General features: G+C 33.8%; 5 protein-coding genes across 5 annotated transcripts; 1 reads left to right on the plus strand and 4 right to left on the minus strand.

Annotated features, from left to right (window-relative positions):
* Positions 1-1,560: 1,560 nt before the first annotated feature.
* Positions 1,561-1,998, minus strand: LOC104896053 (classical arabinogalactan protein 9). The gene has a single exon (XM_010682738.3). The coding sequence runs from the start codon at positions 1,996-1,998 to the stop codon at positions 1,561-1,563; it is 438 nt and encodes a 145-aa protein (XP_010681040.1).
* Positions 1,999-13,621: 11,623 nt separating this feature from the next.
* LOC104896208 (uncharacterized) lies at positions 13,622-14,845 on the minus strand. Its single transcript, XM_010682925.2, has 2 exons — positions 14,204-14,845; positions 13,622-14,089 (listed from the first exon to the last, which is right to left on the minus strand). Exons 1-2 carry the CDS (start codon positions 14,843-14,845, stop codon positions 13,622-13,624), a joined length of 1,110 nt encoding a protein of 369 aa, XP_010681227.2.
* An 8,023-nt stretch (positions 14,846-22,868) lies between these two features.
* LOC125498848 (uncharacterized) lies at positions 22,869-30,904 on the minus strand. Its single transcript, XM_048647145.1, has 6 exons — positions 30,734-30,904; positions 30,348-30,615; positions 30,160-30,244; positions 29,919-30,046; positions 23,032-23,090; positions 22,869-22,880 (listed from the first exon to the last, which is right to left on the minus strand). The coding sequence occupies exons 1-6, from the start codon at positions 30,902-30,904 to the stop codon at positions 22,869-22,871; spliced, it is 723 nt and encodes a 240-aa protein (XP_048503102.1).
* Positions 30,905-32,894: 1,990 nt separating this feature from the next.
* Positions 32,895-33,827, minus strand: LOC125498847 (uncharacterized). Its single transcript, XM_048647144.1, has 3 exons — positions 33,706-33,827; positions 33,523-33,571; positions 32,895-33,314 (listed from the first exon to the last, which is right to left on the minus strand). Exons 1-3 carry the CDS (start codon positions 33,825-33,827, stop codon positions 32,895-32,897), a joined length of 591 nt encoding a protein of 196 aa, XP_048503101.1.
* A 6,899-nt stretch (positions 33,828-40,726) lies between these two features.
* LOC104896054 (GLABRA2 expression modulator) lies at positions 40,727-51,950 on the plus strand. Its single transcript, XM_010682739.3, has 4 exons — positions 40,727-41,269; positions 41,408-41,509; positions 49,910-50,181; positions 51,280-51,950. Exons 1-4 carry the CDS (start codon positions 40,951-40,953, stop codon positions 51,466-51,468), a joined length of 882 nt encoding a protein of 293 aa, XP_010681041.1. The 5' UTR covers positions 40,727-40,950; the 3' UTR covers positions 51,469-51,950.
* Positions 51,951-72,089: the final 20,139 nt, after the last annotated feature.

The following is a 72,089-nucleotide window of genomic DNA, read 5'->3' on the forward strand; positions in this document are numbered from 1 at the left end:
CTCATTTCTAAATGAACAAAAAACAAGTCTTAGTTGTACATAACATGGTGCAGCTAGGTGTATAATGGATATACTTTAATTAAAATTAAATGTAAAACTAGAATTGAATTTATTTTTTATCTATATGAACTACAAAGACACTATAAAATACAATTAGATTGGTAGTTATTATGCAAAATGCCATATGATTTAATTTATGTAATGTGATATATAGGTCAAACACAAGTTTCGGTTCGTGTCAATTCAAGTTCGATTCAATCTTCTCACTTTTCAATAACTTATGTCTGGTTATTATTGGGTTGGGTCAGCTACTTCATTTTCCCTTGTTTGTGTTCTTCTTACGTTTCATTTGTTAAGTTCTTTTTTATATACCAACAATAAAATTATAATGCCACATGTGTACCGGATGCCCGGAATTAACCCAATAGCAGGAAAATGAAGCAAATGAAACGTTGATCTTTCCGCAATGACATTCTAAAAAGAATCTTGCTAACGGATGTCCCGAGATGCTCGGGGCGCTAGATAAGAAATATATTGTTCTACTTAATTACTCATATTTATATAAAATAATAGAATAAGGTATAATTTCAATGCAAAATATTTAATGTTTTTCAAAAGAAAAAGGAAAAATATTTAATTCCAATGCAAGACACTCAAATGTATTACATTGAAATTATACATTATTATATTATTTTATACTCCCTCCGTCCCAAAATATAATTCTCATTTCTCTTTTTTCACGGTAATTTATGCAAGTAGAATTTAAGAGGAATAATAATAATTTTTATTTATTTAAATAAATGTTGTATGGGAAAAGATGATTTTAGGAGAGAGAATGGAGAATAATTGGTGAAAGAGTATTAATTGTAACATTTTGATTGAATAAACAAAGGAAAAAACAAAATTCAAGAAGCAAATAAGTGATGGGACACGGTTTTTCTAGACAAATTATGGAAAAATGTGAAACTAAATATAAAAACGGAAACTAGATTTTGGGACACCCAAAATGTAAATGAAAACTATATGTTGGGACGGAGGGAGTATAAATATGAGTAATTAAGTAGAACAATATATTTCTTAACTAGCACCTCAGACGTCCGTTAGCTTTTGCCTTCTAAAAATGAGTCTTAACATGAAATAATCAAAAGAATTTTTTTCCAGGGTAGAAGTAACCAAAAGGTTGAAAAGCAGACATTGCAATTATACAAAAGTAACAATTTTATCATAATCTAATCAATTAGAAAGCAAAAAGTATGATCAATTATGCAACAGAACGAAAAAAGAAGTAACAAAATAGTAAATTTTATTAGTAGTCCATGTACACGGGATTCTTTACAAAAGAATTTCTACTTCTCAGCACCTCAGAATCCATAAACGACCAAAATAATAATAATCCTCTAATACCCTCAAAAAAAGGTCAACAGTCAACACCCAAATTCAATAAATGTAATTTAAATTACAGTAAAACCCCAAAAATAAAGTAAATACTTCACAAACAAAGAGAAAATAAAAAAAACAGTAAGAAAGATCTAAGAAAAGAGCCACGAAAACTCAATAATATTAAACCATCAAAGCAGCAACGAACCCACCGAAGAGAACAGCGCCAGCAACGGCGGACCTTCCAGCAGAGTTTCCGGCAGGGTTGTCAGAAACTGGGCTATCAGCGCCGGGACCTGCAGCAGGAGTTAAAGCGCTGGGAACTGAAGCGGAGGGAACATCAGCTGCGGGGGCAGAAGCTGGGACGAAAGCGGCGGGTCCGGTGGCAGTGGTTGGTGCGGGAGATGGAGTAGCGGTTGGTGGTGCTACTGGAGTAGCGACTGGGGAAGGAGTTGGGGTTGCGGTAGGAGGTGCAACAGGTGTAGGCGCAAGTGGTGCAGGTGCTGGTGTTGCAGTAGGCGGTGCAGGGGTTACAACAGGTGTTGGTGCAGGAGCTTGGGCCATACAAGTGGCAACCAAGAGAGAAAGGAGGAAAAATACTTGGGTTTTAGTGTATGCCATTTGTAAGTTGTCTAAAGAATGAGATGTAGATAGAGAGAGAATAAGGTTTGTTTGAAGAGAGAGAGAGAGAGAGAGAGAGAGAGAGAGAGAAAGAGTTGTAGTAGTGGGGTGAGAGAAGATTGGAAAGTGGGGGTATAAAAAGAGGAGTAATGTGTAGAAATAATTTGAGTGAAGATTCCAAAGGAATAGATTAAAGTATTTATAATGGGGTTGGAATGGGTGGGAAGGGGGACTTTTTCATTTGGTAAAGGGATAAAGGCGGTGGAATGAGTTGGAAATTGCGGTGAAGTTTGTTTGTATGACATGAATTATACACGACTTTATGTGTTATGACTTAGCTTGCATTTGAAATTTAGGGTTGGCAATGTAATACTTTTCTAAAATGTGATTTACTTTTTCATATAACTATATTTTAAGAAGCAAATCATCTTTTTGGTTTCTTTCTTTAATTGTGTGTTTCTTCGTTGTCCGCTAATAATGCACTTTTATTTCGTTATTAGGTTTTGTGAGAATTCTTTGGATGTAGCCAATTGAATGTCTGCATATTATATGGAATCAATTTAATAAGGAATATAAGATATTTCTCTTTTTTTTCCTACAAAAATAACTATCTTATTTGGAAGTATATGGTAACTCAGGCATGATGGCCTCCATATTTTTTATACATTCTTTAAAATGCCTCTAGTGGAGATACAAACCTTACCACTAGGCCAAGCGTACTACTTGATACACTCCATTTGTATTGAATACATGCATCGCTTTTATTATATATATTCGAAGTGTTATATATATATATATATATATATATATATATATATATATATATATATATTGCTCAAATTGTTACAAGGTACAGAAAGATGAATTCACAGATGTTAGAATTGACAATGACAATATTTGATAGATGTGATCGATTACTTGAATGATGTAATGAAGCTACAAATGACGTGTATTACAAATATTTTTTAATCAATTTTTGAGTCGTAATTGAAAATCAACTCAATACTTTCATAAATATCAAAATTATATAAACCTTTAGGAAGTCTAGCTATTCATTAGCCACTATTACTTTGAAACAACTCCATCCTACCATAGTAATCAAGAAGCACAAAATTTCATCTATCAACTAGAGTAGTTAAAACTTAAAAGGTTATATTTTTCCAAGCAATAAACAGATCTAATAACTTTGAATAGTAACGTTTAATTCTCCATTGCTTAGCTACTAACTAATTCTATATATGATCTTAAGCTTGGTAGTGGACTATAACCAACCAAACATAACAAGGATAAAAGAAAATAGCATATCATTTTTTACTCATGCAAGAGTTAACGACTTATAGGAAATTGTAGGCTGCTTATTAAGAGAAATGGGCGTGTATTATCATTGATTAACCGCGTCAAAGTGCATATGAAGTTTCTTATTTGTCAATTACGTAAGCTTTAGTTTACTTGTTTTTAGGCTTTATTAAATCTTATCATCTTTGAAATCTTCAAACCTCTGTATAATTCGAAGAAAGCAGTCATGCAAAAATAAGGTTAATTAACGATGAAACATGTGACACGTGTCCAGCATTAAGGAAAGAGTCAGCAATGTAAAAATAGGGACATGAAATTCTGTGAATAAAATCGTTGCTTGAAGTGACAAATATCACATTCAAGATGCAACACGTGGGAAAGTTGGTATTGGTCAGTAAAACGTCCGCGTCTATTATCTTTTCTTAGTGTTCTTGGTCGATGTTTGTAGTAAAATTTGTTTGTGGGACGATTACTTGTTCTACGCGTTTTTACCTTCTTTGGTTGGTATTTTATCTCTATTTTATCTATCTGCGTTGTAGCGCATTTTGCGAAATTTTATTCTTTATTATTTTTGGAAAGAAACAGATGTGACGTTATTGGTAATATGGTATCATGATTTATGAACTCGTAAATTCGTAATCAAGTGTAGTGGATCGATCATTTCCGGTTCCGGGGTTACATACTTATTCATTGTGAAACAAAAAGAAAGATCGTTTTGAACGCTAGGGTTCTCTTTTGTAAAACCTATATATTGTGATGCCATTAGTGAAATGCAAAAAAATTAATTTCTGAATTTCAAGCATATTATCTTACATATTTGTTACATATTTTTGGCAATGGAGTAAAATGTGAAATGTTCAAGTATAAAATGTGCAAAATATGTGGAAGGCAGCACCTAAAATGAGGTGTTTCCGAGAGCACAATAGAGCCTTTGAAGAAAATGAGTAATTGTAATAGATGTTAAATATTTATAGAATATGAGTCTATATAAGAACATTTCTATAATTTGTATAAATGTGAAACGATTAATATCTATATTTCACATTTAAAAATTCACGTATTAGATGTATTGTCTTTCTCTAACTCAAATATGATTTTAATTTATGAAGAAATATATGCATAGCTTGATCTTTAAACGGTAATTCGTCGTTGCATAGCTTCTTTAAATGGTGATTCGACATTTTACTGTGATTCGCTTCTTTCACTTTTTTAAGAGTTGTAATTGATTCAATAGACAATTTTGTCTTTTGACTTGTAGGGTAAGATAAAAGTAAATAGAATTTGTGAGGACCAATATAAAAAGGAAGGAAAATATTGAAATAAACTAATATAGATTATTGAGCAATCTCCTAGAACAAAGGGAGTGACTATTAATTATAATTTAGATTATGAGGATTTTTGGCCTCCTCGATAGTATACTTTGTCCTTAATTTGCACACAACTCACTTTTGAGTGGTGCTATCAGTTACATGACATGCGCTTCTCTCATACCTCATAATAAAGGCGTATGTATGAGTAATTATATTGTGAGGGCCTGTTCTCTTCGGCATGAAACAGCTGAACTGAACTGAACTGAACTTATCAAAGCTGAACTGAACTGAACTGAACTTATCGGAGCTGAACTGAACTGAACTGAACTGAACTTATCAGAGCTGAACTGAACTGAACTGAACTGAACTGAACTGAACTGAACTTAACTTAACTTAACTTAACTGAACTGAACTGAACTGAATTGAATTGAATTAAATTGAATTGAATTATATTACATTGAAATAATGAATGTAATAAATATATAAATAATATTTTAAACAATAATAATATGAATATTAAATAATAATTATAATGATAAGTAATAATAATGAATAATAATAATAGTAGTATTTTGAATATCTTTAAATGATAGTTATAAATAAATAATATTAATAATCATAAATTAATAATAATAATAATTAATGATAGTAATGATAATTAATAATAATTATTTTATATTATTTGTATTAATATATTAATACTTGACGACGATATATAATAACAATAATATCTAAGAAGTAAATTAATATTACTATTTTAATAATTAGATTTAATAATTTAAAAATATTTAGTAATAAAAATAATGATTGGGTTAAATTACGTCATAAACCGTCTTGACGCGATTTGATTGGTTTATGGGCTAAAAAAAGTGGGTTTATTTGTGCTTTGACCTAAACCATGTTCCTCCTAATAATAATAGTAATAATAATTAGTAAAGCTATATAAAAAAAATATATAAACAACAACAAACAATAATAATAATAATAATAATAATACTTAATAGTAATGATATATATTTAAATAATAATAATAATAGTAATTAGTAAAATAAATTATACCAACATAATAATATATATTTAACAAATGGTTATAAAAGAATAGAGCTGAACTGAACTGAACTGAACTGAACTGATCTGAACTGAACTGAACTGAACTGAACTGAACTTATTGGAGCTGAACTGAACTGAACTTATTGGAGCTGAATTGAACTGAACTGAACTTATTAGAGCTGAACTGAACTGAACTGAACTGAACTGAAAATAAGCTGGGGAGAACAGGCCTTGAGAGTGTCTGACACATGCACCACACTTGAATGTATGTATATAGAAGATGTTTTAAGGAAATTCTTCAATAGGTGTTAAGTTACAAAACAATGTAACAATTTTTGTACAAAATGTCCTTATAATTATAAAAGTCCATTTAAAAACATAAAGAAGATTATAAAAATTAGGTTTATAAAGAAAAACCTTGGCGCGAATTGTGAGCCCGAGAATTTAGTTTAACATTTAATGTAGTTGTCATAGCTGTATTATGGCTGTTGCCTGAGATAATTGGAGAGAGAAAACCTACTCAAACTAGTCGTTGCATATGCAGGTCAACAACCTATTGTCCCAGTTTCAAATTTTTTTCTTTCCTAATCCGGCCGTTATTATTGAGAACTTAAGATAATCTGCTTTTTTCTGTTTAAAAAAAAAAATAATCTGTTTCATATTGTCTTGTGGGTGCTGTAGTCACTCCGTCGTTCAAATCCACATGATACGAATCATTAGGCCATCAAGCCCTTAACCTGCTCCCTCAGGTTGGTCAGGTTACTCAGGTATATAGAATTAACTAATAAGTACTAGTTTCTCCCTTCACAAATACTCAACCCATCTCCTGAGCCAAATTTATTTTTCTTTGAAATAGACAAATTAAATTATTCGACGCAATACCGCAAAACTATGACCTGGGCCCATGGGGTACGGAAAATATTGACTAGTAGCCAAAAATATCACAAACTGTTAGCCTTGGTGCAAAGTGTATTATCAATGTTGCCGGAGGGCATGGTTTTTGCTCTAGATTTCACCTTCGGCATCATTAATGATACGTTTTGCACCAAGGCTAATAATAGTTTATGATATTATGTCGGCTAGTCAATATTTGTAGTGCTTGTGCACCCAAGTAATAGTTTCTGATACTGCGGTCAATTTTGCCCAAAAAGTAATATGCTGCAACTTACAATTATTAGGAAGGCAAAATTTTACAAAATAGAAGTATTAGTATGAAGATTGAATAGTTATTAATGCTATTAAGGCTAATAGTTTGTGATATTTTAGCTACTAGTCAGTGGTAGTAATGCTCAAGTGCACCTAAGTCATAGTTTGTGGTATATCGCCGTTTTTGCCTTTAAAATATAAGCAAATATACTACCTCCATTTCTTAATACATGTATCATCTCTTTTGAGCACAAGAATCAAGGGTGCGGAGATAGTATTTGTTAGGACTCTTATATGATACGTACTAGAAATAGGTTTATTGTTCCTAGTTGTGTTGGAGGAGGACTCTTGCCCAAGATGATTAGATCAATTGGTCGGTCCATACATCATCAAGTCCAATAAAAAACCGATGAAGACGATCTTGAGTGCGAATCTGTTCAAGAAATTGTAACACCGACAATTCGAGCCTCCCGTCGCACGGGATGGGGCCACCGCACATGACAACAATTCATCCCACAATTGAGCCAATCCACCGAAGTATTCGGCCAAAGACTCCCCTACGATCTGCTTACAATCACTAATTTAAGATTTGAGTTGACAAATCTAAGTCTCGTTAGAACCACAAAAACATTATTTGAGATGCAACCATAAATCATGAGCGTTGTAAAAAAAAAATAAAGACACCAACGAACGAAGGTGCGGAGAAATAATTTTTAAGAGCCACGAAACGAGCCTAACAAGAATAGTGCTCCAATCTGTCAAACGTTCCGCCGACGTGAGTTTTGATATAAATATTGTTCAACAATCCAAAATTTCCATTTTACGTTCAATGACATGCGAATCGCATGCCCATTCATCAAAGTTATCATCTTTATATTGAATTGGAGTAATCAAGTTGCCTATATTATCATTAGATCCCAGAAAATATAATAAACTGGATCAGGTTTGAGATGTTAGATTCATTTTTTTCTGGTCATGATTACACGACGATTGTCGCGAGAATAGCTTCGTAGAGGAGTATCTATGATGATCGAAAAAATCAAGGTTAGGGTTTGAGTTTTGGTTCGTTATGGTTCAAGGGTTGGTTCGGTTTTTTTCGGGATAGGGAGAAAATTTTGTTCATCTCTAACTTTTGATACAATGTTAAATTTGGTCAAATTTGTGTCGCATTTCTCATTCATCAATGAGTTATATTTATACATCCTAAGGACAAGAGTCCTCCTCCAACACAACTACGAATAATAATCATATTCTAATACATATCATATGAGAGTCCTAACAATATTGTAATTTGTTTGTCTTACTCATGTGACTATGTGAGTATGTAATTAGACTATAGAGGAAGGGGTATAATTTTTTTTTAGTACTAGGAGTATTATATTATGAAATTTTTCTATATAGGAAATGGTACATATATAATAAAACATCTCAAATTAGAAAACAATGTATTTATTAAGAAATGAAAATAGTATATTTTATTATATTTTATAAAAAATTTAAAACGATCATATTTTCAAAATATAAGTGGTGAAGATCACTATCAGACCGTCTAGTGATAAATCTAACTTAATAGGTAAGATTTCTTAAGACTCAGGAGTGAGAAAAGAAATAAAAATATCTGTTAGAGATATGAGATATATATTTTCCAATATCTCATATTTCTAACAATGTCTCTAGTTGTCTACCTGCAACAAACTTTAAAACATAATTTGATCCCAATCAGAACTTTGGGTTCACCAAAGATTAATTGCTAGGTTTCATTCGTAAAGTTTTGTGGTTTAAATTTATCACATAATGATTGGTTTTCGAGTCTAGCATTTATAAATAAATAATTCATTTGTTGGGCAACGATCAAACAGACAGATAAATTTGTGAATATATAAAAGCTGTCAGCCAGAGGTTGGCAAGATTAGTTTGTCTGTAATGTTTACTCCTACATTGTCGATTTCATGTGTCAATCATTTGCTCAAGTTGTGCATTACTGTCTGTTCGTTGGTCATATTTAGTAGAATAGTAGTATCTCTATTATACTAGTATGAGAGAAAGGGGAAGCTTTGATATTCTCTTATAACTTACTTAAATGTCCATTAAATTAATTACTATTGAAAAAGGAGAACAGTAAAGTCAAATGCAAATATAGTATTAAAAAAAAAGCAATCAAATTATAATTGAGCCAACAAAAAATGAAACATTTACAATGAAATTTAGTACATTCATACTGAAAAAGATAAAATAGAATATTACATTAATTATATATTTTATCAATTAATTTACAAATACAATCAATAGTATTACATTAAAACAGAAAATATGATCAATAATCAACAAAGTGAAATAATTTATTTAACACAAAGTTAATACAACATAAGAAATCCTAAATAAATTCACTTAATATTATTTTATTATTCATTAAGTTTAATCTTAAACACCTAAGAAGGAGTAAGTAAAAAAATAATAATAAAAGAAGGCTTAATCTAAGAAATTTAGCAAAAAAAAAAGTGTGATGTTCAAAATTTTACCCTGTTTATTTATGTCAAAAAAGGATAGAATTTATATTTTAAAAAATAAAAACAATCAGGCACGCATCACGTGCATAATTTGCTAGTTGTATATATTTAAGAGACAAGCCCATCTTTGAAGGTGAGATTAGTTTACCTTCGCCTCACTTTTTGAGGATCTTGCCTCTATAACTGGACCCGATTAACATGTGTGAAGTTTTAGTGTAGTAGCACATTTTTCCTTATATTTAAAAAATGTTAATTTCCTCTCGGTGTACGAAGTAAAGGGATCCTAACATATTCAAGATGACAATCAATCTCCGGACCTTCGGAAACAGGAAGGGAGATTCTAATCTTTGAGCTATTACTTACTAGCATTTTTTGCACGCGATGCGTGCTTTGGTTTTTTTCGAGACAGAAACTCGGCTTGATTTGATATAAGTAAGAGTCAAATTTTGAACATTAGACATACGAAATATAATTGTTTTTGCAAAATCTGATTGGTTTAGTTGTGTCACTTAAGTATCTTACCAGTCTTTTTTTTTTTACATTTCACAGTTAAATTCTATGAAGAAAATAGAAATTTTGTTGAATTTATTTATGATTTCAAATATTATAATTGTTTTTTTAATTTTTTAATTAAGTACACTACTTTATAGATTGTGAACAAAGTGGACACTTTTATCTCAAGTCAAATTTTTGTGAATATATTTGTGAGTATGTATTGACATTGTAGTGTATTTTTGTTTGAAACCCTCTTTGGTTTGTAAGTGAATTTGTAATTTACAAAGGAAAAAGAGGTAAAATAGTCTCTTCATTTGTGGATACCATAGCTCCTCCCTTCCCTTATGTAATAGAGATACTCAAAAAAAATACTACTTTTTTTATGGATATACATTAGAAAAATACTCCCACTACGCCATATAATCTTAATCCCTCAAAATTAAGGTATAATTTAATCGTTATTATTCGTTATTAATTCAGTTTTCAATTTTACTGAATCCAAAAAACTTAATTTGGAAACTACAAAAAGTAGTCTAAATTTTGAGGATTGTTAAACATCGCCCATAAAGTACTAAAAATCGTCCAAAATATATTTTTATAGACCATTTTACCCTTTCTTCTTTTCTACACTACCCACCACCCCACCACCACCAACCTACTACCATTTCACCTTCTCCTCTTTTTCCAACCACCCACCATCCCACCACCACCTACCTTCCCTCTCCTCTTTTCCACACCACCCCCCACCCCCACCCCCACCCCCTCCATCACCACCTATCTTCCCACTACCACCGTTGTAAACATACAAATGGTTACTGTAAAATTTCAACAACCTCGCATATAACCATCACCTAACGTCCTCCACCGCATCCACCGCCGTTGAATTTTTTTTATATGGGCGAACGTCCGGCCGGCCAAGACGTTCTGCCCATGGGGCGATCGTCCGGCTAGGACATTCATCCCATGGGGCGAACGTCCGACCAGGTGGATGCGGTGGAGGACGTTAGGTGATGGGGAGGCTGGTGGGTGGCGGTGGTGCAGCAGGTGGCGGGGTTTGATATTGAGGAAGAAGAAACAGAGGGTTGACTTTGATATTGAGGAAGACGAAACTGATATTTTGGGGAGGGGGTTTGATATTGAGGATGAAAGAGAAAGAATGAGGTAAGAAGGGTGGCTGGTGGGTGGCGGTGGTGCAGCAGGTGGTGGTGCAGGACTGAGGTAGTTGATGATGGGGATGTGATTTAGGAAAAAAAAAGGTTAAAAATGTAATTTCAAATTTTTTTTGGGCGATTTTAAGTACTTTATGGGTGACTTATAGAAGTTAAGTAAATTTTCTATTATCTTCATAACTAATAGTTATACAAAATTAGTATATGCATAAGTAACTTTGAGTTCATTTCGCAACCTATAGCACGCAAATCTGAAATTTTGAAATTAAAATTTGAAAATTAGCTGTAATACCTAGTGGGATGTACTCTAGCTAGTAAATGGCACATATTCACTCAAAGACCCTCTCATAATAGTTGATTAATTTTATATGCTTCTTATTAATAGTCAATTATTAGTAGGATAACTAGTTCTTGTTCCGGGTCATACGCCCTGGATTATCTACCGATGTGTATTTGAAGTATTCAAAAATAGAAATATATGTGTTTAAATGATTTTCCCCTCACAAAGACCAACATGAGCATTGTAGTGTAGTTGGTTAATGCATTAGCATATCAAATGAGAGGTCATAGGTTCGAGTCTTGAATCACACATTTTTTCTCATTTTACGAAATTTTTGATCATATTACATTTTTTGTTCATTTTTTGTTTTTTTGCTCATTTTACGTTTTTCCTCATTTTTATTTACTTTTGTTTATTTTACATTTTTTTGCTCATTTTAATTTTTTTTGCTCATTTTAGGAAATTGAACAAAATTTGTCATCTTCCACATCAGCAACACATTTATCCCTTATTTAATAAAATCAAAGACTGGCTAGAATTTGAAGCTGGAATTTGCGCAAAACAACAAAACCAATATTATCGAACAAAAGAATAAAATTGTTTTTAGCCATTTAACAAATTTTGTCCTTGATTTTTAGTAGGAAAATGAAATTTGAGAAAAATTATACCAGAAGAAGTGGTAGTTGCTAAATAATCTCTCATTCCTTCAAATTTTGTGCTTCAAAAAAACCTAAATCTTCAAATTTTCGTGACACTTATCGCAAAAATTCGGTCCAAGAAAAATTAACAAATACATTATCAAGGAGAATCTAAGAAAGAACTCACAAATAACAATGGTAAATCCAGTTGAAGAAGAGCGAGAGAGAGAAGAGCATGTGATAATAGGTTCTTAATCAATGGCTAATACTACTAGCAATTTTAGAGAACCAAATCTATTCTTTAAAACTAATCAATTTGTTTCGTTTTCCAGAATACGTAAATTGAAAATTAGGGTTTATGAAAAGCAAAATCAAACATCAATTAGCTTGAATCATACCTAAGAATTTTTTAATGGAGTTGATTCTCTAAGAAAACTGAATATATTTGCTGGTAGATGTAGAGAATTAGAGCTTTAATGTGGTTTATCAATGGAACATGTTTAAGAGAACCAGAGGACAGAGAAACCTCTTGCCCATCTTGTGAGAAGAAGATCAACACATTATGGACCCATCTAATCCATAAAGTGTCTTCTTTTTTTGCAATTTGCTAAATATACTTCCCCAGTGTTGCAGTATTATACACAAAACAGTCCCGTACTCCTAATCCTCCACAGTTCTTAGCTTTACAAACCCATTCCCATGAGACAAGAGGAGATTATGAAGATATGTTTTGCCATCCCAGAGATATGATAGGTTCCTAGAAGACCAACACAAAATTATTTTCAAAATCTTGTCAACCAATACATCACAATCAACAATAGATAGTCTTCTGAAAGTTATTGGAACTCCAAGGTATCTAAATGGGAAATTAAAGATCCCATCTGAACCCCAGTAACTTGTAGTATTCTACTCTTCATCTCATTAGGCACATGACCAAAATAGATGGTAGATTTCATATGGTTGGCTTGGAGACCAGAAGCATCTGATAAATGCTTTTAGAGCTCTTACCATAAGAGTCACAAAGTGGACAACTGAACATCACCTTTACAGAACAACATTAGATCATCCGCAAATATCATATGATTCAGCTTTAACTCTTTACATCTGTAGTGATAACCAAATTCCTCTTTTCTACCCACTTTCTTCAGAATTCTTGTGAAATATTCCATAACCAAAACAAATAACAAAGGGGAAATTGGATCCCGCTGCCTAAGACCCTTTTGCCCTCTAAAGAAACCACAAAGACCACCATTTATGCTAATGGAAAATGAGGGAGAAGAGATACATGTTAAGATCCAACTTCTGAACTGTTCAGGAAATTGATATTTTTCAAGAACCTCACAAATGAACCTCCAGCTTATTGAATCATAAGCCTTCCTCAAGTCAATCTTCATGGTGCATCTACTAGGTTGACTTTTCCTCTTATAATGCCTTAGAATGTCTTGACAAATAAGGATGTTATGCAAGATTTGTCTATTAGCTACAAATACACTTTACACTTGATCCACCAAGCTAGGCAACAACATTTTTAGTAGTCTACCACATAGTAGTTTAGAGATTACCTTATAGATGACATTACAACAGGCAATAGGTCTGAACTGACTAACTTCTTCAGGTTGTTCTACTTTGGGAATCAAGCATAATGTTGTGACATTGCTTGAGAAGCTGCCTACACTAAAAGAAATCCAGTACTACGGTTGTGACCTCCTGCCCCACATGAACCCAAGCCTTCTTAAAAAAAACCACTTGAATAACCATCAGGCCCAGCAGCTCTATTTTCATCAACATTAAATAGCGCATTCTTCACCTCCTCACTATTAAAAGGAGCTATAAGCCTCTGCTTCATATTCGCATCCACTCTAGTCCCTTCAGCAATTACAGAGTTACTGACATGCCTGGTGGCCTCACTCTCAAAGCCCATCAATTTCTTATAGTATGTCAAAAAAGCTCCCTCCACATCGTTAGGATTCTCATGCCATCCGCCCTCTTCATCCTTTATCCTATGAACCTGCATCTGATGTCTTCTCTTCCTCAAACAGGAATGAAAATAGCTTGTATTTTCATCACCCTTATGAATCCAATCCTGCTTCACTTTCTGTCTAATGAAACTCATTTTAGCTGCATTTAAGTTATCATAGACTCTCCTAGCTTCCCTCTCCTGCCTATGCAGGCCTATATTATAAGGGTCTGCATAAATACTCTGTTGTATATCCATAAGCTTTGTTAGAGCAATAAAAGCATCAGATTCCACATTAGAGTAGTTATTTTATGTAACCCCTTTAAGCCTTTTTTTCAATTTTTTCAACTTTCTCACCACCTTATACATAGGAACACCTTCTACATTCTCCTGACACCCAGCTTGCAAGATAGACAAAAAAGATTCATCAAGTGCCCACATATTGCAAAATTTAAAGGACTTAGCCTTCTCCACCATAGTATTGTCCAATTTAACAACACGAGCACAATGGTATGAAATTCCCTCAGGAAGAAACATAGCATAAGCATTCCTGAATGAATCAAACCATTTAGAGTTGGCTAATACTCTATCTATCTTCGAAAAGACTCTATTTTCCCCTTCTTGCTTATTAGACCATGTATAGTACGGACCAGTTGTGGGGTTGTCCTGCACTCTACACTCTCTAATACATTGCCTAAAGGGAGCTACTTCCTCCAGAGAAACTGCAGAGCCTAATCTTTCCCCTAGATTCAACACATTATTAAAATCACCTAATATAATCCATGCTCCTTGCACTTGATGGCTAATCATCTCAAGAGCCCGCCATAACTCCTCCCTAACAACAACATCATTGGCTCGATATATTAGGGTAACCTCAAAAGTCCCACTAGTGGCTCTATGAATCACCTCACAATGAATATATTGAGCAACACAACTACAAGTGTTCACCACAAACACTGATGGCAGCCAAACTAACCAAATTCTACTTCCAGCTAGCATATTGGTAATTAGTGACAACAGACCAATCCTTTTTTTTTGGTAATTCAAAGCTATTATTGATAACCAAAAAAAAAGGTACAAACAATATCCCCAAAAAGAAGACCTAAGGACAGCTACCTCCCCCCACCTTCTAAGAAGGGTTTGGGAGAAAGCAGCCCCAGGAAACCTTTTACAGCTGAACTACAACAAGAGCCTAAGCTTACATATAGCTTAGACCTCATACAAACAGACTCTTCTAGAGGATTACAAACAAACAACTAGCATCATAAAACAACCCCTACCTCTATTACATCAATAACAGCTGATTAATCTGGGAATCATTCCTACAAGCAATATGGAATACTATTACCCTAAACACTTGTTGGGGAGGCATAAGCTTATTATCAAATATTTTTTTGTTCCTTTGAAGCCAGATGTGGTAGATGCTTTCCACAAATAGTATGTTGTAAAGTTGATGCTTCCTTTTATTGCCTCTACTCTACTAGGTGGCTACTTCAATAATCTCTAGAAGATGATAATGCATAATGAGGAAGTGAATCACCTTCATACATAAATTCCAGATGCTTCTACTATAATTGCACTTGAAGAACAGGTGTGCTTATATCTCTGGTGCAGCATTGCATAATACACATGTATCATCAGTCAGGATCCCCCAAGCATTCTAACTTTAGTAGTTAATCTTCCCAAAAGTAGAAGCCAAGTAATGAACAGGGCTCTTGGACCAGCTCTACTGTTACAAATAATTCTCTTCCATGGAACCTGAGGTTTATCCCCTTTCAGAAACTAGTACTTCTTGATAGAGAATTTCTCATTATGTTCAAACTGCCTCCAATTTGATGGATTCTCAAGATGCTCTCTAGCCTCCAGAATTTTCTTCATTGCCCAAGACAATCTATTAGGGATCACCATACTCCACACATCTCTACGTTTGATGTAGTATGCATGAAGCCACTTAATCCACAATCTATCTTGTTTTTGAGCTAAAGCCCAAAAATGCTTTCCAACGACAACTTTGTTCCAAATGATGCTCTCCTTGAAATTGAGGCATCCACTTGTCTTTTTATGACATGAATCATCCCATGCTACTGCTGCCTTCTTAAAATTAGCTGAACCAGTTCACAGGAAAGTTCTAAGAATAGCTTGAATCTCCCTGAGCACTTTCTTTGGTAGTAGGAAGATTTGACTCCAATATAGTTGAATCCCCTGAAGAACTGATGAAATCAGTTGACATCTCCCAGCATATGAAAGCTTTTTGGCAGTCCATAACTGAATTCTAGCAACCACCTTTGTAATGAGAGGTTTGCATTCAGAGTAAAATAGCTTTCTAGCTTGTAGAGGTACCCCTAGGTTTTTAAATGGAAAGATACCCACAAGGACTTGTAAGATGTTCTGCAATCTAGCTCTTTCATCAGCAGAGATGCCAGCAAAATACACATTACTCTTGTCTAGGTTAGCAGCTAGACCTGAGGCAGCTGAAAACTCCTGGAAAGCAATAAGCATGAAAGTAACTGAGCTCATATTAGCACTAGCAAATAGTAGTAAATCATCAGCAAACATCAAGTGTGTGATGCTGAGCTTCTCACATCTTGGATGGTAATTGGAATTTAGATTCTCCTTAAGAGCCCCAAGTCTTCTAGAGAGGTATTCCACATACTGATAGCAAAAAGAGAAAAGGAGACAACAGATCAATCCTTACATATACTAAGAAAGAATTTAGAGAAGTTTTTAGTCTTCACCCTAGTTTCAAGAAGTCCAAACAACCCAATATAATAATGATTTAAATTTTTTTTAACATCATTATGTTTATGTGGGCTATTTAGACCTCTAATGTTCTAGCAACCAATCCTATCCATTTAGAGGTATGAGACCCTCCTCTCCCTGTTTCCTGCCTTCTGGTCTTGGGGTCACTACTGCTGACTTCTCACTTGCCTTCGCCTGAGCTGTCTCATTACCCTTATTGCTTGGATCCTCAGCATTCACTATAGTACCCTGAATAGGCATTGTGGCAGAAGGCAATATCTCAGTGTCATTACCATGTACAAGTCTTGCCTGCACCTGCTCCTGTACTGGAACTAGCCCAACACCCTGCACCACCTTTGCTGGTCCCTCTGTCACCCTGGATTTAGGCACCCAAATCTACTTAGGCTTAATTTTCTTCATAGCCAATTCATATTTCTTCTGTCTACACATCTCCACTGTGTGTGACCAATCCCTCCACAATCTCCACAAATGATCGGTTTACACTCATAAACCACCTTCTACTTCAAGACTAGCCCCTTCTCATTCACAAACTTAACCTCACGAAGGAAACACTGCCCCATATTCACTTCCACCATTACTCTTGCATACTCAATACACTCCTTTTGTGTCGTAGCACGATCTATCCTGATAGGTTTTCCTATTAAACTCGCAATCTTATTTAACGCTACATGTCCCCAATATTTCAGTGCCAATCCAGGAATTCTAACCCATGTAGGAACGACCTTCAACTCCTCCTTCAATAGATCCAAATCAGGTGACCAATTCTTCATGATAACAGGTTTATTATCATATAGAATTGGCCCAACATCTATAGCACGTTGCTTCCCCTCCAAACTCCTGAATCGTACCACAAACAAGCCATTTACCCCCATTGCAACTCTATCTACTCCAAATTCACCCCACATACGCCTAACAAATCCATTAATAATACGAGCAGGAGGTTTAATCCCAAGGATATAGCAAACAATCGCTGAATTCCAGAATTCAATTTCACCCTTGACATCCTCCTCTGAAATCACTATACTAGGTATAGTTTCATTATTTTCAATATTAACCTCAGAATCATGATTCTCATTGTTACATACTTCTAGATCGATACCTTCTTCATTGTTACATGCTTTCATAAAGGCTATGTCGCTAGGGTATATTACATGTATGACTCGCCAACTGCTGCATAGGATGTGGAGAGGGATTCACTACATTGCCTGACGCAGGATGCACTGGAGTCCTCATCGATGCCCACCCAACTAGCCACTTGACTACGCGTCGCCTCAAAATTTGCTCGATCCAGCATTGAAGCATGATTATCCACCGACGCTACTGAGTCATCATCCTTCTCCTCCTCCAAGGTCCAGCTTAAAGCCACATTCTCTGCAATTTCATTAATATTCTTCATCTTCCTAGCATCCCCTGTTTGTGGTTTCTTAGCCACCTTGTTTTGTTGCTTAGCCTTCTGTCCACCATTTTCTTTCTTCGAACCTCTAGCCATGTTCCAGCAGGTGCTGAGGTTCAATGTACCGACAAACAGTGGAGAAATACATTGCAAAATTTAATTCTAGAGAGAAGTGTCTTATTTTATAAACTGCTTTTTTCTAATATATGGAATATTATTACAGGCCGAATAAACTAGTAGTAACTTAGTCTGCACTTCTTATCTAGATTTGGACACATATATTGATATATAGATGACAATGTACAATCAAGTATAGAGTTTGTCTTGTAAGAGACCATCTACTTTTAAAGTAAAATTAGACAATGGTAAACCCAATATTAAAAAGAGAATTTACTCAATAGTGACTAAGTTAATTTTTCTCTTTTAATAATTTAATGACTAGTTTAATCCATTTAGTGATTAGATCTAATTTTATATTAAAATTAGACATCTCTTTTAATAATTTTTGTCAAATATAAATTTAAATACAAATCTAAACATATCACACATCATAACTAACACGTCACCTTTCTTTAATGCATGTAGGTAACTTGGTATATAGATAGTTTATAGTAGAAAGGTGGAAGATATTAGATGGAAATTTGAAAATTAAAATGAAATTTGTTGAAATTCCTTTTCCACAAGTAACAACGAATAGACATGTTAAGGCCCCTTCGGTATTACTGTAGTTTTTAGTTTTTCAGTTTTTTAATTTTTAAAGTCATATGATATATGTCTTATAATGAATAAAAAATTAGTTAGATTTATTGGAAACATGATGATTTTTGAAACTGAAAACGATAACGAACAAGCCCTTAATTGTTACATGTATTGTGAGTTTTAGTTGTGACTATTGGCCCACTCCATATATAGCTGCTTACTTGCCAGAATGCCAAAGGGTAAACAAATAAAGATTAGGCACTACTACAAACATTTGTATTGTACACAAGCTACATGTGCTGTTGCGCAATGCGTTACAGCCAACTAAGGCTGGCTAAAGTTTGCAAGTTTTGTTAATTTGTTCGTCCTCTCTTCTGTCTGCTGGTTTATATTACGTTTACAAACAATGGAATTACAGTTCGTAATTGTATAAAGTATAGTAGTTAGTACTATCCAAGTATAAAGTCTAGTTACTGCTATTAAAATGTTTAACGGAGAACAAGTAAAGAAAGTGGTCCCATCTTCAACAACTCCCTTATTGTCCCTCTAATAGAAAACCGAACAAATCTATATATCTATCTATCTATATAAACCAATGCAAACAAACGATATGATTACATATGTATCCTTCCCTCTTCCCAAACAAATAATACAAAGTAATCAACAAAAAATTATGTGTAAAGACTCGGACACGCAACCTCCAATTTAAAATTCGAAAAAACCAGCAACAAGTATGCTACGCCTTCACTTTTTGGTTTTTATGGGGAAACATTTATATATAACTTACATCTAAGAAAAACATTTAAAGATATAATTACTTAAATCCCGTAATACTTGATTACTTTCTCACATTCTTTGAGGAGACCCATCATTTACATCGAATTATCTCAAGAGTTATGACCCACATACTTGGTAGCTCATGTGGCCTGCCAACATTGCTTGAGCAAAAGTGCAATAATGCTACTACTAATAGTCCCTCCTTCATTTGCTTGCTCCATACCTAAGATCCAAACCAACCATCTAATACACACTTGGGTGACTCATCAATTCCATCATTCTCATAGAAGTAAGAAGTGTAATGAGTACTCTTCCCTTCATAGAAGGCAATGATATATTATTCAGTTTTTTCACTAGGTACCCCTGTACTTTATCAAAATTCATGGGGTACCCTTGTACTTTAACAAAATTCATGGGGGACCCCTAATTTTAAGAAAATGCACCACTTACCCTTATTATTTTCACAAAATGCATAAAATACCCTTAATGACTAACGGTGTTAAGTTTTCATTAGTCATTAGGGTTAATTAATCCCTTTAACCCCTCTAATCCTAATTAACTCACTAACCCTAACTTCTAACCTTATCCTAACCCTAGCCCTAATCCCCTACCTTCAAACCCTAACCCCACCAACACCCAACCACTACCACCTCCCCTCCCCCACCCCCACCCCGTTGCCCCGCAACAGACCCTCTCCCACCACCCTAGCAGCCCCACCCTCCCCTTTCTTTCTTAATAATCAAAATCCCCACTTTTTCTCTCCTCTCTCCTCTCTCCTCTCTCCAGAAGCTCAACAATGGCGTCACTCCTCTTCCTCTTCATCCTGCACGTAATCCAGCATAATAGCGTCATCAGATGCGTGAAACCATGCGAACCAGCGAATTCTCCGTCGCGAATCAGCGAGTTCACTATTTGTTTTGCTCCGGGGTGAATATGAGATTTTGCTTGGAAAGAAATTTGAAAATTATAATCTTGGAAAGAAATATGAAAATACCACTAGTAGAATAAATGATTATTGCTGCGGTTTTACCCATACGCAACAATATATCACATAAGAAGAAAAAGGAAGAATATAAAATAACCACATTGCTGCGGTATTGGCAAAAAACCGCAGCAATATAGTATGACCAGGAAATTTTCTGAAAAAACTTGACTATTTGACCAGACATATTGCTGGGATTTATGTCAAAAATCGCAGCAATATATTAAAATAGTATTAAAAAATTATATTTTAATATATTGTTGCAGTTCTTGCCAGAAACCTCAGCAATATCATTAAAAAAATAAAAGAAAGGTATAAAACATATATGTCATCAGTTAGGGTTTCTTTCTCCTCACTTTTATCCCTCACAAGCCATTACTCTCAATCTCTCTCTTCCTCTACCTCCTCTCAACCTCTCTCTCCCTCTACAACGCCGTTATCTTTCCTTTATAGTCTACAACATTCTCTTCCTCTACCGTCGTTCTCTCTTCCTCTACAACATCTCTCTTCCTCTACCGTCGTTCTCTCTTCGTCGACCGTAGTTATTTGTCGGCTTCTCTCTTCCTCGGCCGCAAGTCATTCGTACGCTCCTTCCTCGATCGCAAGTCGTCGTCGGCCGTTTGCAGAAGCCGCCTCCGACGAGTTTCTTTCTCGTTGTTTCGTTAATTTCTTATATCCAAAAGTTTCACCCTTTAATATACTTATATACATCTTCCCCTTTAAATAAATCACATCACACTAAAAAAAACTGAATTTTTCAAGAAACTTACATACTTGTATTCATGAATGTAGTTTCGAATATTAATTACTGGGTTTTGGGATTCTGATTTTATCTTTTGGCTGCTTAGATATAAGAGAAAATAATTCTTCATGTTTTATGTAATTTGGATCTACCTTCAGTGAATTGAACTTCATTTGAGAGGAATTTGTTCAGTTAGTTTTATACTATATTTAACCATTCAAGTGTTAAACATTGCGCTTTTTTCTAACTTCATTAGGTTAGTAGGTTTTTAGTATATTGCATTTTCGATTTAGATCTATTATGTATTTTTTAATTTCTTCATTTTTTATTTTAATTTTTGATTTAGATCTAACAATAGTATTTTTTATTTTCTTCATTTTTTATGCTGTTATGTTTTCTCTAAGTAGTATTTTTGCTGGTTGATATGATCTAATGTTTTAGTTATCTTAAATTTTTATTGTAGTACTTTTAACATTGAAGATTTTAATTTTTTTAAAAAAATTTTGTTTTTGAAAAAGTGCACCTATTGCTGCGGGTTTGGCCCAAAATTGCAGCAAGATGTGCACTTTTTTAATATTAAAAAAATACATATTGTCGCGATTTATGCTAAGAACCGCAGCAATATGTTGATATATTACTGCGGTTAAGAACCGCAACAATATATTAATTACATATTGCTGCCCCCTTAATTGTTGCACGGTCAAAACCGCCGCAATCACTACAACAAAACTTACATATAGAGGCAATCATAATTTGCATCTAAATGTATGTTTGTTGCCTCTAAAGGTCTTTAGAAGCAATTTTCTCGCCGCCTCTTATAACTCTGTCGCTAATTGTAGGTTGCCCCTAATGCAGCCTTTTGGAGGCAAACAAGTTGTGGTGCTGCTAAAGACACTTACGTTTAGAGACCACCATATGTCTGTCGCTAATTATTGGTTGCTCCTAATGCCACCTTTTTTAGGCAAACAAGTTAGGGTGCCGCCAAAGACTCTTATGTTTAGAGGCAACCATATGTTTGTCACTAATTATTCGTTGCCCCCTAATGACACCTATTAGAGGCAGACAAATTTTGGTGCCGCTAAAGACACTTATGTTTAGAGGCAACCATATGCCTGTCGCTAACTATAGGTTGCCCTTGATGCACCTTTTTGAGGCATACATGTTTTATTGTTGATAAAGCCATGTATTTTTAGAGGCAGCCATAAATCTATCGCGAATTGTAAGTTGCTTCTAATGAACTAGTAGAACTAAACCCATGTGCTACGCTTCTAAGGGGGTTATATGATGCGCTTTTGAAGTGCAACATATAAGACCGGAGCATATCTTAGCATAAAAGTGCCACTTATATGCTACACTTCTGGGAAGAAGCGCAGAATATTATCATCACTGACATTTGTATTCACTAACACAAATGAGTTTGATAACCAAATTGAAGTAATAAACTTAAAAAAAAGATATAATTAACACATTTATATAAACTATATTTTTATTAATGATTTCTAAATCATTAAACATACATACAATTAATAAAACCACAAAAAAATACATAATAACTAAAAACTACAAGACTACAACTAAGGAAAGTTCATCAAATTACAAAATTAATAAAAGGGAAAAAAAACAGCATCATTTACATAATCTTCATGCCACATCTTCATCACCCAAAATTTCAAAACAGATCCTGAAAACACCAAAACAAAATAACCAAGAATTAAAGATATTAAAAGACATTGTTTAATTAATAGAATCAAGAGTCCAATTGAAAACTAAAAAATCAAAAAATAAAACCCAAAAAGAAAAAAAAAGTGATAAAAAGAAAAGAATAATCATACAGCCTCAATCCAATACTGAAATGCCAACTCCTGCGCTTTAAATATAACCCTTTGCCCACCTGTATTAAACCATAAAAAATGCAAATGAAAAATAGGAAATTTTGCTAAGGAAATGAAAACAAACAAACAAAGAACATCATCTCAAAAGACAAATAAGAACACAGTTGCAGTTGGGAAAAAGAAAGGAGGAGAAGAAGAAAACCTTGGAAACAATTAAGCTAATTCTGTTCCAACGAGAAGCAGGAGTTTCAGACAAATAAATGAGAATTAGAGTCTGACTCAAGACTTTTGTAACTAACAATGAACAAGTAACAGAAAACATTAATACCAGAAATGACAAAATAAATCGAGCAAATTCATCAAAAATTCGACCCAAATTCATCAAAAAACTCTAGTATAACTTTTCTGGATCAAAAATTCGAACCAAATTCATCAAGAAATCAACTTCCAAAATACTAAAATGCATAAGAAATTGAACGAAAATCAAAACAAAAGGTAGGAATGAAGATGCACGGAAAATTTAAACCAACAAACCCAGAATTGAACAAAATTCACCAAACTTCGACCAAAACTTAATCCAAATTCGACCAATATCACCTAAATTCAACCAAATTTACAAAATCTTACACAATAAAACCCTGAAAATCGAGAAAAAAACCATAAAATAATTAATTCAAACCCTAAACACCCCAAAAACCACTTAATCGAACCCAGATATCCCCCATTAACTCGAACAAATCATTCCAAAAAAAAATTCGAGTCTCCCAGAAATTGAACCTACAATCAAAAAATATGAGAATAACAAAAACTTCGACCAAAACTTAATCCAAATTCGACCAATATCACCTAAATTCAACCAAATTTACAAAATCTTACACAAAAAAACCCTGAAAATCGAGAAAAAAAATCATAAAATAATTAACTCAAACCCTAAACACCCCCAAAAACCACTTAATCGAACCCAGATATCCCCCATTAACTCGAACAAATCATTCCGAAAAAAAAAATTGAATCTCCCAAAAATTGAACCTACAATCAAAAAATATGAGAATAACAAAAACGAACCCAATTAAACCCCCAAAAAAATCATAGATTCGAACTGTAAAAACATCGAAAAAGGGAGGAAGGGTGGTGGTGGCGGCCGAATTCCGGCAAGGACAGACAAAGGAAGGAAGGAGCAGCACAATGGAAAGAGCAGTGGCTTAACATAGAGAAATAGGATTTTTTAGGTTTGGAGGAGAGATTGGAGAAGGTAATAGGGTAGCAGAGATCTAACGGTTCAGTTTGTTTTATGACATGTATCAACGGTTAATATTCATGATCCGTGTGCTTTGTGTTATTTTCTTGTGTGCCCTTGATTATGATGATCTAACGGTTTAGATTTTGCCCATTAGATGATTTTGGATTTTGCCTTAAGAAAACAAATAATCCTACCAAATTATTATTCATAACAACTAATCTCCATGTTTCACATCCTAAACCCCAAATCTCATACCTTATAACCCCATTTTTCAAATAATAATATAATTATTTATAGTAGTAATCTCATATCCACTAATTGATCGTATATTCGTAGTTAATATATAATACTCATTATTATTATCGTTAGTTATGCTATTAGAACATATTAAGAGTCTATACTCATTAATAATCAATCGTGTATTAGTTAGAATAATTCCAATATTATTATATCGTAATACTAAAGTATTTAAGTCTACTGATAAAATAGTTTTTTATAGTCACTATATACAAAGTTAAGACATATAGCTCAAGTAGATGTTTTTTGTTTCAAAATGCATTTCTTATAAAGACGATTAACTCAAATATTGTATTGTTATCTTAATTAGCCTATCAACTACCATTGACACATTCGTTTAGTATAATATGTAATTTGAATCATTCAAGTAGATTTCTTTGTTTATGAAACGCATTACACTCGAGGACGATTATCATAATGATTACCCACTTACATTGACTAATCTATACACTAATCCATTTGTATTACTTTGTGTTTATACTAATGTATACTAGCTAGAAATGTAATACATTGATCTATACACTATCTATACATTGACATATAGTCGAAATGCAATACATTAATCTATGTACTAATTTAGTTTAGCCTAGTGATTACCCCTACATTGGCTTCCGTCACGTTATACTCGTATTAGCTTGTGTTGATCGACTTTAATCATCATTATCACCAATTATGATCACATTATACTCGTATTATTTTTTGGTCAATGATATGAGATTTAAGAAATGATAATGTTTATGGACAAGGGAATAACCGAGTAACTATCGTTGTGCAACTTATGAATCTGGCCTCGTTGTAATCACTTAGGCCTCACATAACCGTCGTTGTAAACACATGAATGTATGATTGTCATTTGTTATAGTATTATCAATGGACATATCATTTCCACACATCATCTTCCATCACAGCCGTTCATCATCATCATAATCAGTCAATCACAATCTATCATCAAACACTCATCTTCAATTATCATCAAAATCGCCGCATCATCATCAATCAACATCACAATCACCTTCGATCATCAGCATCATCATTAGAACCGCCATCACCGCATCATCATAATCATCCTTATCATTGGTAAAAGTCATTTTTGGCCCATTTTAACTAGGAATTGTTAGCCAATTTCCATTTGCATTATTTGTGTAAATGCAGTGGATGTTCTCCATATTATTTAAGTCATTTCTCATATTAATGAATATGTATTCTAAAAGGGTACGATTTCGAGAGCATAGAGCGTGCCACATATGAATGTAATTACATTTATTTTTTTATTTATTTAACCCTAATTTATTTATATCATTAATTTTATTTTATTCTTATGTTTTTTCCAATCTTATTTATTTTATGCTAATTTAATTGTACTATTAGTTTTTTTTTCAATCCTATTTTATCTCTATGAATCATATTGATAAACAATAATAAATAAATAAAAGTAATAGAACATATACCAAAGGGTATTCTTGTAATTAGGTTGTACTTATATCTCATATGTATATACAGTGTCTAGGATCCCTAATCAGGGAGGCCGTCACATTATTTTCACATGGTATCAAGAGCTTAGCGTTCCTGGAATCCTAATTTTTTTTCCCTTTTACATTGATTTTTTTTCAATATTATCTTCCACTTATTAATTAAATTGAAAACAATTAATCTCCTGTCATTGTTTTGCTTCCACTGTTGATTAATTAATTTTTTTTAGTATCATTGTTTTTAGGCACTCATCGTGCTTGATTACACTGTTGTTTGATTAATTTTCTGGTATCATTGATTACGTCATCTCGTAATCCTTTGCTGCTGCGTATGACTACTTCTCCATTGAATACTGCCACGATGGCTCCCTCGACATCTATTTTGATGTCCGTTCCCGCTTCTTCCTCGGTGGCACAATCAGTCGGCGTACATGGCAGCACGAGTTCTGAAATTTAATTTGGCCCAGCTCCCACGAGTCCATTCCCCAAGTTACTCAATCTTCTTCTCCTTTATTGAGTGTTACACGGTCCTCATCCAATGTTGATGCCCTATCTCCTTCAAGTGGTCCATCTTCTTTGCATTTGTCTCCTCCTATGCAAACTCGTGCCAAACATGGTATTATTAAACCCAAACATTATTCTGACAATGTTTCTCTCAGTGCAACTAATTTTACTCCTAATGATCCTACTAGTTTTAAGAAAGCTTCACAGGATCGTGAATGGCAATGTGCTATGTCCGAAGAGTTCAATGCTCTCATTACTAATAATACTTGGGATTTGGTACCATTAAACTCTAATTTAATCAATATGTTTAATCATTTTAGTATTGTACATTGGTATTAAAATAATTGTAAAACCATTCGAATACTATAATATAAGTTCACTTAAATAAATATAATTATACCATTACTTAATTGATTAATAGACAAATGATAGTTGTATAAGTAACGCTTTAAGTAAAAGTAATTAAATAGAAACTCAATTCATAACTCTAATTAAATAGTAATAATAATAATAATAGTTATATTATGCTAATTACTAAATGAAGTTATATTTAAATACTAATCATAATAATTTCAATAAAAATAACAAAAATTCAAATTATAATAGAATAATTGACTAATTATTAAAGTTACTAAGTTATTAAACCAAATGAATATAAGATTGTCAATCATGTGCTAGGTCATCAATCCATGTACTAGGTCATTCTTTTTCCTATTGGTCAAAGAATAATATCATGGACCATGAATTAGAACCCTTCAATTTGAGAAAGATTAAAATCTAACCATCAATTATAGATATTTCCCTAATCTTTCTTCCATCTATCTTCTCTAAAACCCTAATCCCCATCTCATCTGTGATCCGCCTACCTCTTCATCTTTCTCACATTCTCTCTCCTCATCCTACCATCCCCTCAACCACTCCTTCCTTGCCGCACTCTCAACTACCCCACTCCGTCGCTCGTCGAAGACTGCACCATCCGTTCACACTCCGTCGCTCGTCGATGACACTCATCGTCGCTCGACGCTGGTCGCTCGTTTTCAACCTCCCCGCCACACTCACTCCTCTATTGCCACTCTCAACCTCCCCACCTCATAACTGCCATTTTCAACCTTATCTCTGTTTTTAATTTCTCAATATTCAACTTTTTTTACGGATAGTTTAAGTTTCTAGTTTGGTGTTATTTAATTTTTTTTTTTTGTAACTAAATCTCGATTGGTAAGTTGGATGAACTACAACAAGTTCCTCTGTTCCTGTACTGATTAATTCATTGTATGTCGCAGTGGAGACTTTTTGTTTTCTTTGGTTTATTTGGTTAGAATGGATTTATGGTGATTTTACCCAGTGTTTGAACTTTGAAGCATAATTGAGAAAGTAAACAAACGATATCTTGCTTTCAAGTTCTAATTGAAAATATTTAGTTGTTTGTTAAGAAGATAAAGCACATAATTTTTTGTCTTATTGCTGAAAGGCAAAGCCATATCAGAACACAGAAATTTAATTTCTTCCTTTAACAAGTTTCTGAATCCTTCAATGGATAAACTAATCTTATCTAGCTCTCTAATCTCTAACTAAATCAGTAATTAAAATACATATTGATAATTCAAAAAGACAGAAACCCAATTACCATATCACCACATTTTGCGGACATACTTAAAACTTAGCATAATTACAGTCCATAATTTGACAAAAAAAGAGAGTTGTCATTTGAAATACCTTATTGCACATAGACACATAGTCATCAAGAAATTATTGTACTAGGTATATTTTCATATACAGCAATAAAATTCAGAAACCCAATTAAAATACTAATTAAGAGTAATTATAATCCTTCATGATATAATAATCAACTGGTTAAGGCTCAGGATAAAGACAAATCAATCTTAGAAATCCAAATAATATCAACCCGCAACAATCGTCTATACAATAAGATTCGTCAATGTAAATGGGTGAATTTAACACTTTTTTTAACCTTACATTATTAAATTTTTAATAAAAAAAACAGTAGATTATTATTGGAATTTTAATATCCACAATACACTATTGTTTATTTCTGGAACTTGTGAGTGTGTTGCTATGAAATATTATATGACACTAAATACATGGCTTTAGAGACAACTAACTACATTTGATGCTAAAAAATTTGGCTTTAGAGACAACTACATTCGTGTGACGGTAAATACATCGCTTTAGAGACAACTAACTACAGTTGATGCTGAAAAAATGGCTTTAGAGACAACTAAATTCATGTGACGCTAAATACATGGCTTTGAAGACAACTAACTACAGTTCATGCTGAAAAGAAATGGCTTTAGAGACAACTAAAGTCATGTGACTCTAATACATGGCTTTAGAGACAACTAACTACAGTTGATGCTAAAAAAATGGCTTTAGAGACAACTAATTCATGTGATGCTAAAAATATGGATTTAGAGACAACCAATATTCATGTGATGCTAAAAACATGGTTTTAGAGGCAACCAACATTCATCTGATGCTAAAATGTATCTTTAGAGGCACCAGAATATACTTGATACTAAAAACCAATAGAATTTAGACGTAACCATGTTTATGTGATGGTAAAAGGGGGTTTTAGAGGCAAGTCGCCCAAATGATGTGCCTTTATAGCCAAATTTATTTTGTAGTTGTAATCCCAGGCCAGGTTTCAATCAAGTCTGTGGAGACTGACCTTCACAGGTCGAACCAGGTTCAAATCAGGTCAATATCAGGGTGATCCAGCGGTCAGATCTGTTTTTGACACCACTAACGACAATTCAAGTGACACTAAAAAATATCTTTAGATGCAACAATAATTATGTGATGCTGAAAAAATTGCTATCGAGACAACTAATTCATGTGACGTTAAATCTGGTGTTAGAGACAATAACTATAGTTGATGCTGAAAAAATAGAGACAACTAATTCATGTGACGCAATAAATACATGGCTTTAGAGACAACTAACTACAGTTGATGCTGAAAAAATGGCTTTAGAGACAACTAAAGTCATGTGACGCTAAATACATGGCTTTAGAGATAACTAACTACAGTTGATGCTAAAAAAATGGCTTTAGAGACAATTAAATTCATGTGATGCTAAAAATATGAATTTAGAGACAACCAATATTCATGTGATGCTAAAAACATGATTTTAGAGGCAACTAACATTCTTCTGATGCTGAAATGTATCTTTAGAGGCACCAGAATATATACTTGACACTAAAAACCATATAATTAGAGGCAACCATGTTTATGTGATTGTAAAAGGGGGTTTTAGAGGCAAGTCGGCCAAATGATGTGCCTCTATAGCCAATTTTTTTTATAGTGTATACAATTGCATAATTCATTATATAAACATGGATTAAGTTTTAGTACGAATTACCTTTATACATTATTCGTTTTGCAAACTGTAGGATGACTATAATTGCACCATTAGCTCCCTCAGCATTTATGTAATTTATCATCTTATCAGCATATGTGCCCCATAAAACACATGTTATGTTGTCGTTCCTAATTATAAATACGAATACAAAAAAAGCTAAGTTGTTATATTAAAGCTACAATAAAATATAAAATATGGTAAAAGATTTCATATCAAAAAATAAACATCTATATATACATACTTTGTTTCGACCAGCTCAATAGTCATGCATTTCGATTTAGCGGTCTTGGTTAGTTCACCATACGCAGTCAATTGCCCAATTATATCTATATGTCGATTAAAAAAAAGTTACAACTTAAGGTGTACATTTCAAAATGAACTAAAAGTAATAGAAATAAAGAAAATGGTAATAGAAGAAATTAAACATACCAATGAGATAAACATCAGAATCTTTTTTGGCCAAAATATCACCAAATGGAACAAATTCAAAACCATATAGTGGGATATCCAAAGGATTGCAATCCACTATAGACAATCCATAATTCATTGATATGGTGAACTTATGTTGCGTAGTTAGCTCGTATCCACCATTATCATGTGACGGAAAATTTGAAATTTGTCTAAATCCTCCTTCCTCAATCTTAGGCCAAAAAGCAACAATTAGGTTCCTTTGAAAATTGGCATGTATTTTTGTACCCTATATAATATAATTAACAATTAGTATTATAAATTAACACATATATAATATAATTGAATATTAGTAAAGTAAACGAATACAAATATTAATCTATATAATATAATTGCAGATCACATACATGTACATCCAACAAAATCATTTCAATTCTACCAGCTTCGAGATTGTTCATAAAGTTTGGCTTCTCATAAACCCGTATTATCCGGACTTCAATAGTGATATACTTTGTTTCCTTAACCAAATCAGAAACATTAAATATTTTCTTAACAGGTGCATCATTTCGGGATGCCATTTGTGTAGCAAAAATATTATATTGAAAGATAGAATAAAGTGTAGTAAAAAATGAATTAAGATTAGGAGTATGAGATGAGTGTGTATCTATATAAAGTGAAGTAAAAGATGTATTTTCATTAGTATTTCATGTTAAGATGAAGCTGTTTAAGGAAATGATTTGGTCCGTCCCAATTCGTTCAGTGATTGTAGGAATTACTTACCTAAAATCTGAATATCTCATAATATATCACCGGTTATAAGATTGCTTACAATAAATTGTTACCTTAATTGAAATCATTAAATCACTCAAAATCAGATCATAAACTACTTCAATTAATAATATATATAGCTATTTTAACTTCGAATAACCCATATATTCCTGAAATACAATTATTACGAAAAATGGTATCATGATTCCGTTTGAATTAACACTGAGAATTAATATATTTTCATATCTTAAAGATTATATCTATAAAAAATTTTGCCATGATACATTCTCATCTATATTAAGCTAATTCAATATATATAATTGGTGACATAAGTATATCCCATGTAATATCATAGCCCAAAATCGTAATATCTTTTTATAGATATAAAAAATATAGGACATATATTGGCATGAGGATGCATTTCACCGGTTATAAGATTGCTTACAATAAATTGTTACCTGAATTTAAATCATTAAATCACTCAAAATCAGATCATAAACTAATTCAATTAATAATATATCTAGCCTATTTTAACTTCGAATAACCCATATATTTCTGAAATACAAATATTATGAAAAATGGTATCATGCTTCCTTCTGAATTAACGCTGAGAATTAATAGATTTTCATATCTTAAAGATTATACGCCTTAAAATTTTGCCATAATACATTCTCATCTATATTAAGCTAATTCAATATCTTTCATTGGTGACATAAGTATATCCCATGCAATATCATAGCCCAAAATCGTAATATTTTTTTATAGATATAAAAAATATAGGACATATAATGCACAAACCTTACCTAAATTGGCGTGATTATATTATTTTATTAAAAAAACTAATATGAACCCAGTGCATACTAATTAGTGTGCACCCGATCCATATCACGTGAATTTAGGATAGTGTATATTAAAATGATATAGTGTATGTTAAAATGATATAGTGTACCTATGTATAATATAGTATATCTATTTTTGATATAGTGTATCTAGTTTTGATATAGTGTATATTTTTGTGATGTGTTTACGTAAATATTTTCCTATAGGATATAGTGTACCTAGTTATGATATAGTGTTCCTATAGGATATAGTGTACCTAGTTATGATATAGTGTACCTCTGTATGATATAGTGTACGTAGTTATGATATAGTGTATCTATTTTTGATATAGTGTACCTATGTATCATATAGTGTATCTATTTTTTATATAGTGTATCTATTTTTGATATAGTGTATAAGTGAGTACTTCTTAACCGGTCACGTGCCTGGGCCTGGTCCACACTATTTTTAGTGTGAACCGGGTCCATGTAAGACGGATTGTTATTTTATTACCTTACTTACAATTAAATATTCACTCCAAATATACTACTGATTTAGCATTGAGAAATATATGTTGAATACTCAATATACTTATAGATTACCATGTTTTCTTTGGTAAGTATATATTTTGAATCTTAAGTAAGCAAACTACATAAATTAACGTGATCTAGACTTGTAAATAATAAATGTGGCTCAATTAACTACAAAATCTGAAATTTAAATCGACCAAATTTTAAGTATTTAATTATAAGTGTTTAATTAAATATATGTACATTGCTTTGATATGTGGTCAAACTGAACATAAGTTCCACAACACTAAATACGTGTCATTTACTATGGAAAAAATATAATATTAATAATAACTAATCTTATTGAAAATAAAAGTCTTATTATGAAAACAACCTTAATACAACTGAAAATAAAAATACAATACTTAAATAAAGCAAAAACTTAAAATAACTATTTCATATCTTAAAAAATCTAGTGGAGCAATAGTAGAAAAAATGCTGCTTCGCGATTACATAGGTATGCATCACATAAACTATTGATATCATCGGGACCCAATGCGAAGTAATCCCATTTGTCCACAATGTTGTCATATGCATGAAGGTGCCCCTTATCACACTTTACCACTTCATCTGATTCAAGAACAATGTTATTATTTAACCAAAGGGACACCATCATATCTCGTACAGTTTCTCTTAATTGAACCACTTGATCTATTGCATGCTGGTGAAAAACACTTAGGAATAAGGTTACACCCCTCTTTTTGCGCTCTTCATCCACATTGCATATAAGCAAAAGTCCCAATAAATAAGTGGCCAAGACATTGCTCTTTGAATGTGCCAAGTCGATGTTTTTCAACCCTTCATCTAACAACACATAGGTAAAATATTGTACCTATGAAAAAGTATTTAGTTATGTTGATAATGTAAATAAATAAATAAATATACAGGGGATAAAATTTCGTTAAACAAAAAATAAACAACTTTATCATGCCATAGCGCAAAAGTGCTCCGGGGTTCTTGTATTGAAAGCACAAATCAAAAAATTTTGTTTTATTTTCATCATTTCGCCAAGAACGCAAGTACAATTGTTCAAAAGAAACTTTCTCATAAATCTTCTCATCATACGACATTTTATTAATAGCCTTGCAACTGAAAAAAATAATAATTTCATAAGATGACAACAAAATTTATACATGCGGTTTTATTTCGGAATAATGTATGTAGCACTTAGGTAAGTAAGAATTATATCCCGTCAAAGAAAAAGTAAGAATTATAAAACTTACGTCAATCTGCATGCAAACAAATCAGGTGCATTTGCAGCACCAACGCGTGAAAGAATTTCAATAATAATTTCAGTAGGAAGGGCATGAACAATGTTAGGCTTCTTTGCAGTTGGGAATTCCATGATTGAGAGTATGAGAATGATAAAATGTATATAATTTTGATGGTGTATTTTGGAATTGAGTGAATTGTAAACTATATGCATGTATATTTAGGCTATATATAACATGCATAAAAAAGGCATGATTAGGGAAAATGAAAGGATGTGTCTTTTGGCAACAATATTTTGAAAAACGGAAAGTCACTATTTAATGGCATATCATACCAAAATTTCGTAACTGTCAAATCTATATAAGGAATTTTTACTAAATTCATTAAACAAAAAGACGGCACTTAATATTTTTTTTTTTTTAAAGGTGACTAATGATTGTAATATTTCTTTGAAATATACGTCAATTATTAATGATTGGAATAATTTAGTTTATTAATGTAAGTGTTTGGTAATGAATCAATGTGTAATAAGGTTTACAAATACACGTATATATATTATATATATTTATTGGTATTAAATTTTCATTCTATTAAGATTTAGGAAACAGCGAAGTGGTGGAATTATATAATTAATAATGCATAACAAAAAGTACTAAACTTACATTTTAATTGAAACAATCTGTAAATAAGAAATTCCAAAAACAAATAAGTTTAAATGCATAACAATTATATTTTGTGATCCATTCTTTTGCCATAAGTAGGAAACTTGCAAGTGAATTGATAAGCACACTCTTCGGCCCAGTAAACGTGTGTAACATCTACAACTTCATGAACTTTTGATTTCAAACCTAGCAATGTCGCTTCAAGTACGAACACATATGCATCTCCAATATGGGAGAAAAGTTTGTTCCGTAGATTGTCCGTGAAATTAACCTTAAAAAAACCATTCAATTATAATGCGAAACTTAGATTACAAAATGGTTGTAGTGTAGAAGTTTATTAATATTAACATACATAACTCTTTACGTTGTTTCGGTAGATCAAGAGTGGACATTTGTAATATAAAACAAATTTGCTTGTAAGATAGTCCAACACATAATGACCCACTTATATCCTTAGTTTTGATATGTATGAATAGGCAATCCAAAGTATTCACATAAATCTCATATATTCTCCCAACAACCCTACACTTGCATTCCTACGATGAAATAATGAATTTCATTTACATATATTTATATAAATCAAAACGAAAAAATATAAGATATTATAAAGTAAATATGAGATAGGACATATTCCGTTGTATTTGTGAAAATCAAAAATCGACAAACGCATTGAATTTGAGATGCATAGTAATTTATTGAGCGGGAGAGAAGTCTTATTTATCCATATTGTCTTGTGTCGCGCGAACAAATTGATCGTTATGAAACCTAATTATACAATTAAAACATGTATTTAATTGAACACGTTAATTTGCACATGATTGAAAAAATGCTCCAAAACGCATGTAAGTATACATAATAGCTTACCATTGCTTTAGCTTGCTTGGAATCTTTGTCCTAGGATTGATCATGATTTGTGTGTTTTCAACGGATTGCAAATAAATGCCTATGAAATGTAGTAAAAAAAACAAACGGTATTTATAAGTATTTAAAAGCAAATTGTAAACATATGTTACCTAAATCATACAATTTGTATGCTTACCATCGTCATTTTTCAAAACCACCCCTCTTGCTAAAACAACCATCGCTTCTTGTAATATGTCACAACTTAATTGTTCTAATTGGTCAAAACAATTGTTGACAACACATAGTTTCATAGCAGTGTAACTGATATACGTACAAATAACGAATCAATATGTTGTTTATGGCAAAAAAAAAATCAACTACATGTAATATAAATCACAACAATATAAAACTACCTCTTGTCAATTAGTATGATATATTGTTTGTTGCTTTGTCGATCTATTTTTGATTGAACACGTCCCATATAGATGCGTACTCCAACAACAGCTAACATGTCATTTTTTTTAGAATTCCACAGTAAAAAATGTGTTTATTTCATATGTATATATATTTATGATAACATTAATACTAAACGTGGAAAATGATAAAGAATAACGCAAATATAACAAAACGTGGAAAATTAATAGTTAGAATGTTTTAACAAATGATAAAAATTCAGTTAAATTAATACTAAAAAACGTGGAAAATGATAATAAAAATACTGTGTTAACAAATGAAAAAATATAATATCTTAGACTTATTTAAGGAGGAAATATACAATATATATATATATATATACATTTTTCCTTATTGTCAACATCAACTTGTCCTTCAAAGAATTTAGCAATGTGAATTCATCTTTTCGTACCTTATTGGCATGAGGATGCATTTCACAAAAATGTATGACAACTTGAGAGGAAAAAAATATCACAATAGAACTACCTTTTGTATGTTCAATATATATAAGACAAACAATAACGCAAATAAAAGTATGGGTCTCCTGAAATCAATTTATTTCGGAATCAATCAATGAAAAATTCACTGGAATATTTTGTTTGTAAATTGCCAATTATATTTGCATTTTAGATTAGTGTTTTAATGTATGTGTTTGGTAATGAATCATTCGGTTATAAGGTAAATGAAATCAAAATCTTTAACACACATAAGAGTATCAAACACATATATTCCATGCTAGATTGAAAATAACAAAATAGTTATGTTAAATATAAAATTTAGTCACATTTTTTTTAGATCCGAAAAAAAAATTAAGTGGTGCATTATATATTACTTTTCCTTGATTAAACTAAATTCATGACCATGAAAAATAAAGAGAGATAGATAGTACATATTTAATATGAAAATTCAAGACAATACATGAGAAAACTAAACTACTTCATTCTTCAATACATCATCTCATCTTTTGATTGCCAATGGTTACACACCTTTAATTACATTACTGATTTATTAGAGAATCCAAATACTGAATTGTTCCCTTTGCTTCTGTTGTTGCAAGTTCAATCTTATTACGAAAGGAGATAATCATACCAACATAACCCATTCTTTCCATATCTTCTTCTTCTAATTTCTCTAGTGCTTTTAGAGAATTTGCAATTTGCTCATCAATGGCATACCATGCTTCAAATAATTCCAACATAGCCTCATTAACATCGTTGACATGTTTAGCAATTTTAGGATCCATCTAATGGAGTATTTCGATTTTTCAGAAATTTGAAGGTTACTTAACTTAGAATTTTTTTTGAATGTTTTTTGTTTTTGGTTTGGTTGTGAAAAAAACCGGTTTATTAGAATGCATTTTATAGGCATAAAAACATCATTTAATGTAATGCATGCATTAGGTGGTAGTTCAAAATTTAATGTCTTGCATGCATTGGTTGGTAATTCATGATTTAAAGTATTGCATGGATGAATAATCCAACCGTGAGAGATCATTACAAAAACGTTTTTGTTATATTAAGCTAGACAAATAAATATTGTAATTGTGATTCCATTTATTTTGTATTGCAATTAAGAAAAATAAAATACTACATTAATATAAAAGAGTTTGTAGACAACTTGCTATTATACCTACAACAAATTTCCTAATCATTCTTTGCAATATAAGACAACAAAATTTTATTTCTAAAACGAAGAAGATTTCCGTCGACTAAATTCAATTCATCGAAACACTCATGGCACACTTTATGCATCCTTGGAGGTAAAGTGTGTAGGTAGTACAACATCATATTATCACAATCCAAGTAGGTCCTAAACCCAGCTTTTGATGAACAAACATCTTCAATAGTATCCCATATAGGCGAATCCAAACATATATCTTGCGTGAATTCAGTTGACACTTTATGACATGAAAGACGACCCGAACGGAATAGTGTTAAAACCATTGCATCCACATCAAAGAAATTAGAATGTGCCAATTTCGGGTGCCATCCTTCTTCACACGTTTTTGCTTGTAACGCATAATCTTCAATTGAGGCGTATTGTGCTTCACAGGGGACTTGATGACATACATCTTCAATTATGGACGTATCACGTATAAGGTTGCTAGATTGGCGTTGATTTAATATTTTTTTAAACTAATTTCATAATGCATGAATAAGAAACAAAAAATTGTTTTATGGTGCGACATGACCATCCTAAAGACGCCATTTTTACTCTCTTCTAATTTTTAAAATTCTGATAATTTGTGTTATGATGTGGTGTGGTGAGACAAAGGCCAAAGCACCATTCATATTTATACTACTTATGGCCGTGCATAATTTAGGTTTTATATTTATTTATTTATATATGTAATTTACTCAAGTAAGGAAAAATTGTTTCCTTAATATTAGCGTGGTTGGTTGATTTGGTAACTAATTAATTATTGCCTTAATTATTTCGATTACGTATCAATTACAACCGTGATTGATATTCAATTTTTTTTTATTTTTTTTGCAATTTGAGTGTTTCAATTACATAGATTACGTGATTGACATAACTGTTTCCTTAATTATATAGATTACCTATCAATTAAATCCGTAATTGAAAAACCTAGCCTCCCCTCTCCTTTTCTCTCTCTAAAACCCTAGCCTCCCTTACCCCATCTTCATCAATTAGGGGGCTGCCATGGATGTTTTCATCCATGGTAAGCCCCTTTTTCCCTTTTTTTTCAGTTTTTAGTTCATTTTCTTGTTTGTTCAATAAATTAGTATCTCTTTATGAGATTTTCTCAAACCTTTTATGGGTTTTTGTTTCTGTTTGGAAATCTCCTTCTCCCCTATGGAGTTGTGAGTATGGTTCTTTTGTTTTAGGTATGAGAATTATTCTCATTGGTTGAAGTTCGAGATTCAACCTGAAGAATTAGGGTTTCACAACTCTGTAAATTATGGAAACTATTGGAGTACGTTCATCCCAAAATTTCCGCATCTGCAGATCGTATGCCGAACCAGAGCGAACTCACAGATTGCATTGCTTCAGATGGAGATTTTTATTAAGGCAAAATTAAGTCAAATCTGCGATGTTTACATTCTAGGGTGATATGTATTTCTATTAGAATTTTATGTTTTTCAGAAATGACTTGTAAGTGCCGTTTCGCGAAATATTAATGAAATCCCTTTTCTTTCTTTAAAAAAAAAAAAAATCCGTAATTGACGTCAATTATATAGATTACTGAATCAATTATATATATGCGTGATTAAGGGAAGGGATATGCGTGATTATGGGAATTTCATATTCTTTGATTCCTTTGCCACATGGACCATCTAATTGAGCTTCGAAAAATACTGATCAATGGAGCATGCCACGTCATGCCAAGGGGGGCTTGAAATCTCTAACTGAATGACACGTGGCCTAAAGGATTCTTCTTTAGATATATATATGTAGATGAAAAAAATTCATATCTCTTTTATATAAGGGAAGGGAGGAGCAATGGTGTCCTCTTTTAAAATGCCTATTTTGCCCCCCTTCCCTTTCTAAATTACAAAAGGAATGTCAAAATCAAAATCGACACTCAAAGAAAACTACCGCAAATTAATTTACAACACTCACTCACAAATCACTTAAAAGAAGAAACTTTACAAATCACTCATACAATTGAGAAAATCACGTTATAAAATCACGCAAATCACTCAAATAATCAGGAAACGTTATTAAAACTTAAAAACATACAAACTAAAACTACTAACCTAGAACGTCAATACATACAAAAACATTTACAAAAATTTACTTACAAATCACTATTCTCAAGAATCATTCACAATTAATGGTGGGCCATGATAAAAAATAGAGGTGTATTTGTAGTGAAATCAGTTAGAAGTTAGACAAGGAAAAATTATTACTTTTTTATAGTGTTTCCTATATATAATAAAACTTTTACATATATTTGGACCTATCTTTTTCTATTACATAATAGCGATTAATTATCAAGGTAAAAAGGTTTATGTAAAATATCATTCAAGAATCAAAGTACAACATATCTCTATTATATAAGGGAAGGGGGGAGCTATGGTGTCCCCGAATGAAGAGATTATGTTACTAAATTACAAATTTACTTACAAATCAAAGGTGGCTTCAAACAAAAATACCAAAAATATAATTATAACAATCACTCACAAACTACAACCTATGAAATAATTGACTTGAAATCAAAGTGTTCACTTTCTTTACAATTTATGAAGCACTGTACTTAATTCAAAAATCAACTAAAAAATTATAATATTAGAAATCATGAATAAATTCAATAAAATGTCTATTTTGTTCATAGAATATAACTTTCAAAAGTAAAAAAAAAAAAAGAATGGTGAGAGACTTAAGTGACAGAAACTTAACCAATCAAATTTTGCAACTAAAAATAATTATATTTCGTATGTCTAATGTTCAAATTTTGACTCTTATGCCGAAGAAAATCGATTTTATGTTTCGAAAAAAAATTCAACAAAAAATTCTAGTTAAGTTACTAAGCAAGGAAGTATGCCACGTTGCAATATCCCTTAGAGTGTTTATTTATGAAAATACAATAAAAAAAGAAATAGAAAATGAATCTTATAAGATTTGTTCCCATGACCCCAAGCTTATACACTAAAACCTTAACCACCAAACCAAGTAATGTTTGGTGTTATATTTATAAAGCAAAATGTTAACAAATGAATATTATAATTACCCGGGACATAGCTCGGACCTAAAAAGTACTCACTCCGTTTCATTTTAATCTACACACTTTGACATTTTACACTATTCACATATTTCACTTTGACCATCATTTGTGATTTATACGCGGATGAAAATATAGTGAAGTGGGATCTTGTTAGATTCATCATAACATATATTTTATTAATATGTACTTTTTATAATTTTTACAAATACAAAACTAAAGATATATGTCCTCAAAGTTTTACATTGACATACGTGAAAAGTATAAGTGTGTAAATTAAAATGAAACGGAGGGAGTAATATACTACCAAAAATTGTTCAAAATAAAATACTTCCTTCCTCAATTTTAAAATCAATGTAATATTTGTTTATTGAGTTTATTAAAAAAAAATTAAGACTGTTACGAGGAAGTCTGATCCGGCATTGAATGCCATCCGAGCTGGTTTTTCGAATTAGAAACCGAAAATTCAAAAAACAACACAACAAGACTTGATTTTCAGTGGGAACCCAAACCACCAAAATTATCATTCTCATTTCTCACAATTTCCAATCAAGCGAATTCCCCTCTTTTTTCGAATCACTCTCTTCTTCATCTCCATATCCAACTCGCTCATGGAGGAAGGCAAACTCGCCGATTCAACTCACTCGGTTCCTTTAGACGAAGTTGCACTGCATCATCAGGAAGAGGATCTTGAAGAAGGAGCTAAAAAGTCGCCGGAAATTTCCGCCGGAGAAAGCGTTAATGGATCGCCGGACGAAAAATCAAAAACGCCGAAATCGGTAAAGTGGAGCGAACAATTGGTATCTGAGTCTACTTATACACCCTCAATTGAACCCGATACTTCGCCGAAATCCTACTCTTCGTCTGGATCTAACCCTTACGTTTCACATTCGTCTGCTCCTTCTCCTCCCTCCGCTCCCTCTTTTAAAGGTCTCATCATCGTTCATTTCCATCGTTGTAATTGAATTGAATTGAAGAAATACGAATTATTATTATTATTATCAATTAAAATATACTGAAAGATGTTGATGTGATGATTTTTGTTTATGTGATTGTTGTGGAAAGCAGAAAGAATGGATACAGTGAAAGATGTGCTAGGAAGGTGGGGGAAGAATGTGAAGGATGCTGCTAAGAAAGCTGAGGATTTTGCCGGCAATACCTGGCAGCACTGTATGATTTCTATACCTTTTTCATGATTGTTCTTGGAGTTTGTGATTTTGGAAATTGTTTTCTTTTAAATGTTAATAGTAGGAGATTAGCATTTTTATTTTTTAGTGGTGCAAATGATGGAATATGGTAGTAAAATAAGTGTGCTTACTAGCTTCAATAAGGATAGTAACCTCAAATGTGGAATTGACCTTAGTCGGCCCATATGATGCAATACTGAGTGGATTGTGGATTTCATGTGTAATCTTTTATGCTTTAATGGATACCTTGCAATTTTGGCCATATTATTGAAAATTCGAGGTGTATGTCAAAATCATTGATGTAGCCGAGTTTAGTATGGTTGGGTTAACATTTTCAAGGTCGGTTTTATATGTCAGTACTCTCACAATAGTGCTTAAGATGAAGAGCTCATGGGTATAGATCCAAGTGAACCATAAAGTGCCTAGAGAAAGAAAGCATGACTTGTTTTGTCAAATGTCTTAATTGTCTTGGGTGTACTAGGACGCTAGTGATACACTCCAATTTGAAACAACCTCTGGCATAAGTGACTCAACCACATCATCAATTAATTTGTGGCGAAAGAACGAGAAATGAGTTAGGAGAGACACATTCATTTAGAGATCGAAGTTTGTTATTGTTAGGACCATATGTCATCTTCAATGAATTTTTAAGTGCAATAGAGGTAGATATAATATTTGTTGTTTGTCCGAGTCAAAAAGTTTGAAATTGCGAAATTGTTGTGGCCTTGTGGGGGATGATCTCGATCCTGATTTCTTTGAAATTAATGGGAAGAAATTATTTATGGTGAGTGATATGTGGGGTCTACCATCTTAAAAAATCGGAGATTTTGATGAAGATGCTTCACTAAGTATTTGAACGGTTGAATTGGAGAGAGGCATTTTTTTTACTATGTGATTGCAATGTGCACCTAAATATGAAACATTGATTAGTGAGCACAGAAGAAGGATTTGTATCAGCGACACTACTCACTCCTAATTTACGAGATGATCAATGCTGGAATACTTGGTCAACTTACTGGAATCTAACAAGTGGCACCTTTTTGCAGCAAAAAAGTTACAAAAGGTAGTTTGTCACAACTATTCTTTTATGAGGTAGTATTCTCTAATAGAAGTTTAATGTATAAGGTATTCTATTGACAAATTTTCTTAAGTTTTGAAAACAAACTTACAAACATCGTTATTACTTGAAAGAAGAGTCCAAAAAGATTGCTTATAATGCAAATCCTACTTGATAGCAATGAGAGGAATTAAGATATAGAGACAAATACATATTAGCTTAGAGAGAATAAAGAGCATATTTTCCAAAACCAACTCTAATTCTAAGAAGGCTTCAATAGGTGACTTTTCTAAATTAATTAATCCATAATAGGAAAGAGCATATCCGAGTCTCGTAAGTGAGAATGACATAAGGGATCTCGTGAGAGTTATTCTCAGAATTTGTAAATCAGACATCGGACTACAAGTGCTTGAGTAAGTCATAAGCTCAACATAAGGGAACTCGAAGGTACTTTAACATTTGACACTGGCATTGCATCCGGTGGGAAGAAGCAATATGAGTAAGAGTGGATGGTTGTCATTCCCACCTTGAGAAACAAGGAATGTCTAGATGGTTTGCTTATAATCCATGATTAAAAGAGAGGTAAGACAAATTATGGTGTAAATAAATTAAGGTAGGCAGGGCGGATCGAGGATTCTGGATGAGGGTTATTGCAATGTTGCGATAGTATATGATACAACAAACCTATGAAAATCTATGTTATAACATCCAAATAAAACCTCGCAAGTATTTTAACAAAAGAGTATCACAATTAGGGGTGTTAATGAGCCAGGGTGGCTCGCAAACTATTCGAGCTCGGCTCGAGTGGGCTCGACTCGAGTTCGGGTTCGGCTAGAGACCCTAACTAGTCGAGCATGGGCTACCTTAAACTCGGCTAGAAAGCTCGCGAACAGGCTCGATAGTTTTTTAATTACTAAAAATATTTCATTAATTTTTAATATAAGATAAAAAATTAATTAATAATTATGGTTAAAAGCAACCATGTTAGTAGTCATAATATTTTCAAAGTCGTGATTTTTGGTTTTAATAACAAAGTTGAGATAGCCGTTAAAAGCCCACTGGTATACTTTTTCGCTTCATGATTTGGGACAACTAGGGGTTGAGGCGGATCCAAAACTTTAAGTTTGGGGGGTCTTGAACAAACCATCTAATATGAACATATTAAATAAAATGAGAAATTGAACAATATTTTAAGATACACATATCGACAATGAGAACCAAGTCAATCTCAAAGTTTATAATTTTCATGTTAGCTATTAGAAAATACTTTCATTGTATTCTTTTTTCATAAACCATAATCTTTTCGATATATCTAGCACTTTAACTTTTTAAAAAAAACATGAAATTTAACTTTAATACCTCAAACACATAATTTTTCCCATTAATTTTTTAATTACTTATTTATCAACAAAAAAGTATAACGAGTTGATAATTAGAAAGTAACATAGAGATTAACAAGTAGTTCACCATACTACATAATTATTCTTTTACTTAGTCAAATTTAGTACTACATATAAAAAGTAAATGTAGTCAAATTATCGCATTTATTTGGGACCAAATAAATTGATTGCTAGAAATGTATGATTTAAAAATCACTTGTTAAAGACTTGGAGCACATAATAAGAAATGAATTTGTAGTCTTTAAATTCGTTTAAAAAAATGGACAAAAATCAAAAAGAAGAAAAAGGAAAAGAAATACTAAAAATCAATTTCAACCTTTTTTTCCGATAGGAAAAGTTCATACAACGAAAAGTAAAACAAACTCCAAATAAGTCAATTATTATCATACACAAGAAACTAACATAACCATCCAAAAATTTTACAAAGCACCAAATGTATTTACAGTAAGTATGGCTGTTGTCCTTAAGGTGTGGAGGCAGGTGGTGTACCATAGAAAAAGAAATAACAAAGTTGTATAACAAATAGAAAAATAAAGAGCAAAGTTTCACCTTGAAAAACAAAATTTCTGGCACATACTTCCACATTGGTGGGATAGCTTGAGGAAATGCTTAAAAGTTAAAAGTTGTTATAAAAGAAAGCCTTCTTGAAAAACAAAATTTTCTGGCAGATACAAATCCCACATCGGTGGGATAGCTTGAGGAAATGCTTACAAGTTGTTATAAAAGAAAGCCTTCACCTTCTAGGTCCCGCAAGCTAGCTATATGCTTGGGCTTTGCTAACAACTGTTTAGACGTCGGGCCATTAAATTATCAAATATTTGGGCTTATAAAATCTAATCTTGGTTGAAAGTGTATTGCGAGCTTCTCGAGCCTTTCGAACTCGAGCCGAGCTGTAAGTTTTGGACACGAGCTGGAGCCTAATATTTCAAGTTCAACGAGCTTTGAGCTCGAACCGAGCCTAATGAAATACGTTTTCGAGCCGAGCCGAGCTTAGTCAGGTTCGGTCTCGATTCGGCTCGTTAACACTCCTAATCACAATAATCAAAGATACTAGTTCACAATTTGAATGAAACTCGGAAAGCGAAAGCCATTATTCTGTCATTTAGATAAAAGTAACTTTTGACGGAGAAAACCTTTGTTAGCTTGATTAAGTTGGAGGAAGACATGGATTGGAATTAGCTCCATTTTCATGAGCTATCGATTTTGGAAAAATAAACTATAGCTATGTAGTTTTTTTTTAAAATAAATTTATACACAACTCAGTGCCCAATTGACCAAAAACAAGAATTCACTAATTAAGTGAACTAGTCATTTCTTACCTCCATTATAATTCAAGATTAGAATACGAAATAACAGCCTCATTTGCAAATGAAAATTAACAACACAAACATCACAATATGTTTATTTAGATTTCACTTGTCCAACTTATCAAATTCAAGGATCTATAAATCAACACAATTGATAAATACTGCGAGAGAACCAAGACTTAACTAACTAACCCATTAGTAAAGCTAGCAGTAGAGTGTTCTTGCCAACTGGGCATTCAATTTCAAAATTTATACACAGCGAATTTGTGAAAACATATACCACCAGAAGTCTTTCATATAGATAATGCTTTGTTTTTCAAGATAAGCAACCCTTAAAATACAATATATACCTGGCTGTTTGTAAGTTTGTATTTTGTAACCAACCCCAAAAGGCCAAAACCCGAAAAATAACACAGCCTCACAAGAATTGAAAGCAAGGTATGGGTTAAGTACGTACGAAGAGAGAACCAAGACTTACAAATACCAATTAAAATGCAGCCACAGGAGATGATAGAAGGGAGGCAAAAGTGATAGAATGGTTGTCTGAGATGCGCGGCCACGATGAATGGCGAATCTGCGTCGGATATGAAGATTGAAGTTCTGAGAGAGGAGAGAGAAAGGGGAAAAGAAAGTAGTGGCTGGGAATAGGATACTAGACTTTCACAGTTACACGCAAACCTACCGTCCTCTTGCTTTTTTTTCAATTTTTTTTGAAAAAAACAGGGGTAGCACCTACTACCCCTTGTTACAACGTGGCTCCGCCACTAAAGGTAGGTATGTCTTGGGCACTTGGCTAAATAAACTTTTTAATATTCTTCTTGGATTCTCTTAAAATTTCAGATGACTTGGCAGCTCAAAATTTTCATTTGATATGTGAGGTGCTTGTACTTATGATAGTTTGTAGAGGTATAAGCTACTGAGTACATACTAAATAATTGATGAGTGATTGAAAAAAGAATGAGTAAAATATGCATGTTTGGATCTAAGTTGGTTTCATGTTTGGACCATTGATGGTTGAAGCCATAGATTGCCTTGGATGAGAGACATAACAGTATAGAGAAGAGGGAAGAACCTGCATTGGTTTTTATTTGATTTGGGAAGGTATATACTTCCTCCGTTTCAAAATAGATGCTACATTGTTGACTTTTTCACTATTCATGAATGAGGTTTGACTATGCATTATTTACTATTAGGTAAAATCAAATGTTATAATGTAATATGTTGTTGGATTTGTCTTAATGTATATTTTCAGAAAATCAAAATTTTATACTTTACTCTAATACATAATTAAAGATATTAGTAGTCAAAGTAGTGCCTCGACAAGCGTTTTAGTCAACAATGTACCATCTATTTTGAAACGGAGGAAGTAGTTAAATGTCTAGAAAAGCTAATAAAGTAGTTTAATGGCCTTTTGAGTTATTTATGTTAGTGCTAGACTTATTTATGTAGTTAAAGAATAGAGATTTGCTTGAAAAGAGTTAAGTCTAGCATGAGGCTACCACAAAGAGAGTGGTTTTCTCTTGATTATGAGTTAGGTTCACAGCATACATTTTTCACTGAGAATGCTGTTCGGTGGATGATAAAATCAGAGTTCATGAGAAATTATAGTAGTGTTAAAAGTTTGGAAAGTTGGATGAGTAAGATCAGGTGCCTTGAAGTTAGGCTTGAGTCTGATAGTGATAGGAAGGCTGTGGAGTTGGGACCTTGATAGTTGGATCAGAAAAGAACTATAGTGGAATGTTTTTCTCAAGAATCTTGGGTCAATCATAATTGGAAAGATTAAAGAAGATACCACATGACTTATTTGCTTGGTGCTTAAAAAGAAATTGTGCTTTAGGAGTTCTTTGCCAATGAGAATGCTTTATGAGTTCTTTGCAACTGCGAAAACAAGATACTACAAGCGAATGGTGGTTGAGTTTTGAGTATTATCAGTTGGTTTTTGCTATGCTTTTTGGACTTTACTTATCTCTAATATCGTTTCGGATCCTCGACGCTCCTGAATGGGTAAGGACTATTTGAAACTTTCTTTCGGGCCATATCATGGAAAATCTACATTTAATAGCCAAATTGAATACTTGGACATGCAACTTGTGTGAATACGACTATACGAGCACACAAGTCGGAGTAACATAGGGTTTGGGAACTTTACCATGTGGGATGAGATTAATACTGAAGATATTAGAATTACAGTGCCATGGTGGGTGTGTCTTTTGTTGGAGGGGAGATTTAGGGAAGTCATACAAAGAGATTGTAAGGGGAGGTAGGATTGTGGAGAGGTGGTTAGGCAGGTTTAATCTCTCTAATATCTTATTGAGATCATTGCATCTGATTGTAAATATTGTGCTTCAGGACTTTGGACTATCCCTAAAGTAGTAGGCCTTCCATCTTGATTTATAAAGCTCTCTGATACACTTCTTACTTCTGCCCTTTTCATAAGCTGGTGTGTTTACTTTCTGCAACCCCTAGTTGGATTTGCTTCTTTGTTACTTCGAGCTTGTACTCATTGTTGCCAGCAAGTTTCTCCTTTTGTACTTGTATCTCCTTTTTATTATAATAGTTTTGTATATGACTAATTTGGGTCATCTGAAAGCAACTTTTCTACTAGTCTTGGCTAGTCATGGATGAGATGGTTGCAACCCCACTTGGTGGGGGTGGTGGTTATACTTGTACATAGGTACTAATATAAGCTTTTTAACTCATTTTAGAGATGTTCAAAAGAGAGGCGTAGTATCTGAAGCTCTCTCTCGTCTTTGGCTTTTCTCTTTCCAGCTTTCTTTGTTATGCAAGCATATCAGGCCACAGATAGAGTGGCAGGATTTTCCATCTTCTTCTAACCTCTACACTGTCTTTTAGAAAACTTCTGTATGTGCGTATGGCGTATGCAGTGCGTGAATTCCCTTGTTTTCTATGTCATGCTCAGTGGTGTGCTTCCAGACTAGCATCTATCGGCTGCTTTTGCATAACTAGCTGTGGGTGAGTTACCTGTCTGACTTCGATTCTAAAAGGTTGTCACACTTCAGTTAGAGAATCAAGTTTGATGTTTTATGTTGGTTAGTTTGGCACAGCAGAAGAGACGTGCTGATGTAGTGCTCTGTAACTATTGAAGGGCTCAGCCACAATAAAGATAATGGATATTAGTACTTCCTCCGATTTTTTTACATGTTACACTTTTCAAATCACGGACTCCTAGGCAATTTTTGGAGAGGAGAGAGATAGAGAGAGAACACAAAAGGGTCCCATTTGAACATGTGGTAGGAGGGAGGGAGAGAGAGAGAGAAGTTATTACCCAAAATAAAAGTATAACATCTAATTTGAAACTTCCTAAAATAGAAAGTGTAGCATGTAGAAAAAAACGGAGGAAGTATTTAGGTTACTGCACATGAAGTAGCTATGAGTTCGGTGAAGCTGTATGCTCGCTTCCTTTTGCTTTAGAATGCGATGGCACTGGAGCGAAGAGAAATTAAGTTTGAGAATGACCCTACATCTTAATATCACAGGGCTCCTTTTGGAAAACAGTGGACATAAAACATCTGAACATACGAGAACAACAAGTTGAAGCGAAAATATCGATTTTGCTTACTATGATTTGCTTGTTCTGTTTCCACACTTGAACTTGATATTTCATGTGTTGCTTCTTTGTAACTGAGCTCATTACATAGAAGAGCTAAATTGGTTAGGTGTTTTATTTGGTGATCGGTCATCGGAGGATGAAATGGCTGTTATGTCTTTGGTGGAGATGGTAGCAATTAGAGGTGACTTGGTTGGTGATTTGCTGATTCCCTTGTCCAGTTTCTGCACTTGAACTTGATTGTCATGTTACTTCTTTGCATATTGTCTCATTACATAGAAGAGCTAAATTGGTTAGTTGTTTTATTTGTTGACTGAAGGGTGAAATGGCTGCTAAGACATTGGTGGATATGGTAGCAATTAGAGGGTGCAGTATCTTTGATAACTTTGCAAGAGAGAATTTTGAGAATATTTTAGCACATTTGTCGGTTCATGGTCTACATCTTTTACTAAAATTTGTCTTCTGGGGATATAAAGATCAGGAGAGAAGGTTTATGTCGAGCAGCTATTTTGTAGATAATTTGCCATGAAAAGTAAATGAGAGTTTGGAGTGCATAAAGACATATTTTTCGGGGTTTTGCAAAACTGTTGGGTAACACATCGATTTCTTGTTTATTCATTTTTTTATTTTTAAGAAAAAACTGTTAATTTGTTTTGGATTGACATGTCTAATTGATATTGAGTATTGTTTTCATTTTTCATATCCTTTTCTTTTGGGATGGGAGTGGCTAGACACTATCGGTTGGTGAAAGAACCTATTTCGCCTTGAATTGATTATAGATTTTGTACTTGCATGCATGCTTATTTGGCTGGGTATGTCAATTGAGGAGTGAGGATTTTGGTACTTTTTAAGCGTTAATTTGGCTGCATGTGATGTGTATAAGTCAAACTGAGATTCAGTGAAGGTATTTTTGTGTTCAAAGATGTTGGTGCAAATTGGATCATAGTCCTTTGTTTTCTATATTTTCATTTTGCAAATGCTAAATGCTTGTGATTTATTTAAGAAATGCCAGCTCTACTCTGACAAATTTTTTCTGTGGACTATCTAATAGTGAAAACAAGTCCTAGTTTTGCTGACGCTGCTATGGGGAGAATTGTACATAGCACTAAAGTTCTAGCTGAGGGAGGTTATGAAAAAATATTCCGTCAAGCATTTGACACAGTTCCTGAAGAACAGCTCCAGGATTCTTATGCATGTTACTTGTCTACATCTGCTGGCCCTGTGATGGGAACATTATATGTATCTACAGCCAAGCTTGCTTTTTGTAGCGATAATCCCCTTCCATACAAAAATGGCGATCAGACTGAATGGAGTTACTATAAGGTAAGATTACTGATCTTTAAAAGATGGGAACTTGATCTGTTCTTTTTGGTCAATCAAAGATAATCTCTAAGCTTAGCAGGCTGTACCCTTCCATGTTTTATATATCAATTTCTTATATCCCTTTAGGTTGGTGTTTAAGTGTCGGAGTGTTGCGAGCATAAAGAAAACTATCACTATTCACTGGGATAGATAAACGTGAGTTGGAGATATTGAAATTGTGAGTGAAGTACAATTAATGCATTAATAATGGTAAAGTAAGATAGGAAAAGTGGTAAAAGTTTGCTATTGTACTCTTGTTGGATCCAAAAGAATCATGAGAACAATTCTTAAGGGATGAAATATGTATGAAAGACTCTCCTAGATTGCTGAAAACCTCTAGAGCACAAATTTGGTTTTGGTTCTGGTCTCTCTGAGCTAAATGTGCTGTAAAAGATGTGCTTGTTACAAGCCAAATGGATGACCTAGATTGGCCAAATGGATGACCTAAATACCCAGATCATTTTTCACCCAATTGAAGAAAATAGGAGAAGATTGTGTTAGAATATACGTAGAATGAAGACTTGTTGTCAGTCATGGTGGCTGACTGGAGTTGAATGACTGGAAAAAGGTGTGGCCGGAAAACAAATGCTAGCGCAGCGGAAGGATGAGAGGAGAAAAGGAAGGAAAGAGGCCCTATGTGAAATCTGGTACCATGAAAGATAATATTTTTCTTAAACATTCAATTAGCAAACTGCCAATCATATACAAAGTGTACAGCCATAAACTAGAAAACTAAAGCACTAATTACCTAATTATAAGCCTTACAAGCGACAATCAAGGATTACAAATCCTTGACATATTTACATAAAGAATGAGATTGACATTGAAGGTGAAAGGGAAATAGAACAACACAAAGATGGGTCATAAAGGCAGCGGCTTCGGCGAGCAGAAATAAATGCCGGTGAAGGTGGGGCTGGTGGTCCGATTCTGTTTTTCAGCATATGCGTTGATAGATTTTTCACTCTTCAATACTGTATGTTTTCATGGGCCGCTAGTATGTGTTAGTCAATGATGGAATTTGTGGATTCTTACAATAGTTTTATGCCTTGATTTAAATAGGTAATTATCCCTTTGCATCAACTAAAAGCAGTCAACCCTTCTTCAAGTCGAGCAAATGAAGCTGAGAAATATGTCCAGATTATATCTGTTGACAATCATGAGTTTTGGTACATGGGTTTCTTGAATTATGATAATGCTGTCAACATTCTTCAAGGAGCCTTGCAATCCAGGAATTTGCAATCTGTATGAAACCTTCTTTTAATGATGAAGCTTCCTTGACATTCAGCGATGTGCTTTGAGTTTCCCAGAAACCTTGTTGGTATGCCCTGGCACTACTGGAATAGTATCAGGGACCTGTCATAAATGGCTCTCCTCTTCTCCGGTCTCGTAGATTCTGTTGCGCTCCTGGTCTTAGGTTTGACATTATAGTTTTATGTGATTCTTTCAGGAGAATAGAAACTTTTATATACTACATATATTACTTGTTCCAGTCCAGATAGTTGTAATTTTGCACTCTGCAACTTACCTGGCGATAGTAAGATTAGTGTTTGTTAGTTTTAACTGCTGCATATGTTGTGGTGCCTCACTGCTTGAGAGCTTGAATTGGCATCCTTTAAGGAAACTTGCTCCAGTAATTGTAAGTTGTAAGAAGCTTGCCAACCCAAGTTCTCAAGCTTTCACAACCTTTAAGTTGTGATCAATAGAAGAAATTGTACTGCTCTGTGGAATTACTTCTCGACTCTTTCTTTCACTGCGTGGTACGTCAACTTAGACGAATTATATGTCAAAGATATCTACTCCCTTGGTTTTTTAAATAAATGCAACACTATTACCGTTCATATGTATTTTTTGAAAAATTAACTCATGATAACTTTTTGTAATAGAATAATGGAAAAGGGATAGTTTTGGTATTGGACAAACCCAAATTAAAAGGATTTATAGCTCAAAATAAAGAGAACAATATATCTTTGTTCATTTAAAAACAAAAAATTTATAATAAAAAAAACATAAGTAAGAAACACAGTGCTCCAATAGAATAACCTAAAGGTATGACACAAATAATTAGAATAGATAATCTAATTTTAACATAAATTAGACAAATTTAAGCTCACGTTTTCCTAACAAGTCCTTTTCATTTTGCGCTAATCCAAGTTTATCAATAGACATCTCACACCAATCTAGTCATCCCTTCTTTTTTCCTTCTTTTGTTTCGCTTTGAATCTCGAAATACAATCGATAGTTTTAAAAGACCGATAGTCTCATCAAAAGAATTAAATTAGCCAATAAATGAATTAAATTAGTTGTTAACTGATTAAAGAATTTGATTGTTGAATGGATTAAACTAGTCGGTAAATAAATTAAACTGGTCATTAAATATATTAAACTAGTCATTATATTCATAACTCCTTCATATTGGACTTGAATTGTTGCCTGATATTAAATTAAATGTAGGTGGTGTTATATAAGACTGATGGTTCTTGGGCAATTAATTTAAATTGAGGCAACGCAACACCCTAACCTTGAGTTCTAACATCATGAACTCGGTTAAACTCAGATTGCTGTTAATTTCTTTTGCTTTTTTTCAACGATTTTTTCACCAAATACCCATAACAATTTTTTTTTGTTCACCAGATACCCCAACTTTTGTCAAAATTCACCAGATACCCCTTATTTTTAAAAAAATGACACAAAATGCCCTTAATGACTAACGATGGTGAACTCCGTTAGTCATTTGTGTTAATTAACCCTAAAAAATCCTAATTAACACTAACCACCCAAAGTAAATCCTATTAACCCTAAAAATCCTAACTAATCCTAAAAACCCTAACTAACCCTAACCCAACCCCAGCCCCACTATCCCCCACCCAACCCCAACCCCACCATCACCCTCCCCCACGCAACCCCCCTCGATCTCCCCCGCGCCTACCCCTCCCTCACTCTCGTCGACTGTTGCTCTCCTTTCTCTCTCTTTGCGTCACCAGATAAGCGTCGATGCTGCTGCTTTTGTCACCACCGCATGCCGTCGCCACTCACTGTTGCTCTCCTTTCTTTTCTCTTTGTGTTCTCTCATCGCACGTCATCGCCACTCACTACGTTGATACTGAACCCATCTTTTCTTCCTCCCTATACTGATTCGAAGAGTGGAGAAGGGAAGCTGCGGGATTCAAAGGGGAGGGGGAGGCGCGTCGGGCTGGGGTGGTGGGGAGGAGGAGGCGTGGCGGCGGGGGGGGGGGGTGGGGGCTGGGGTGGGTTAAGGTTAGTTAGGATTTTCAGGGTTAGTTAGGGTTTTTAGGATTTGTTAGGGTTTTATGATTTTTAGGTTTAATTAAGATTAATTAGTATTTTTATGATTTCTTAACGTTAATTGCTAACGGAGTTAACTGTCGTTAGTCATTAAGGGCATTTTGTGTCATTTTTTTTAAGTCAGGGATATATGGTGAATTCGAAAACAAGTGGTCGTATCTTGTGAAGAAAAATTTTTGTTAGGGATTTGGTGAAAAAAACCGTTTTCCAAAGTATAAAAAAAACAGTCCGTTTTTGGTAAAGCAGGCCACACACAAACAAACTGTGCGACCAAACAATCCCCATCCTCCTTCCTCCTTCCTCCCTCCTTCCTCAAATCTCCGACTGCTTTATTGTACCTATTCCTCCTTCCTCACCCCAATTCTCTCCTCACATTTGTCATTTTATCTCTCCTCCTCCCAACAAAAATCCTACTCCCTTCTCTCTCCATTTTCCATTTTCTCTCTCCTCAGTTTCTTCTGCCATTCAAGCTGCAATGGCGGACCACGAAGAGGAGCACCACGAGTAGTCGTCATTGATGGAGATCTCCGACAAGATTCACGAAGTTCTTTGAGTTCGCAAATTGTGATTTCCCCAAAGACTAAAGATTGCAGGCGTTGGAGAACTTCAGCGGCGATTGAAGAGAATTTTTCGGCGATTTTGGTGCCGCCTTTTCGCCAATTGACGAGGACCATAGGAACCTCATTCGCGAAATGATGGTGGTGCGGTTATGGAAGTGCAGGCCCCGCATTTGAATCAGTTTGATGGAGGAGTTGAGAGGTCACTGATGGTGGTTGTTGTTTGAGTCGGTGGTTGTGATGGTGATGGGGAGGAGGATGTGGTGGTTCCATGGTTTGATCAAAGAGAGGGGAAGGAGATTGAGAAATAGTTTGGTAATTAAAAAGTAACCACTCAACAAAGTAACCCTTAGTATTTGAAAAAGTAACCCCTAGTTTCAATAAAAATAACCCCTATTTACTGTAGATGTAACCCCTTATAATTACAAAATGTAACCCATACTTTCAGTAAAAGTAACCCCTTAGCATTAAAGTAATCCTTAGTTTCAGTATAGTAATCCCTTAGTATTCAAAAAAGTAATTCCTAGTTTCACTAAAAGTAACGCCTAAAAATTAGAAGAAAAAAAACCCAGATTTAACAAAAGTAACCCCTGTTACATTAAGTAACCCATCTGAAAACGAATCCAAAAGTAACTCCTGTTACGAAAAATAACCTCTCTGACAACAAATTCGCGCTTGGACATTTTTTAGGGGATGCAGGCTTCATTATAAAGCCTAACTTGGACCTTATATTAGCTGGCCACACCATTTGTTCAAGATGTGGTTTGTCTTATACAAAAATTTGCCGTAAAAAAAAAGTATGAATTTGATATCTACCGTCTAATGGTTGGGGCCTCTTAAAAAGATTATGAATATTTTGTAACGAAAGGAGTTATTGTCAATTGAGATATTATTCAATCACGATCACACATATATATATAGAGTAATCAGTGAGTCTAAATCCTGGATAATCCATTACACCAAAGATTAACATAAAAGGAAACCCAATTATAAGGAGCAAAGACTCTTTTCATCTTCATGCTTCAGTTATGTTGATTATTTCTTGCCGACAGTGGGTTCCTTAATTGATAAGCATAAATATGAGGTTCTAATAATGATTTACCACGCTGTCTAGGTTCATTTGTTCTGATTAAATTCATCATTATGCCTGTAAAATTTGTACTAATCAATACTCAGCCTCTTCAAATGATTAATTTTTACTCCCCACAAGTCATTCCTGCTGCACGTGCACAGAAGTTTAGTGTTGGAAAATAATCATCTTATATTACTAATTACATGTGTAAAAATACACTGTTTATCTTGTTTCGGTTTTTTCACAGTGAGCAAGTCAAAGCATTTCCCCCTGTTGTAAGTGGATTGGTACTGATGTATTCATGTATACCAACATTTTCATCTGTATGCATTTACGGTATGTTTGGTTTGTGGTACTAAATTTTTTTTTGATCCATATAAATCACAAAGGCAGTACAAAAAAAGAGAGGGGGAATTCGAACATGCGACCCATTCACAAGACTTCAATCTTAACCACTAGGCACTATGTCAAGACATCCTTGATTGATTTGCGGTACTAAATGAAAGTAATGGTAATAATTTCTAGTATTAAATATGGGTGTTAGGATATGCATTGCTATTCGATATACTATTATCTTTTAGGCTAATCTTTAATTTATTAGAAATTCCTACTTAGATTAGAGTTAGGATATTTTGATTTGTATATATTTTGATTTGTAATTAATAATATGACAAGACAATCAATTATCCCAATTCATCCTTTACACTAGAACACAGGCCTTTTGAAAAGGAAAGTAGTACTCAACGACGATGATAACTACTTTAGATAGACGTTCATGTCCATTTTATACAAGATTACAAAAACCTCATGGCCAGTAACTGATGGCCTTGCACGATAAGCGAGTCTTAGAAATTGAGGGTATGTCAATTAGTATATTGAGATCACCAAATTTGCCAAATCTGGCTGAAACATATGGAGTTGTATGATGTAAATGAAGCTTTGTATAATTGATTGCCTAGAAGTTTATAAATGCTCTAGTAAATTAAGTAATACTTCTAATAATGTAGACCCCATTGAACTGTGTTGGCATGATTTGAGGCGGCAGATATAGATATGAAGAGTAGGAAAGAAAGCTTGTGCTTTGAGACTATTTTAAATGCATTTCTATTACTAGTGTGAGTAGTGACCCTACACCTACCAAAATAGAAGTGGTAGGCCATTGATTATTAAGTTCACTCTTTTTGATTTTATGGTAATATGGTTGGATTTTGTTAGTAATAATCATTGCTTTATTGAATCAAATGGGGGAGCAGTGAAGAGTCTATAAAGCACGGTAACAGACCTCTCCTCAAAGCTCAAACACCCCCCAGGAAAGTTAAGGAGTTGCATGCGCGCGTCTTTTCATCGGATCATGCCCTAGATTTTCTTCGTGAAGTAATCCTTAAGTGATGTCTTCAACCATTTTATCTAATTTTGATAACCCTAATGTATGGTTAATATGATTCTGGTATAAAATATGAATTTATAATAAACAAAACTCACACTTAGTGTCTGTTCCGTAAATTAATATATTTAAACCCATACATTATAACATAAAGGGGGTAGGAATGGCAATGGACCGGAGATGGATTTGGTGGAGCTCCATCCGTCCCATCACCCGCGACACAAAACTCCATCTACAACATCCATCACCGACCAAAAACTTCAACCATATTCGCTCCACCCATCATCCGCAGATGGGGTGGGTGGAGCGGGTGGAAAACGGGTGATACTAGGAACAAAAAATTAATCATAGTCTCATAGACTAACAATTAAGTGACAAAATATCAATCTTATTATGCAGCGAAAAGTAATTATAAGTATTTTTATTATCCTTCAACAAAAATGTAAGTATTTTTTTAATTACCTTAAATGACACATGGCAGTAGAAAAAACTTTTTAAATATATATATATATATGTGGATGGATGGATGAAGCGGGTGATGGATCCAAAAAATACCATCCATATCCGACTCGACCCACCACCTTACCCACCCATCACCCTGCTAGTCACCAGCTTCACCGCGCGTGATCACCTATTTATTCGGGGGGGGGGGGGGATTATCCACTCACCCATGGATTCACCCATGGATAATTGACATCTCTAGAGGGGAGGTGAGTATAATTCATACCAACACCTCTAAGTATTAAAAAGAATAAAAATTTAATTCCAAATAAAACCAAATAGATGATATTAGAAATCAAGTTCCAAACTTATATCACCTTAATTTCATTTCTGATTTCAAACTCATATACCACTATAATGAACCAAAAGCCACTGAGTTTCTCCATTTTAGAGTTGTTAACTTGTTATACATCTAACAACCTTAAACTGTTGTTAGGCCCAGCCCAACTCTTTATGCTTAAGTTATCAAAATCGATTAGTTATAAATTTCTAGCAGTTAAATGTCATAAGTGTCTCCTACGTATAAATTTTTTTAAGTGTGTGGGGGGTAGCTTGCAAAAAAAAAAAAAGTAGAGATATTTTTTTTTTGAGGGGAAAAAAAAATAGAGATATTATTAAGACAGTATTAGTTTAAGTCATACATCTATCAGTTTAACCCACACATTTATTAGTTTAAGGCTATGTTCAGTTCACCTTATTTTTGCTTATTTCAGATCAGATCATATCAGACCAGATCAGATCAGATCATATCATATCAAATCAGTTCAGATCATGCTTATATTTAGAAACTCATTAATACTATTAAATATCTTTCATTACATATTAGTAAAAATTATAATAATTGAATATTAATAAAGTACTCATTGAGACGAATCAAACAAGACCCCACATGACTATATTTTTTCTTATATATTGAGAAAAATCTAAAGATTCTCTCTAATTGTAAATAGTGTCAAGATTATACGTAAGTGAGAAAGATTTTATTATTTACTAGTACATTTGTTCAAAAGGATTATTATTGTTGTTGTACTTATTAACTATTAATATTGGTAATTATTATTAATCTTGTTGTTAATCATTATAAATGTCATTGTTATTATTATTTTAAGTTATTTTGTTGTTAAGAACATAAGATTGACGCAAAAATAAGAAATATATAAAATATGATAGCTCAAATTCATGACAACGAAACTACTAAGTTCGGATTACATTTCAAAATAAGCTAAGTGTGAGATACAAATTATAAATTTAGATCTGTATCTCTCTTCCTACCGAATTCCAAATCTCTCTAGCTATTTGAAGTTGCGCGCTATTTATTTCTTTCTTGCGCAAGTCATAGTTGTTTGTATGTCTTATTTTATTTTATATGAAAAAAAAGAGTTGAGTCTGCCGACTTCTCAAGTGTGAAACATTTTTTTAAAGGGTAAGTGTGAAACAATGTATATATAAGTGCTCTTATAAATTAATGACTTGGGTTATATAATTATTTTTAGTAATAATTATTATTACAATGATTATAATTATTGTTGTTGTTATTATAATAATGATAATAATAATTATCATTATTATTAATAAATGTTGTGTAAAAGTTGTAATAGAAATAAAAGGACAATAATAATAATACTATAAATAAAATCTTATAATGTATTGCATAATATGAATTACAAAGTAATAATATATTTTATAAAAGATAAGATCTTGTAAATCAGATCTGATCAGAAAAAATAAGTTCAGATCGTATCAGTTCAAATAAGTTCAGATCAGAAAATTTCAAGTGAACTAAATATAGCCTTAAAGCTATGTTCAATTCACCTTATTTTTGCTTATTTCAGATCTAATCAGATCAGATCAGATCAGAAAAAATAAGTTCAGATCAGATCAGTTCTGATCATGCTTATATTTAAAAATCATTATTACTATTAAATATCTTTCATTACATATTAGTAAAAATTATAATAATTGAATATTAATAAAGTACTCATTGAGACGAATCAAACAAGACCCCACATGACTATATTTTTTTTCTTATATATTGAGAAAAATCTAAAAGATAAAATCTTGTAAATCAGATCAGATCAGATTAGATCAGAAAAAATAAGTTCAAATCAGATCAAATAAGTTCAGATCAGAAAATTTCAGGTGAACTAAACATAGCCTAAGTCAGACATTATTTATCAGTTGATTAAATATTGCATATATCAGTTTAACCTAAATGTTCATGAGTTTAAACCAAATTATTTATCATCAAATTAACTCACACATCTATCAATATAAGCCCATAAAATGATCGTCAATCATTTGGATCTCACTCAAGTCGCTTTCACATTTTATTTCTATCATCGTGCTAATAACACAATTAACGACAACAAAGTGACAACATCAGAAAAGTCATACTCATAAATTTTTGATTATCTAGTGCTTACTTTCTTTTGATAATAGCCTCCTCCTTACGTTAATCCCTATTAATTGTTCCTATTTAAATCATTTGGAGGGACCATTTTTAGTAATTAAGCTATTTAAAACTTACTATTGTAATTGTTGGTTAGCAATTCATTTTTTTGGAGCTCAATTGTGAAAAAAATTTGCAAAAATTAAATATAAAATTCTATTCAAACACACTCTTCATTTTTAAAAAATCTTCCTATTTAACATTCAAGAGGTCAACATATTTGGTAACTTATATATTTAAAATATATTTTTCTGTGATATTTTTTGGATTCGTGTCAATGTAAATTTTATGATATTGAATTTTTAAAATTTTCAAAAGCATACAATTAAAGATATTAAAAGCCAAAGGTGTACATTGGAGAGTGAAGACTGCGTATATACAAAATCTATAAAAATGAAAATTTATGGTGTTTATAAATAAATATGATCATGAAAATCTAATACTTCATAATAATTTTAGATTTAAAAGTTAAGATAAAAGTTACTCTAAACTATTAGATTTATATGAACATATTTATTATGACCACAATAAAATCCTCTCTTAAGAAATAGAGGGTGTATACAATGAAAACTTTTTGGACCAAAGTTTATGAAATAGTCATCCGTTTTCTTTGAATTGTTACGTTTTTCTCTTTGATCTTTTTTTTTTTTTTTTTAATTGTTACACTTCTACTTTTTCCTTATACATTAATCTATTACATCAATTTTTCATAATTTTCCACTTAACCCCACCACCCGTTTTAATAATCCACCCAAAATCTTCCCACCTAATACCCTATTTTTCTCGCTGCTACATAATTTTAATGTTTCCTTTACATTTTCCAGGACCATATACTCTTTTATTGTAATATGTTATTCCGAATTTATTCTCATCGCCTCTTTATGCGAGATAGAAGAACTCTTTTAAGGATATATCATCAGGGTAATGATTCATCAACCTGCGAGCTCTTTTTATGACGCCCAAACGGGAGAATTTCTCCTAGAAGCGACTTTCTTGTTTTTGCATAATTTCTTTCGTTCTCTTCCAAAATTATCGAGTGTAACAATTAAAAAAGAAACGCTAGGAGTAAAACGTGAGACAAAGGAACATTGTTACACCTACCCATTGAGTAAGCAACCCACTACTAATTATTAAAAAAAGGAAAATGATATATGTAGCCCTTAGAGCTATGTATAAGGTGTTTAAAATGGAAATAAAATATTGAATCAAGCATTTATTACCTCAGTTGATGTGAAAATGTGTCTTGAATTCTTAAACTGTTTCGATTTAAAAAAATGTATTTAATGCTTATATATAGCCCTAAGGGCTACATATAACATTATCCTTTAAAAAATAATCATTATATTGAATTGGAATCCATTATTACAATACTCAGTAATTCTTTGTTAATAGTAAGTAGTCTATCGGATAGGTAGAAAATGTTTTTCCCGAGATAAAGTAACTAAAACAATGTGGTGTTGAATAAATTGGGATCGTGGAATAAACTTACGCGTAAAAGGAAAGGTTTGTGGTTTCGAAAAGCTAATGACAGTTAACTCCATTATTGGAATTGCATGAGATGGATCTCATTTCACCAAAATCAGTACGTATTAGACCTTAGCCTGCAGATTGCTGCGGGTAGGAAATGGGCATACATAAGATCAAGGGTGCAACGACAAACATAAAACAAAACCATATGAAGTTTTTTAGGTCATTGTAAAATATTAGTGAAATACTACAAGGTATTATTTTAGTTGAAGAAGAAAGATTAAATTTAGTAAATTATCTCATATTTGCTCTGTTCATAGATAGTTGCATCATTTTATATTTTCACATTTGTCGATACATGATTTCAAATATTAATATTTTTTTATCATTAATAAGTAAAAATTATAAAAAGTTGATATTAAAAAAAACTATCCATTGAGATACATCTAACTAGATCCCACAATTTAGAGGTGTTCATGGATGGTTAACTTCAGTAACTGAAAGTTGCGGTTCGCTCTTTTTGCGAACCATAACTGTTTGGACCGGTTAATGCTAGGATTGTTCAATGTCGGATACTGGATCCGATCCAAAAATTTCGGTTCAGATGGAATTGAGATCCGAATCCGATTCGAAATTTTCAAATATTCGAACTTTTCGGATCGGATGACCGGATTTTCGGATGGGATAACCGAATTTTCGGATCAGATACCGGGTTTTGGATCGAGTCATCGAATTTTCGATTGGACTGTTGTCATTTTTGAAAAATTCCGATCCATATCTGATCCGAAAACCCGAATTTTTTCGGATACCCGATCCGAAATATCCGTAATTTCGGATCAGATCGACGGATTTTCGGATTGAATTATTCGAATCGGATATTTTTGAACACCCCTAGTTAATGCCTAGGCGGTTAACTAATTATTTGGTTACCATTAACCGTTATTTAAGTTATACTATTATATTTTACTTAATGTACATATATATTTTCTACTTTTTTTGCATATACGTTAATATCATATTTATACAAATATAAAATTTGTTACAAAGTGGATAATAAATTCATTGAAAAACATAACTAATACTAATAACTCACTCCATTTCGTACTTATAGTTTTTTTTTTATCAGTAAGTAGAGTTGTATTGCACCAAAACCAATTTACAACCAAGAGGAAGAAAGCACGGCTCAAAGGCCCCTACCTTTAATCACTCAAACTACATAGGTATACCCTATACAGAACCAACTATACACTATCTTGCAGCCACATCTGTTGTTGGTTAGTCATCCTCTTTGGCTTAAGAGCTAACATCCTCATTTTTATGCAGTTTTTTATTTGCTTTGCAGTGTAGTCTATGTTCATGACTTTCTGTTCAAAGATAGTTGTATTTCTAGCTCCCCCATATATTACACTTGTGTTAAACAAATTTTTCTTGAAACTATGTAAGCCTCTACTGATTCTGCAGAGTCAAGGTATTACTCTCTAGCTCCAGCCAAAGAGTGAACTTGCTGCCAACACTTCTGAATATGCATTTGAAAAACAGATGGTCATGATCCTCAATCTGATCTTCACATAACTGGCAGTTTAAGTCCAAGTGCTGCATATATCTCCCTACTTTATCTTTTGTCTTGAGCTTTTTCTGTATAGCTAGCCAAGCTATGAACTGGTGCTTCTTCACAACCACTTTCTCCCATACAAATTGATCCCATTGACATCTAGGCATGTCTTCCATGAGTGCCTTATAGATTTTAGAGATTTTATACACACCTTGTCCCCATTGAGCAGGTGGGCTATCAGTCTTCAGTTTCTCTTTAACACATCATATTTGTTTCCAATACCAACTCCCAGTGATACAGGGTTGGTATCCACTCCAATCATGATTCTTAATGTACACATTCTTCACCTCTTTCACCCACAGGTTCTCTTGTTGGCTAGAAACCCCCTAGATATGTTTCCCAATAGCTGCCACATTCCATAACTCAGTATTCATTAGGCGTAGTCCTCCTTCCTTCTGTTTGTGGCATAGTTTCTCCCAGGCTACAGCTCCTGAACTACAATATATCTTACCATATCACAAGAAGCTTCTGCATATAACATTAATATCTTTTTATACTCTACTAGGTACCACCATTATTTGGGCCCAATAGACCTGTATACTCAATAGCACAACATTGACTAGTGTTAGTCTAGCTGCAAAGGATAAGTGCCTCGAGGTCCATGTTCTAATTCTATTGCACATCTTCTCCACCATATGTTCACATTGAGCCCTAGTGATTTTCTTTGTACATACAGGAATCCCTAGGTACATGAAAGGGAACTTGCCTCTAATAAAGCCTGTTAGTGCAAGAACCTCTTGAATTTCCTCCTCTCCCATGCCACAACAGTATACATCAGTCTTTTGAGCACTAGCTTGTAGCCATGTGCATTGAGAGAATGCATTAAAACCTTTCATCAACATCTTGATAGTCTTCAACTCACCTTTGCAGCATAGGATCGGATCATTAGCAAATCTGAGTTGAATGAGCTTCGAGCCTCTACACCTTGGGTGAAATCTAAAGTCTTTGTGGCTGCTTACTACCTTCAGAATCCTTGATAGGTATTCTATATAGAGAACAAATAGCAAGGGGGAGATGGGATCCCCTTGCCTTAACCCTCTGGTAGATTTAAAGAATCCATATGGTGCCCCGTTTATCATCAATGAGAAGGGTAGGGTAGTCAAGCATGTCATTACCAGTTTCCTGAAATCATTTGGGAAGTTGAGGGCTTGAATCATTTCATCAATAAACTCCCACTCCACAGTGTCATATGCTTTCTTGATGTCCAGCTTTATCAAGCACCCTGGAGCCATACTTTTCCTACCATATTGTTTCACTAGATCTTGGCATATTATGATGTTGTATGCTATGTACCTGCTGTGTACAAAAGCACTTTGATTTTCATCAATGATTGCAGGAAGCAATATTTTCATTCTCTCACAGAGTACTTTCGATATTCCTTTGTAAAGTACATTACAACATGATATAGATTTATAGTCCATTACACTCTTTGGACTACTTCCCTTGGGGACTAAAGTCACAATAGTAGAGTTTATCTCTTTGAACATCTTGCCTGTGTTCAAGAAATCTAGGATAGCTTGACACACTTAGGCTTCATTCCCTACAGTTTCCCAGCTCTGTTTATAGAACTTGCTTCCAAAGCCATCAGGCCCTGGGGATTTATTATCATTTATTGCAAAGATAACATTCTTCATCTCAACCATGGTGTATGGTTTACTCAATTCACCTGCCATATCTGCATTTATTGTGGACCATCTTGCTCACTATTCTTCACTATTGCTTAATTACATGCTTCCTAGCAACCATCTTGCTCCCCAGTTGTTGTTGATAGAATTCTAAGAAGGCCTTTTTAACTGCCTCCAGGTCATCAACCCAGTCTCCATGAGCATTCATTATTGAGTACACCCTATTCTGCTGTTATTTCTTCTTCAATGCTCTATGAAACAATGCAGTGTTCTGATCACCATCTTTAACCCAGTCCACTTTAGCTTTCTGGTGCAACATGGAGTTATAAGCTTTTTCAACCTCTTTGCACCTCACACTAGCTTCTATTTCTGCTTGAATTAATCTACAATTGTTGGAATCTCTGTGTAATGCACTCTAACATTCATCAAATTTCTTTCTTGCTGCCTGCAGCTGGAACCCTAGCCCATGGAATCCTGTCTGATTTAATTCTCTCACTGCTTTCTTCACACTCTTCAATTTCTGCACCACCTTGTAAATTTTGGTCCCAATCACATCAATATCCCAGGCATGTTCCACTAGTACATCATAATTCTGAGCTTCACACCACATATTAAAAAACCTAAAAGTTTTTTCCCCATGTTGTTATCTGGATACAAAGTTATCACCCCAGGTAGTGATCAAAGTCCCCCTCATTCATGTAGCACACCTCTGCATCCTCAAACATCCGACCCCATCTTTCATTCACAAGGACCCTATCAATCTTTGAGTAGACTCTTTTATTACCTTCCTGTTTATTAGTCCAAGTGAAAAAGTTCTTAGTCTATTTCATGTCATGTACCTCACACTTACATCTTCTAAAAGGAGTGAATTTTTGTACTCTAACTGCACTCCCAAACCTTTCATCCACATTCAGCACACAGTTGAAATCCCCCATGATTATCTAAGGATAACTCATTCTATTACCTATCACAATCAGATCTTGCCACAGGTTCTCTCTTCCTCCAGCAGTGTTAAAAGCATACACAATTGTACATGCAAACATCTGCCTTTTATTATTAAGTTATACAATACAGTGCATTAATTGCTTGTATAAACCCTTATTTGCACTTGGAAGACCATAGGTCTCCAATCCAGAACTATTCTTCCTCCAGGGTGGCACCCAATATTAGAGGAGAAACACCATCCATCAAACACATTCTAGTAAAGAGTGCCCAACTTGTGCACTTTTACCCTTGTTTCAAAGAGTCCAACCAGGCCAAACTTTTGAGTTCTAATGAACTGCTTTATGTGTTGTTGTTTCATAGCCTGATTAACACCCCTCACATTCTAGGAGAGCATCTTATCCATATTAGCCATGAGGACTTCCATCCCCCACCAGTATGATTCCCTTGTGCCACACATACTACCTTTCCAATCTTTACCCTTTCACTTGCATCCTGAAGTCCTGCAAATGTATTACTTGTGCTCACTACTGCTGTTTCCTGAGTATTCTTCCTAGCACTTCTTGTGACTGGTGTCTTGCTAATATGAGATTCATTACCATCCTTCATAGTTGGAATTCTAGGGATTTCCTTAGCTTTAGGCACCCATTTGACCTGTACCTTTTTGCTGCATTCTACAGCTATGTGCCCCATTTTATTACATGCACCACACTTCTTAGGTTTCCATTCATACTTAACCTCATTCTGAGTTTTATCTCCCTTCTCATTCACAAAGTATATCTTCTCAGGGAACTCCTATGATATACCTACTTCAATTAATGCCCGAACAAACTGTAACTTCTTCCTGTTTTTAGTGGCTTGATCCGCCTTGATGAATGCCCTCACGGTTTACAATCTTCTTTAGACCTTTTTAACCCCAATATTTGATCTCCAGGCCCCATAATTGCACCCATATTGGAATGAATTTTACCTCCTCTTCCCTAGTACCATGTCAGGTGCCCAAGGTTTCATGAATACTGGTTTCTTATCAAAGAACAACCGAGGTCCATTTATCACCTTATCTCTGATATCCATAGCATTAAACCTTACTATAAAGACTCCATGAGAGACTAATGCTACCTTATCAACCCCCAGATTCCCCCAAACTCTCCTAATAAAACCTTTTATTACATTAATGGGAGGATTAGCCCCAAACACATTGCATATAAGACCAGAATTCCAGTAATTGATTTCATCTTGTATACCTTAAATTTCAATTTTCGCACAATTCAGCATGTCATTCATTTTATCCTTCTCAACACGCAGTTCTTCATTCAATTCATCATGATTCATGATCAGATAGGTTTTCCATATGCAACACAGGAGGAAGAGAGTACTTACCTCCAGATTTCTGGGTTACTTCATCATTCTTGTTCTGAATAACCCCCATCCAATCCGAGAAGTTCCTTCGCACCATCGATTGTTGACGTAACTCCATTAATGAGGCCTCCGATGAAAGAATTTCTTCCTCAATGAATTGCGCAATTTCTGGGTCTTCCTCAGTATCACCATCCTCCATTTCTCTTATCTCAACTATGTTCTCCTTGTTTTTATTCATATTCTTTACATTCTTCTTGCATCTGTTGATTTTGTACTAGTTTTGTTAAAAATTGAGCTCGAGTACCCACTGCCATGGCTGTCAATCACATGGGTTTCGCGCGTTCTTGAGAGAGTTTCAAGAGCTACTTTAGACTAATTATTTTTATGGTGCTTAAAACATTATTTTAATTACTTATAGATTTATATTAGTACTAGGGTTTCCAAATAATCACATGATTCCTCTAATTATTGTAACTTAGTAACACATATTAGAATTAATATAGTTGTTGGAAAATATTTCACAATAATTAATAGAGAAAAATACATTTCGTTATTTCAGTTAACCGTTGACTCAAAAATCATATTTTTAACCATGCCGTTTAACCTTTACTTTTATCAATTACCATCCATTTAGACCAATTCGGTACGATTTTTCGGTTTCAGTTTTTAATAAACACCCCTATCCCCACATGACAAATGTTTTTCTTAATATAAATCACCAAAGACAATCAAAAGGTAAGATGTGAAACCTAAACAATGTGCAAATGATATAACTATTTGTAAATGGAGAAAGCTAGTATAATATAAGTCAATAAAGTGATGTAAAAACATTGGCAAATAAAAATATGAAGACTAACATGGGATTGAGGAAGTAGTACCAAAGCATAAAGTTTATTGAAGCCAAAGTAAAGGTCCATGTTTTAAGTATTAACTAATTATATTGTTGAACTAATACTTGAGTTATTTGAAAAAATAAAATGGTATAATTGTTTGGGTTGCCAATTGGCATCTTTGTTATACTTAGAAGTTGCAATTTAGTAATTGGATATAACCTGCACATTGAGGAGCCAAGAGTTTGAAACCTACTACAAATTTTCTTACTTTTATGAGAAATGGAAGAGTTTTTAGAGAAATGTCATATAAGCAACTGAGGGGGGGGGGGGGTGTGATGATACCACGTCCTTTTTTACAAATTGTGATACCAAAAAGGAATAAGTCGTTTTTTTCGAAATTTATATGCACGAAAAACATCGTACATTAACCCTTAAGTTTGATCCAATACTCATAACTGTGTTTTTTATCTTATTGTTAAAGTTCATCTTTTACTTTCTTTCATTTTATAATGTAAAAGCTTATGGTGTGATAAGTGCATATTTTAACTTCATTTAGTTGCATATTAGGTTGTATTTTCATCATTTCATTTATTATTAGAGCATTCCGTTGCATTTATGCATATTTAGATCCCTTTTTATAAGCTATAGTCCTTTCACGGGTGGTGTGGTCATTTGATGTAATTTTAGATACTTTAGACTCCTATTTTAGGATGTGATGATTGAGGCACTTGGATTACCTTTGAAGCTATATATCATATGGCTAAAGCGAATCAAAATTCACGAAGCTACAAACCATTATTCATAATTGTGCGGAATATGACACATCTTCACCATTTTGCTCATAGCTTTTTGTACAAAAATGATAATGAGGTAATTATAACTGTTTCCAAACTAGACTTCAAGATCCCAAATGATACATTACTTGTGCCAAACAAAGTTTAGGATCAAAAGTTATAGCACTTTGAAGTTGAGTTAAATAAACTGGCGGTTACAAACCAACACACCCATGTCAGTACGTCCATGTTACTCATCCTCCAGGAAATAGCTTCTATTCTTATAATATTTTATATGGTTATAGGTAAGGATGACAATGGATCTTAGACTCGACCTGGATCCATTTTGCAGTCTGCAAAATTTTAGACATGTTCAATCTGAGTCGGGTCCAAGTCCTACTATCATATTGCATGTCCGGGTCCGCGGGCCCATTTTTTAAAAACCTAGGTGGGTTGTTGGGTTTCTCACTCTAACTCTCTCTAAACATTTTTATTCTAACAGATATTGCATACTTGCATTCACACCTCCCCTTAACACTCCCTAGCTAAACCCTAGCTGGGTAGCTCCCCTTTACTCCCCTTCATGTCTTCCTTCACACTCCCCTTCACATTTGTAGTCTTTACTGTCTCTAGGCTCCAATTTTCTTTCCAGTGACATTTGCAATCAGATTCATTCAGGTCCAATAAGCTGAATTAGGTCCAATTAGTTCAGTTCAGTTCATGGTCATTCAGGTGAATAGAACGCACCACTATAAATTGGGTTGTTGTCATTTTGAAAATATTGTTATTGTTGTTATATGTTATTTTGAAGGAAATACTCACAAGAGATGGTTCAACTATTACCCATTTTCTTTTATAAGTCTCAACTATGAATTATTCCTTGTAGGTCCCAAGTTTACCATCTTGTGATTTTTATAGGTCCTGATCTACTTGTAGCTGATTAAAAAATTACTATTTTTAAATGTTGGTCCCAATTTATAGGAATATGTTACTTGCTAGAAGTGTTCGAAGATGGTAAACATTTGAAAATCTTATCTTCTAAACCGGTTATAAGTAACTCAGGATCGATGAAAATCACATGATAGTAAACTTAGGACCTGCAAGGAATAATTCTTTGTTTGGACTTATAAAACTAAATGGGTAATAGTTGGGCCTCCTCTTGTCAAATGATAAATTCAGCTTTAAATGTGTTAGAATTACAACATCTATATAATTTTATCGCTTTGGAGATTATTTTAACATTGAAAAGTAGGTAAAATAGCATAAAATGTGTTGGGCCTGTTTTGGACCCGGATCTGGATCCAATTTTTTGAGACCAGTGTCCGAAAACAAATATGGTTATGGGTCCACCTGGACTCGGCCCGTTGTCATCCCTAATTGCACGTCATCACTTCTCTGTGTGGTTATTGACACGTATGCGTTGGTCTGCTCTTTAGTACGACTTACTTTGTCGATTTTGTTATTTTAGAAAATTATAAATACTCAAAAAAGGTTAAATACTCTTTAGTAGGACCATTTGGTGGTAATAAACATCGTTTTTGAAGGGATAATTGTAATACCCCGAACCTTAAACTCGTTTTATTAGCTACTAATTATATTTATTAGCTCAATTACGACCTTAATTTTTTGCAAAATAATTATGGTTAATATTATTTACTAAAATAAATATATTTAACAAAAGTGATATTTATTATGATAAACGATTTTATAATATAGTTTATGAATTTAATAAGAAAACCTTTTTCCTATATGTTTCTGAGTTAATGATTTTGAGTTAAAGTTTAATGTTGATGTTTTGAAGTCAAAACTAACTTACCACTTGTAAAGGGTCACAAGTTTGACTTTTGTTTTAGTTGACCAACAACAAAATAAGAAAAAAAAAGACGAAGAAAAAAAAAGAAACAAAGTTGATAATCAGCTTCCCTAAACCAACCACCCCACTTCCTTCTTCTACCTTCTCTCTTCTCTTGTCCCCTCCCTTGCTCCCCGAGGTGAAGATTCACCAATCCGTAGTCAATCCACCACCAATTTCTTCCGCCAAATTCATTTATAAATAACCCATTTATTCTGAGCTTGGAAATCACAAACAAAACCAAACAAATTTCTCCTATTTTCGTTGTTTCTCGGCATCACCAAGTCACCAACAACACCACCTTAGACCACAATCTGCCCACCTTGCGGCAAGCGTGCCAGCTTCTATCTAACCACCGCATCCGTGTCATAAACCCACAACCTCGTCGCACTAGCACTCTGCATCCCCCGCGATGCAAGCGCCTGCTTCTCTTTCCCCTACTTTGTTGGATGCTGTGCCTCGCTGCTTCACCGAGGACCAATGAGCGTCGCACCTGCCGCCGCCAACCTGGTGGCATGACACACTAGAGCACAGTTGCGGCACCATCGTTGCCATTGCTTTCTCCCTCCTCTTCACTCGTGCTCCCACTAGTAGAAAAAGGACGATTTGTGTCCCCCTAAGTGTGTCGGCTACAACGAAGACGACGCAAAAACCTAATTTGCATTGCATGGGAGCCAGAGTGCGACGCAAAATAACTGTTCACAAAAATGTCGAGGCCCCATCTGCGTCGCGCGTCAAATAACAATGAAAATAAAAATTCAGAAATAAAATTATAAACTTCAAACTAAGCTAATTACAAACGAAAATAAGAAAGTGGAATGAAAATGAAAATTAAAAACAAAAAAATAAAACCAGATCTAGAAAAAAAAAACGAAACACGAAGAGAGACGAGTGACGGTTGTTGTTGTTGACAGCGACGAGCGACGAAGTTGATGACAACGACGAGCGACGATTGACGGAGAGACAAATTTTCGATGTCGAATTTTTGATGAGTGATGAGAAGAGAGACGAGAGGTTGTTGATGATGAAAACGACGGTATTGATGACGAATTTTTGATGAAAGGAAGTTGATGATAGGAAAAGAGGAGAGGGGGCTGATGAGAGGAGTTTAAGGGTTTGTGAGAGGAGAGCGTCGTGTGAGAGGAGAGGGAAAGAGGCGTCGTTATGAGAACAGAGGGGAGAAGGGGGAGGGGATGATGTTTTTAGGGTTTGGATTGTTAGGTGGGCTAGTCATAAGGGAGGAACTGATGGTTTGTTAACATGGGCCACACACGGAACATGGGCCACGTGAGGAATTAAAAAGTAAGAAAATTTGATGCGGTCCACAAGAGGACCGCATCAGATTGTCCTCTCAGCTTTCCCTCCTATTTTTAATGTTGATTTTCGGATGCGATTTTACAAAAACCGAATCTGTTACTAAGTGATGTATAAGGTTTTTTCCACTAGTATCAGTACTGTAAACCTGACTGCAGCACCAGCCCAAGACCACCACCAACTCAACAACACCACACCACCAGGTTCGATCACCACCACACCCATACCTTTCTCATCACCACGGCCTGTCTCCTCTTAGAATCTTTCATCTCCAAAACTCCTAACCATTGTGTCCGCTCACTAGGGGAAAAAACATAAAGGGCTGCGCAGGAAGGGCTGCGCTTTTCGTAAAAGCGCAGCCCTACTAGTGAAGGGCTGCGCTTATTTAAAAAAGCGCAGCCCTACTAGTGAAGGGCTGCGCAGCCCTACTAGTGAAGGGCTGCGCAGCCCTACTAGTGAAGGGCTGCGCAGCCCTTCATAGAGGGCTGCGCTTTTTTAAATAGCGCAGCCCTTCTGTAGTAAGAGGCTGCGCTTTTAAAAAAGCGCAGCCCTTCCTGAAAAAATTTGAAATTTCGGAATCGCGGGCTTTGAAATATTGAGCGGGGATTCGTCAAATATATTATCCTCATTCTCTCTCCTCTCTCACGTCCCTCATTATTCCTTTCCTCTTCTCTCTCATCCTCTCTTCTATCTCAAAACTCCCATAAACATTTGCGACAAAAACCTTGAAATGATTTGCACTAAACATGGCGACGGAGTCCGATTGCCTATTGTGATACCTTTTCGGAAGCGGAACGAGCCAACGAGTCAAACTCACGCTATGCTG

This window comes from Beta vulgaris, chromosome 6, assembly GCF_026745355.1.
Source record: "Beta vulgaris subsp. vulgaris cultivar EL10 chromosome 6, EL10.2, whole genome shotgun sequence".
Classification (NCBI taxonomy): domain Eukaryota; kingdom Viridiplantae; phylum Streptophyta; class Magnoliopsida; order Caryophyllales; family Amaranthaceae; genus Beta; species Beta vulgaris.

Bases quoted from the DNA above. Each gene is read 5' to 3' on its own strand.
- LOC125498847 (XM_048647144.1), bottom strand. From the start codon at position 33,827: ATGGAATTCCCAACTGCAAAGAAGCCTAACATTGTTCATGCCCTTCCT. The intron at 33,572-33,705 runs GTAAGTTTTATA...TATTTTTTTCAG, and splicing joins TTGTTTGCATGCAGATTGAC to TTGCAAGGCTATTAATAAAA. The intron at 33,315-33,522 runs GTTTCTTTTGAA...ACTTTTTCATAG, and splicing joins ATGAGAAGATTTATGAGAAA to GTACAATATTTTACCTATGT.
- LOC104896053 (XM_010682738.3), bottom strand. From the start codon at position 1,998: ATGGCATACACTAAAACCCAAGTATTTTTCCTCCTTTCTCTCTTGGTT.
- LOC104896054 (XM_010682739.3), top strand. From the start codon at position 40,951: ATGGAGGAAGGCAAACTCGCCGATTCAACTCACTCGGTTCCTTTAGAC. The intron at 41,270-41,407 runs GTCTCATCATCG...TGTGGAAAGCAG, and splicing joins CTCCGCTCCCTCTTTTAAAG to AAAGAATGGATACAGTGAAA. The intron at 50,182-51,279 runs GTAAGATTACTG...TGATTTAAATAG, and splicing joins CTGAATGGAGTTACTATAAG to GTAATTATCCCTTTGCATCA.
- LOC125498848 (XM_048647145.1), bottom strand. From the start codon at position 30,904: ATGGCATCCCGAAATGATGCACCTGTTAAGAAAATATTTAATGTTTCT. The intron at 30,047-30,159 runs GTATGTATATAT...ATTTATAATTAG, and splicing joins ATTGAGCTGGTCGAAACAAA to GAACGACAACATAACATGTG. The intron at 23,091-29,918 runs GTAATTCGTACT...GGTTTAATACAG, and splicing joins AAAACGAATAATGTATAAAG to GTGGGCAAAGGGTTATATTT.
- LOC104896208 (XM_010682925.2), bottom strand. From the start codon at position 14,845: ATGCTAGCTGGAAGTAGAATTTGGTTAGTTTGGCTGCCATCAGTGTTT. The intron at 14,090-14,203 runs GTGAGAAAGTTG...GATATACAACAG, and splicing joins GTGTTCCTATGTATAAGGTG to AGTATTTATGCAGACCCTTA.